Source organism: Lathyrus oleraceus, chromosome 5 (assembly GCF_024323335.1).
Source record: "Lathyrus oleraceus cultivar Zhongwan6 chromosome 5, CAAS_Psat_ZW6_1.0, whole genome shotgun sequence".
Taxonomy (NCBI): Eukaryota; Viridiplantae; Streptophyta; class Magnoliopsida; order Fabales; family Fabaceae; genus Lathyrus; species Lathyrus oleraceus.
Window position 1 is genome coordinate 527,949,833 of NC_066583.1, and position 72,089 is coordinate 528,021,921.

General features: G+C 33.7%; 4 protein-coding genes across 4 annotated transcripts; 1 reads left to right on the forward strand and 3 right to left on the reverse strand.

Moving 5' to 3' along the window:
* The first annotated feature begins 15,896 nt into the window (after positions 1–15,896).
* On the forward strand, positions 15,897–17,583 carry LOC127086089 (berberine bridge enzyme-like 22). Its single transcript, XM_051026778.1, has 2 exons — positions 15,897–16,389; positions 16,511–17,583. The coding sequence occupies exons 1-2, from the start codon at positions 15,897–15,899 to the stop codon at positions 17,581–17,583; spliced, it is 1,566 nt and encodes a 521-aa protein (XP_050882735.1).
* Positions 17,573–21,327, reverse strand: LOC127086090 (high mobility group B protein 10). Its single transcript, XM_051026779.1, has 6 exons — positions 20,994–21,327; positions 19,765–19,843; positions 19,132–19,291; positions 18,968–19,045; positions 17,979–18,134; positions 17,573–17,875 (listed from the first exon to the last, which is right to left on the reverse strand). Exons 1-6 carry the CDS (start codon positions 21,185–21,187, stop codon positions 17,847–17,849), a joined length of 696 nt encoding a protein of 231 aa, XP_050882736.1. The 5' UTR covers positions 21,188–21,327; the 3' UTR covers positions 17,573–17,846.
* Positions 21,328–58,146: 36,819 nt separating this feature from the next.
* LOC127086091 (photosystem I reaction center subunit V, chloroplastic) lies at positions 58,147–58,904 on the reverse strand. The gene has a single exon (XM_051026780.1). The coding sequence runs from the start codon at positions 58,768–58,770 to the stop codon at positions 58,291–58,293; it is 480 nt and encodes a 159-aa protein (XP_050882737.1). The 5' UTR covers positions 58,771–58,904; the 3' UTR covers positions 58,147–58,290.
* Positions 58,905–59,517: 613 nt separating this feature from the next.
* LOC127086092 (uncharacterized WD repeat-containing protein C2A9.03) lies at positions 59,518–65,834 on the reverse strand. Its single transcript, XM_051026781.1, has 10 exons — positions 65,670–65,834; positions 64,443–64,608; positions 64,077–64,244; positions 62,791–62,877; positions 62,066–62,200; positions 61,779–61,889; positions 61,017–61,108; positions 60,824–60,929; positions 60,383–60,469; positions 59,518–60,266 (listed from the first exon to the last, which is right to left on the reverse strand). The coding sequence occupies exons 2-10, from the start codon at positions 64,587–64,589 to the stop codon at positions 59,853–59,855; spliced, it is 1,347 nt and encodes a 448-aa protein (XP_050882738.1). The 5' UTR covers positions 64,590–64,608; positions 65,670–65,834; the 3' UTR covers positions 59,518–59,852.
* Positions 65,835–72,089: the final 6,255 nt, after the last annotated feature.

The following is a 72,089-nucleotide window of genomic DNA, read 5'->3' on the forward strand; positions in this document are numbered from 1 at the left end:
AAGCAAACACCAACAATTCCTAATCGTTCTCCCTCAAGGACATCTCAACTTGACCGGTAGGAAGGAATCTTGAATACACATCCACTTCGATTTCGAAAAAACCACACAGCTTCAATATCACATGAACTTTTGCAATCAACAACTTACTAAACCAACTCTTCATGCTTGCACTAAAGCAGAGAAACATAAGTTTCTCCTCCACTTGTTTCAATCATGCTTCTACTAAAAAGCAGTAAAGGAAACAAGCAAGTACTGACAATGTTTCACACATATGTCGCATACTAGGAAACAAACAATGTTACAAAAAGCTAACCAGATGGACCAACTTGCTTTGATACCACTATGTAACACCCTAAAACCCCAAATTTAAATTTTAAGGAAAACTTCACACGTAGGATGTTACTTCACCAAACACTCATACATAAACATACAACTTTAATAATTCATAGCAGAGATTAATAGAAAACATAATGTAGTTTCAATTAAAACATCATTGAAAAACTCCATGAGTATGAGTTACAACTCAATACATCAAAACATAAGTGTCTCGTTCCCCAATGTTACAGAACCGGAGCATTATTCAAACTAAAATAAAAACAGTAAATTCTAAGAGGGCATCAAAGTCATCCCACGGTTATCACAAGCTACCACTCCTGCCAATTACCTGTACAAATATTGCACATAACCATCCAACAGATAAGGAAGTGGCGAGAATACGCTTATAAATAATAATGGGGAAATTTAGCAGTAGGATGATAATATGAACATGTCATTAATGTTAAAACACAAACACAATTATAAATACAAGCATAGATAGCATTCTCAATATATGCAATGCTAGTATGCACCAACTCCTTCACGTAAATACATATGATATCAAATCTGTGGATATCAGAGGTATGTTACTGATTTTATTCCACTAGTCCCTGGTCCTTCCCACATAGACGAACGATCCCCACCAATGGATCTGAGACTCGCCCCTGGTCTTTTCCGCCAAGACCCATGATCCCCACCAATGGATTTGAGGTCACCAAAATGGACCGAAGTCCCACCTTAACTCTGAAATATATGAATACATGGTAATATGAATCACGAATATGCATTTCATAGACAAACATCATAATTCACCCAAATTATGTATAATAATACTCATAAACCCAAAATCATCTCAAAGGATATCATCAAAATATATTTCATTCACGAACCACAAATTATCCAATAAAAGCCACCCAAATTCAAATCACTTAAAATTTTGTTTATTAAACAATGTATTCATTTTCCTTACACCCCAAAATACTTAATTAATTATATTCCTAAAAGTGAGTTAAATATACTAATATTTTTATAATATTTTATAAAAGGTATATTTTATTATTTTATGGCTATTTTATCACAATTTCAATTTTAAAAAGTCAACTGGATGGTCTCTGAACTAAAAAATGGCAAAAGCGACAAAATTACGAAAATTCTCAAAACGTTATTATGTCATTTTATAACTCAATAATAACTCTAAAGTACTTAAAATGCTCTAAAGTATTCAAAGGGATTCTAAGAGTAACATTCACGGGTGATAACTTTACTGTAACTATAAGAGTTGTGGTTTAACTCAATAATAATAATATTGACTTTTAAAATAATTATTTTATCTTAATTTTTTTCAAAATAATTATTTTATCTTAATTTTTTTCAAAATAATTATTAACTCAATATTAATAATATAAATTCTTTTTAAAATAATTATTTTATCTTAATAATTATTAACTTGATATACTTATTAACTCAATATTAATAATAATTTTTAACTCAGTATTAATTTATTTAAATAATTATTATAAAAAAAGTTATTATAAAATAATTAATTATTATATATAAGAATTATTACCAAATAGTTATTATAAAATAATTATTATAATTATTAATAATAACATTTTCTATATTTTTTATAAAAAGTTACCATTTTCCTAATTTTTTCTTTTTATGGAAATGTAGCTTTTCTGACATTTTTAGGGAAAAAAAATACCTTTTATGACATTTATAAGAAAAATATAACTTTTACTATTCATTATCAACACCATAAAAATCACTAATTACAGGGTTTACGTCAAAAATTACATCAATACTAGTCAATCCAAGATCTTCATCTAAACATCCTTAATCGCAACGATAATACATGCATAATATCTATAACAATGACCAAAAGAGATTTTACCCAAATCCCGTTTGAACAAAAATACAACATCCATATATTATCTGGATCAACATGCGGTGGCCAAATAAGACATATCTCATTTGATCACAGGCAAATCATAATATTATCGACCAATATTCATCATCAATCAATATGCAAATTGCATCGATTTTAATATTTTTGAGATATTATCACAAAATATATGACCAAATGGTTTGGTGGAATCTCATTTGTTCTTAATATAAAATCATCGATCAATCAATATATACATAAAATCATCGATCAATCAGTATATTTAGAGAGATAAGATAATCAATACCAATTTTTCTATCTTTTCTTGTTACCCTAATTCTAACCTCACGTTAGAATATATAGTCTCACGGAAAAAATATATTTTTTCTGTTTATTATTAATAAAATAACCCCAATCAAATAATTATTCCAAAGAAAATAAATATTTTTGTCATTAATAATAAAATATCACAATTAAATAATTATTTAATTATAACATTTATTTATTTTATCAAAAAGAAAAGCAACACTTTTATTAATTAAACATTTTATTTTAAATAATTTTCTAATAAACATACTCATTATAATTATTTCTAACTTTTACGGTTGTCATTCGCTCAGCCCTCAAGTCTCAATTAACCTTTACACCCTCATTGTTACATATACCCTTAAGTAATAAGGTTAATATATTTTTATGGATAAAATATTATTACTATTATAATTATATAACTAATCCCAATAATTAAATTATTTCAATAAATCATATTTTATTGATTATTGTAATACTTTATTTTTTTAACTAAATAAATATTTCAATTAAAAAATATATTTTATTAAATAAAGATTTAACTCTCAGTATATGATTTATTTCTAAAACTCTAATTATTTCAATTATTACTAAATGATTAAAATTATTTAATATTTTATTATTTAATCAATTAATAATTCCATCACTTATTTATTTTATAAAGTTCTAATTCTGAATTATTTAATAATTTAAACTCTAAAATAACTATTTTATTTTTAATTCTCCTAATCCAATAATTCTCTCTAGATACTCAATTATCTAATTATTTCTATTAAATTTCTATTTTTCTTCACCACTCTAAAATACTCATATATTCTTATAATTTAATTAAATTATTGAAATATCCCTAAATCCCACAAAATCCCAACATAACTCAAATAGTCAAATAGTTCAAGTAGTACACATATAAACACTCAAATAATTAGATTAAAATTAATAATCTAAAAATCGGAGTGTTACAAATTTCATCTTTGATATCTTCGAGGGATGTGAAGTCGTTGAGCTTGAACGTGCGCTTGGGAGTTCCATTGAAGAAGGAGACATTTGCGACATACCAATCAATGTTTAGTGGCGATACTTGATACATTTTCAGTTTGTGTGAAATATAACACAAGACACCTTAATTTATAGAAGCCATAGATCAATATGAATCACTCAATGACTGACATGTTGATTCTGGAGATATATCTCTGGGACCACACCCTATTATCTTGTTTCAGAGATGCATCTTCGGAACTTCTCCTAAACTAGTTTCGAGACAGAACGTATAACATAACCTGTTTTTTCATTTACAAAAAAAAAACAAATATTGTTATGGAGGAAGATAAAAAATGCATTAAGACAAAATATGATAAGATGATGAATATATAACACTTCATTTATATTGAGACACAGTTACATACACTTGCTTGTCCGATAAAATAAGAAATTAAAATGAATTGAAACATATGTCGTCGGCTAAATCTATTGGTGGTACCCCATTGGACTTTTGTGCATTTGATTCTCTTTCAATGTTTCTCAATTTCTAGAACTCTTACATCCTTTTTATAAAATGATCCAGCCTTTTGTTGTTGAAGGAGCCGTCCACTCCGATGATGTAAGTGGTATAGGTCATTCGGTTTCAAGTAAACTTGAACAAAATGACTTGATTTTGAAAGTCATCCAATACACATAATACGACCATTTGGATTTTGAGGTGGGGCAGTGCATAGTGGGAAAAAGCTTTTCGAAAAATCGTATCGTGTCAAATCAATAGACACTCTATCATACGCACATGAAAGAGACCGTGTAGTAGGATTGTCATTCTATGTAGGCTTAATTTTCTTTGGAGAACCTTTATTTTTACCGGTTGAGAGGGCGGTTTCATGTCGGTGGTTTCCGGATACGCAATCTTCGTCAATTTTTCTTTGATGGAGTTTCATGTTGTCATCGGCTTTCGAAAACCTCTCTTGTATCACTTCCCATTTAATTAAAATAGAGATATTTGATTTACCCTCATCCATGACACCATTAGAAGAAGGAAATACCTTTGCAACCAAATTCATCAATGCGGTATCGAGGTCGATAACAATCGCTTTATGCATCTCACCTTGATCCTTCAACAACATCCGACACACCTCTAACGCTCAAGTAGAATTGTCCTCTTTTTCACACTCAAGAAATGAAAACCCAATAGAATATGTCTTCTCAGTTGAGGTAACACCAACCATCTCCAATAATGGATGTCTATACTTATTGGTCTTGTAGGTTGAATCAAGTATGAGCACCATAGGAAATATGTCGAACAACTTAATGGAATCAGGATGAGTCCAAAATATATCTCTAATAGTAACTTCATCCTCGCATGTTCGATACCTAGACACGTAACTATTATCATGCAATGGTTTCAAGAGTTGTTGCATCTCATTTCTATCCCCCATAAGCGCCTTGTTAGTCAGGTACCAAATATTATACACTTGCTTGATATTTGATATATTTTTTTGTCGTTTTCGTTTCAAGGTTGCAAATAATTTTTTTGGGTTGGACCAGATTCAAGGTCATGTCAGCAACATATTCCTTCTCTGCTGGCATGAGCCGACACACACTAGGATGGCCGACTAATTTTTTGCACAAATCATGGTTATACAAACCATATATCACATTAAATCTCTGGTTTTTATTTTCCAACATCATGCACCTTGAACGGACACTCGCATATTATAGAACCAATGTCGTCTCTTTTAAAATTTTGGAGAAGAGTTCCATATTTCCCGCTTCTTTCCCATGTCATTGTCACAAAAGCACATCTTCTATCTGAACCATTATCAGACCTTCCGATAGAGGCCTCCATATGAATCCATTAAAGCATTTGATCACGAGATTCAAACTTCGCTTGTTTTTTAAATTGGTTGCCAACATCTAGCGCCTTCACGACAACACCTTGGACATCCTAAGAAACAACTTGTTTTGAGAAAACATTGGGGTGCACCATATCTAATGAAAACAATTACAACATAACAACATATAAGCGCTACTGCATAAGACTGAACTGGAAATTAAACACATGCATCTCTGGACAAGTTCATACTCGTTCCGAAGATACATTTCTGCACACGACGCTCTTTTTTTCAGAAAAAAAGAATGATTAATGTAACCAATGCAGAGGGAAATGAAGGATCTTTACCTTGAGTTCTATACTCTTTTGTTCTCTATGATGTGATGAACCAAAACAATGGAGATTTGGAGTGAAAAATGGATTGAGAATAAAGGGTTTTTTAGTAAAGGGTTTGGTTGAAAACCAACTATGGCAACAATGGTTGTGTGATCATGCAGTTTCTTCTTTTGTATCAAATAGTTCCGAAGATGCATCTCCTAAAATATCTAACATGCAAAAGTGATAGAAAATTTCAAAATCCCGTCCATAATTTCGGAGATACATCTCAGAAGTTTCTACTGAACTGGTAAATACATAAGGTATTTCTGAAAATGTTTTGGAGATGCATCTCTGGAATAAAAATAACTCAACTTGTAGGGCGCTTCTCAGAATGGCCTTTGTTGAGTATGTAAGAGATGCATCCAAAGATGCATCTCCGGAAACAGGGGGAATTTTTGGAAATTTGCATAGTGCAGTAGAAACATATAGGGTGCGCTAAAAAGCTCTCTTTTAGAAACCCTCGCAACAATCAGAATTTGCAATTCCTATATTACAAAACCCCTTATTTTTCTCTCGAAGCAACTTCACAAATATTTGGAATTATATTAGATATAAAAATTTCTATCTAGCAATGATTAAGTGTTTTCGACATCTTTTTTCACCAAGGCTTGGTCTTTCTAGACTATTTTTGGTGTTGTTCGAGTGTTGTTGGCGTTCTTCTTCACCAAACTCGATTTTTCTCAATCAACATTGTGTATATTTATGTGTTGTTATAAAATTGATTATCGGTTAAATCTGCCAAGCTATAATCGTGAAAAAATCACTCTCCTTATAGTATTTCAAGCACTCTCAACTTGTCTTAGAGTTTCTATACATGAATACTCAAGATAATTAAGCCTATACTCGAGTTTGCACAAGACTGATGAAAACTCGAATGTAGTGAAGATGAAATCCAGGATTTTGTGTGAAGAAGATAGGTTTTTCTAATGTGTTTTTGTGAATCCGGAATGCTCAATTTATAGGCCAAACTGGTGTTGTTTCATAAGCTTGCGACCCTTGATGAAACACACACTTTCAGCAACAGTATTGCTAAATGTTGCATTGTTTCATCTACAATAACACTTTTCAAATGTTGCATTGTTTCGCCTATAGCATCACATTTACCAAATATTATATTGTTTCGCCTAGCAACAGGCAGTGGTGGATCCTCTTGTGGATAAGTTTTTTTGTTTGAAAAGTGGCTACTTTGTTTTTTTTTTCTGAAAAATTGATTATTTTAAAATATTTTTTAGAAAAACATAGTTATTTTAAATAAAAAAAGGTTAGAATTTGTCATCTTTTGAAATTTTATTTACATACTATAAACTTCCTAGTGCATAATGAAAATGATTACATACCAACTATGTTTCATTGATATATAATTATCACAATAATATTTAAGTTTTATTGCATGCATGATTTATTCACATGACTCTATTTTTAGTTTTTATGATTAAAAAACAACTTATCATATAATTAACTTTACTATTCTTCAATTTGCATATAAATGCGTGTATCAAAATATTACATGTGCATCCGCACATATATCTTACTAATATTTTGATAAAATATTGATCATAAATTACAAAAAAAAATATATAGCATAATTATAGAAATTATTAATTAAGAAGGAATTATTTTCATTAACTAAGAGAGAAAAGAGAAACACTTATTAATCAAGGAGTAAGAGCCAAGCCTCCTCTTTACAAAACACAACATCAGTTGAGTCAGTAGATAATATTCATTGTTCTACGTATGTTGCGATGTGCTTTATCCAAGACCGTCGAGTGTCATTGTTTATTACCATCATTGCAGATTTTGGAATTTCTATTTTGGGGATTCTCAGAGTTTCTTGAATGAAGGAATGATTTACCCCATACGATCTAGGGCTAGTCAACTTAGATAAAAACGCATGCTCAAACGTTCTTCTCTCTTGGGACGTGCGATAACTCTAGTATTCTAAATTTGTCCAACTTCTCTCTTACTAAGAAAACATAATATTGCAGTAGTACATCTTTAATTTTTGTTTCTCCTTTAATTCGTGAGGCTAAGAGTTATGAGTGTGTCATTAGTTTTATGCTTTCTGCCCCCACCTCGACGACCAATGTAAACCCAACAATTATTCCTCCATACTCGACTTGATTGTTGGTAGTAGGAAATTAGAAATGTAGAGATACCTTGAAGGTTAGTACGACTTCGTTCTCCAAGGTATCTCTAAATACTAACCAGGTGTATGTCAACTATTGGACAACCCATCTGTAAATATTAACCAGAAATGTGTTGGCTCTGGTGCACCTGAGGTCATTTATGTTATTGAAATCGGCAAATAATTGTACCTCTAGAGATTTCCTGGCTTCATCGGAAACATTAAACTTAGACATATTGAGAGACCATTTTTTAGTCTCCCGGCTAGATTTGGCTAGTGGAGAAATTGCTTTAACGCCAACTTAGTCCTGAAGACTATGGCTTGTGCTAAGAAATAGTACCGTAGCTTTCTATATTCCATTACTAAAGACACCATCGTCTTTTGTATCTTTTGATAGCACATCTCTAGTTCTAGGGACGAAGCAATTTGTCTCAAAGAGTGGGCTCATGCCCCACCATAATTACCACAATTTTAGTAATAATATATTTATATTAAATGTGATAAAAATTAGGAAGAAGTTTATCTAATAAGCCCCCACTTAATTAATAAATATTGAATAATTTAATTTCTCACACATATCATCCCATTAAATGTAATCACTGGGTACACTATTTTTTATAAATGATTAGTTTCATATATTAAATAAAATAAATGGATTGAATAAAAAAAATTGACTCTTCATTTCTTTTTTCTATTGATTTTTTTTTACTCTTTCCAAGCACAAACAAATCACTATTGTGTTCCTCTTTCTTTCCGTGCAAAGTGCTTCTACGTTATTAGTTTCTTCTGCATTGTTAATCATTTTAAAAAATAAATTATTTAATTTTAATCTTTATGATTTTATAATTTATTTCTATTATTGTAATAAGAGTGGAAATATATTATTACTTTTTTATTATTATAATTATTTAGTTTTTTTTAAAATAATTATATATATATATATATATATATATATATATATATATATATATATATATATATATATATATATATATATATATATATATATAGACCCCACTACTCAAAATTTCTGGCTCCATCCCTACTGATATGGATTTTGAGATGAAAAGAATCGGGCTTTGTTGAACGTCTAGCTCTCTTATAGAGACATCACTAAATGCCTCCTCAAATTTAGCCAAATAAAGGTATAGAGGTTCTCCCATCGTTGGTCGAGATAACACGAGTGGAGTAGACAAGGCATCTTCAAGGACATGAATGCTTGTTAACACTTAAGTGTTCATTTGAAGAGTGATTATTTCTTCAACAACTTATAAAAATGGAGGGTGTGTTGTACTAACTTCGAAATGAATATATTCAAAGTCGTCAATATTTCGTTCAACTTCGTGAATTCCTTCTTTGTTGTAGATGCCTCCATGAGAATGTTAGTCTCACACTTGTTTGGATTTTCTTATATTCCTCTTTTCGTCAGATAAAAACCCAGAAACTTGCCGACTCTCACCGAATATGTGCACTTTTCTAGATAGAGCCTCATATTATACTGTCATACTCTTCGAAAAACCCAGAAGAGGTGTTGGTCGTGTAACCCTTCTTTGTTGGACTGGACAATCATGTGATCCTTATACACCTCCAATATTTTGCCTATTTCTTCCTTGAAAACCTTATTCATTATCCTTTGATATGTTGCTCATGCATTTTCAAACCAAAGAAAATTATGTTGTACTAGTACTTAGCTTGCTTAGTAATGAAAGCGGTCTTTCCTCTGTCTAGATCGTACATTGGTATCTTATTGTATCTAGTGTATGCATCCATATTTATACTTGCAACCCGATATGAGTCCTTAGGACATGCTTTGTTCAGACCTATATAATCAACACACATTCTTCATTTTCCTAAGGCTTTCTTGACCAACACTACATTAGATAGCCCCTTAGTGTATTTCACTTTAGACATAAAATTAGCATTCAATAGACATTGGTCTGTCTTCGTTGTTGTCTCTTCCTTCTCAAGAGACTGTCGCCTTCTCCTTTGTGACACGTATCTGGCATCGGGATCAACATTCAGCTAGTGAAATGCCACCCTAGGATCTATTCTCGACATCTCGTAGGGAGAGAGCGAAGAGATTGATGTTGGCTCTCAAACATTTTACTAATCCTGAATTTACTTCATAATGTAGGTCAACTCCTATCCTTAATGACCTCATCAGGTTATCGTCTAATTGGATGGTCTCGAAGTCTTTGTCCATAACCAGTCTTAGGACCTTCCCTTTGATCCGGGCTAAGAGTCTTATCTCATCTCCCAGCAGGGTTTCTTCTTTTTGAGAGTTGAGGTCAACTATATCTGTTGCTCTACTAGCTTCATAAACTATTCCTTCAGGGGCTATGATATTTGTTAAGGGATTCTTCTGTATCACTTCTTATATCTAACGAGCTCCACGAAGGGTGGCTTTGATTACAATAGATCGACCATAATTATTGTGGTACTTTAACTTCAGATATATGGGGAAGCCACATCCTCTAGGGCCGAAATTGTGAGTTTGTTGATTGGAAATCATATATTTTTCTTCTTAAATTGATATTTATATACGGGGTGAAATTGAGCCTTTCCTATAATAGACATGAGGCCGACCTATAACCTTGTAGTTCATTGTAGTTTTTAACATGATTTATTGGTGTCTTAGATTCGTATCTTCACAAAACCTATTTTGCCAACATCATTTCAATTTTTTTTTTAATTTTAATTGAATTAAAAGATTTGAGGTTTACATGTTTTTATAATTATTGGTTGAATAGTCATTGAGTTATTGAATTATTGATTTGAATAATTGTCACACATGAACTTGCATTCGGTAGAGAGAATGTGATTCCATGAGAGAAATAAATTATTGATAAAAAAAGTTAAAATTCATTGTGAGAGACTTAAAGACTTAATTGAATCCTCATGTTACACGTCACTTTTAAAAGAGATGTTTTAGATTCATTAGTTTAAACATTTATTATTAACGATTTAAATATAAAAAAATATATAATTTTTAAAATATATATATAATTCAAACACAAATTAAAAAAATAAATCAAAACAATTAAATTTATGTGATAGAAGTCGAATCCACACCCAACAAACAATTATCTACCTGTTACAGAATAGATGTGTATCAAGTCTTATCTAATAAAATCAAACAATATTATTCTATGTTTTTGCACTAAGAAAGTGCTACACAAAGAATCGTTAATATGATACTACTATAAATTAAGTATTTATTATTTAACTATTTATCTTTAAAAAAATATTAATTGTTAATGATGTTCAATTAAAGGAATAGCACTAGTCACTAAAGATTACATAAATAAATAAGAGGAAGAAAACTACAAGGATAACTAATCCTCTATTTTAATGCTTTAGTTTTCTCCATATTTTATCATGATATATTACCTTAGTCTTCAAATTCAAAATCCCTTTATATAAACTACTTTAATTAAAAAATTAGATGTAATTGATAATTTTGTTAACAATGGATATGTTTTTACAAATTTTATCTTTAAAAATAATAATTTGTATTTCAGGTTTTAAATACAACAAGAATAGAGCTTTTATATATATATATATATATATATATATATATATATATATATATATATATATATATATATATATATATATATATATATATATATATATATATTTTATATATATATATATATATATATATATATATATATATATATATATATATATATATATATATATATATATATATATATATACTTATTAAAAAAAATATCCTTTTAAAGAATGTTTAACACTAAATATTCTAAAATTCTGGTGATAAATATAAACATTTGAAACCTAGTTTCAATAAAACATAGGTGTAAATAATTAAATTTAACATCTATTTTCAGTCAAAAATGTATAAAGAATTAAAACTTGACATCATTTTTTTTTGCATAGAATAAAATCAAGTGTTAAATAAAAAAAAGTGTTGAATTCTTATTTTGTATTAATAAAGTATAATAATAGTAATAAAGAATCAAAGTAAATGAGATAAAATAAAATACTTGTATAAAATTATTGCAAAGTAGTGTTAATAAAAGAAACTTAACACAGTTAGTTAAATGTGAAAAAATATTTATATATCACCAATCACATATACATTTTATACTAATATAAAATATATAAATGGTTTTTACATAATCTCATAGTTAATACATGTGAATATATTTTATGTGAGTAAACAGAAATAATAATAAAAAATACATATAGTTTGCATAGAATTCGAGCTCATAATGAATTTGTTATTTTGATGTAGTTATATCATATAATTTTTATGAGTTCATATTAAGAGATATATTTGATTATTTTAGATTTTTTTTTTAAAATAATCATGTTCTAAAAAATAAATCTAAAATAATTATATTTTTAGATTAAATATTCAAGTAACCATATTTTAAATAAAAAAAATTCATCCACGTGAGAAGACGCCACAGGTAGTGGCGCATCCAGTGAAATTAAGGCTCAATAGGATATGGCGCATGCATTCATGTTGTTTAGTTCAATTTTAAACAACATGCATGCGTTATACCCTAAGCTTCTTCAATAGTAGTCACTTTCATATCAAACCTCTCAGACAATGATTTGAGAATCTTTTTGGCGAGCTTTCCTTCAGACATCTTTTCACCCAAGAAAAAAGAGGTGTTAGCAATATCATGCAACCTTATGTGGTACTTAATCATAGATTCATCTTCATGCATCCTCAGATTCTCAAACTTTGTTGTTAGGAGCTACAACCTTGACATACGAACTTTGGATATGCGTTCATGTATAGTCTTGAGAATCTGTCATGCTTATTTAGCCTATGAACATATGTTGATCAACCTGAATATATTCTTGTCCACACCATTGAAAATAGCCTTCAAGGCCTTAGAGTTACCAATGGCTTCATCATCTTTAACATTAGTCCAATTAGCATGTGGTTTTAGGCTTAGTTATGTTATCTTCAAAAGTAACAACTGGGTGTATCTAACCTCTTATCACAACTTTCCATGTTTTGTTTTTCAAGGATTTGAGAAAAGCAACCATCATAGCCTTGCAATAATCATAATTTGTGTCATCCAAAATAGGTGGTTTGTTGACTGATTCTCCATCCTTGATGTTGTCCATTTGAGAAAAATGTATCTTCCCTGGAGCTCACCTAACAGGCTAGGGTGTCTGCTCTGATGCCAATTTAAATTATATTCTTCAGGGGATAGATGTTGAACGCGATGTCCTAGACAACTGATTCGACAAGAGAAATCATAATCACCACAATTAACACAGTTTTAACTTGTACAAGATGATGGAGCAGAAAAATAATAAATTGGTAACCCAGTTCGATGCACATGCACATACGTATGTAGGATTGACTTCCAATCCAAGAAAGGAAATTCATTATTAGTAGCTTAGTACATTTAGTCTTACAAGCAACAACAAATCCTATGTTGTTCAACGCCTTTTCCTAACACTACCGAATGACTCTCTATTTAGGACTTCTCCTAAATATGATACACACTCTCACTTTCTTTTCTCTTAAACACTAACCCGCTAGTGTTTCTATCAATGAACCCTGGTGGTCAACTTCAATCAACAAGATGAATGATGTTGAATTATACAACTCAACTAGACACACCTACAACTATGCTAAGTTACATAAACATAGTGTGGTGTACATAAAACAACAAGGACTTTTCCTAAACATAGAACTCTAAGTTCTTTAATGGTAATTATGGGTGTTCGTGGTGCGGTCTGGACAGTTTTAATGCTAAAAGTCATCTGAATCGTAAGAGAAAAAATTGTGCGGTTCAGTTTGGTTCGGTTCGCTTTTAGAACCAAATCAAACCAAACCAATCCGGTTTAAGTTGGTTCAGTTTTTTACAAGATTTTTATTGATCCATACATTCACCTATACATAATAAAATAACTTTGTATTTAGTCATTCATACATTACCAAATGACAATAAAACTCATCATACTTGGATAAAAACTTCTCATTCAATATACAAAAGTAAAATTAGACAAAAATGGAATAAAAATATAAAATAGTAGCATAAAACAATATCAAAAATATTATAATAAAATAAAAAAATAGAGAAGATGAGAGATTAGAGAAAATGAAAAAGAAAGAACATAAGAGATGCGAAATTATAGAAGATACGTGTGATAAAAACATAATTGGAAGAGAGAACATTAGCATAAAAATGAGAATAATAATAAAAAAAACATAAAAGAGAAGATATTAGAGTAAAAGAGGCTAGATGTACATGACAAAAAAGATGAGAAGAATCCGCGATACTAGTAGGAGAGATTTGAGAAGCTTGAAGCTAAAACCTTGTGTGTGAGTAAGAGAAAGTTGTTTGTAATCAAAAGGTTAAGGCATAATAGGTTTGAGTTTTGGGTTGGATATGAGATAAATGAAGTTTGAGTTGTAACTTAATGCGGGTTGGTTTGGTTTAGTTCGGTTTGCAAAATACAAACCGCAAATCAAACTAAACTATGCGGTTTTGATAAAAAAATGACTCAAACACAACCGAACCAAATGTAATTTTTTACGGTTTCTATTTGGTTTGGTTTGCGACTTTCTATTAGGTTGGTTCGATTTTGAATACCCCTAATATGAATGCTTCTTTCTTCTTCCTTTGGTTTGAACTCTTTATATAGCATAATAACTCTGAGCTTTTCTCCTTGGATATTATATATGATTTCGTCCAGAAATAATGCACAATCAGTTGGATATGATTTGTTCCATAAATTCAAATCCAAATCTTCATTTAAATCTAAATTAATCTTCGACTAGCTGTCAAACAAATCACTTAATCATATTGTTAAACTAATAGCAATAAAATCGGATCCAATCTTTAACCAGAAAGTCTTCAAAACTCAACAACATCAACTTGTTGCGCAAGGCCCAGATGTTGAACCCACATGCTTCGACATTACATCCGACATGTGTCCCTTCTGCACATCCATACAACTTAAGCATTCTAGATAATCTTAAACACTTAGAACACATCTCTGTGTTTTTGTTTTACAAAATACAATCAATCCAAAGGGTCAAACTAAAAGCAACGAACAATCATTTACCTTTTCTTAATCATATACTCCATATTTCATTTATGGACAATGATTTACCTTTTCTTAATCACATACTTCATATTTCATTTAATCAATTAACATTTATTTTTATATTTATATTTTATAATTATTATTAAATATGATGAAATTATGTATACTAAACAATAATATTGAATGAAAATATTTTAATATAAAATTTAAATATTTTATATTATAATAATAATAATATTTTAAAATATATTGAGTAAACATTGTTTGAATAATCTTACCTCTAGTATTATTTTAAACCAAATAATAATATGAAAGACCATAACAAATTATAAAAATAAAAGGCTTAGATTTGCTAGGGATGCCAAAGCATGGAATATGCCAATGACAAAAAACTTCTTTTTTTCCTCTTTGCTTTGGAAATATCACCGCCACATCTTTTTTAATTTTTGTGTTGTTATGGAAACTAGGAAAATAGTTTAATAGCATTTTTCATAAATCTACTCTAATACTACCTCCGTTTTTTATTATATGTCGCTTTGGAAAAATATTTTGTACCACAATATAAGTCGTTTTATAATACCAATGAATCATTAATGTTATTTTTCCTATTATACCCTTAAATATTTATTATTCCCTCTCCTTTCAATTATGTTAATTTGTCTTTCCAATACCATTAATGAAGGATAATTTTGTAAAATCCTTCATAATTTATCTTTTTCATACCATAATTATTACATTTCTTAATACGTGTGAAAAGTCAAAAACGACTTATAATAAAAAACGGAGGGAGTATTATTTTTTTCACTATTACTATTATTAAAAATTGGAGAAATTCAAACCATTTAAAGTGATCATTTTAAAAAACCTTTGCTTATGTTACATTAATTGCAGTTTTTCGTAAATATAAAAGAGTCAAACTTTTTAATTAAAATTTGCATTTATTTTTAGTCAAGTAAAAAAATATATATATAAGAGATTAAAGAGAGTAAGAAACATAACTCAAATCACTTCAAATAGAGATGAATAATCTTAGTCTCTTTCTGATTCTATCTCTTTCTATCTCTTTTGCAGCTTCTTCTACTTTACTTGACAAGAGTTTCATGCATTGCATGTTAACCAAAGTTCATAACTCCATTGAAAAAACAGTGTTTATCAACTCATCTTCTTTATTGTATCCAAAAGTATTGGAATCATTGGAACAAAATCCAAGATGGTTGAGTTCATCAAACAAGCCTCTTCTCATTGTAACACCTTCTCATGAATCAGAAATTCAACAAGCTATTCTATGTAGTAAAGAGATTGGTTTACAAGTTAGAGTCATAAGTGGTGGCCATGATTATGAAGGGTTGTCTTATATTTGTAAGACACCCTTTGTCCTAATCGATCTCGTCAACATCCGCTCGATCGATATTGATATCGCTGATGAATCGGCTTGGATTCAGGCAGGTGCAACGTTAGGTGAACTTTACTATAAAATCTCCAAAACAAGTCGAGTTCATGGATTCCCCGCAGGTAACTAACTAACCTGTTTATCTGCTAGCATAAACACTCGTAAACGTTGGAACAAGCACGTTGTAAGTTATGCATAAACCCTGATATGATAAGCGCTTAATTAAGTTGTTTTTCTGATCAGGGACGTGTCCGAGCGTTGGAATAGGCGGACACATAAGTGGAGGAGGGTTTGGTACTTTGTCTAGGAAACATGGTCTAGCAGCAGATCATGTTATTGATGCTAACCTAATAGATGTAAATGGAAAAACTCATGATAGAAAATCAATGGGAGAAGAAGTTTTTTGGGCTATAAGAGGAGGTAGTGCTACTAGTTTTGGAATCATTCTTGCATGGAAGATAAAGTTAGTTAAAGTTCCATCCATTGTTACAGCATTCACCATTGAAATAACATCAGAACAAGAAGCAACCAAACTCATTCATAGATGGCAATACATAGAACACAAACTTCATCAAGATCTTTTCATAAGAGTACTTGCTCAAAACAATGGTCCAAATCCAAAAAGAATTAAAGCAATTTTCAACTCTCTATTCCTTGGAGGAAAAGAAAAGTTAATCACTATAATGAACTCGAGTTTCCCTGAGTTAGGATTACGGTTAAAAGACTGCATCGAAATGAGTTGGATTCAATCAACTTTGTATATCGCAGGATACAAAAACTCGGATCCCTTAGAATTTTTGTTGAACAGAACTACGAATTACAAAAGCTCGTTCAAAGCAAAATCTGATTATGTAAAAAAGCCTATACCAGAAACAGGTTTCGCAGGTATTTGGCGAATGCTTCGAAAAGAAGACTCATTCGCATTACTGATAATGGAACCTTATGGCGGAAAAATGAATGAAATATCAGAATCTGAAATCCCTTTTCCACACAGAAAAGGAAACTTGTACAATATACAATATATGGTTAAGTGGGATAAGAATGGAATTGAAGAATCCAAAAGACATATAAAGTGGATGAGAAAGCTTTATAGATATATGAGTCCTTATGTTTCAAAGTCTCCAAGAACTGCTTATTTCAACTATAAGGATCTTGATTTAGGTAGCAACAAAAATCGAAACACGAGCTACTCGGAAGCAAGTGTTTGGGGGATTAAGTACTTCAAAGGAAACTTTAGAAGGTTGGCAGAAATTAAGACGAAATTCGATCCACAGAACTTTTTCAGGAATGAGCAGAGTATTCCACTTATAAAATAAGCACTTTTTTTAGGAATATAGCTTATCATTTATGAAAAAACTACAACAAATTGAACACCTACAAGATGTTTAACAGAATCATTCACCATAATTTACACTAGAATTGTCTAAAAGCTACCTTTCTAATCAATCAGTTTTCTCATGAGGAAATTCTCTTCATAATGTTAAAGTAAAAACAACTATAACAAGAATAAAATAAAAGAACAAAAATCTGAGATGAACCGCTGAATTTGTACATCACCATTTCAATCCTGTATCTTTCTTCATCTCTCAACCCTTTCTCCTGATAAACCTGCATTTAAAAACGAAATTGTAACTACTCCTATTCGATTTAGACCGAGATGGATCACTTAATAACAATCTTGATTTCTTTCGATTCTTTGAAATAGGCGTACCTTTAGCATATGAACTCTGAGATACATTACTTGAAACATGATACAGGACACCTTTCAGCTGTTGAGAACCTAGGTCCACCGTAACTATATATCCACCGTCAAATTTCTCGTCGATTGTCCCATGCAATGAAGTACCAATTGTCTGTGCTGGACTAACTGCGTATAAGAAAGAAAATAAGCCAATTCAAACAAACCTTAGAATATCTGGGTTATAGTCTTATTGTCGGTAAGTGTAGAGCAACAACAAAGAAAAGAGCAACAACAAAGAAAAGAGCAAGAAACGAAACATAAACTAGAGGAAGAACACAAAAATACGAAAGATGAGTGAACGCAAGGGAGATATGCAAAGACGCAAGAGAAAAGAGAACGCGGGCACGTCGTCGCATAGCAAGGAAGAGACGGGGCGAGATAGTTCTTCATCTCTTTGGTGGAGATTTGTTTCGTTGTTTATCTTTGTGAGTGACTTTTAAAATGAGAATGAAGAGACGAGTGTTTTAGGGTTTCTTTTTCAGTCTTCCATTGAGGCCTAGTCTGTTTTGGGCTTTTTTTTCAAAAATTTCATTGAACTCATCAAAGACAGGCGATTCATCAGCTCGTCTTGGCCTCTTAGACCCGTAAAGACGTTTAACTCTACGAGTACAATCGCATGTTTGACAACCAAGGCTTGTACAGTTAGTACTAGCATGTGACATAATATTTAATGAGCCTTGTCAATTATGAACCACTAACGCATACATGATACAGATACTGACACGTTGACAATGGTAATAACTTGAGAAAATTATATAATTGAAAGTAATCACATGTGTTGATGTCCAACACCGACATTGTGTCAATCTCGGAAGGAGAAGCAAACGATACCCTTACCATTGCTATCATCGTAAGAAGCTAGAGGCATTGCTTTAAGTAAAAGAAACATAGATACATCATACAGATGAATGTTTGAAGCATTGAAGAATTAATCAGATCTAAATGATTTATTGACTTACCCTGACGAGGTGAATCATTAATAGCAGCACCCTCCTTGTTGATTGAGGAGCTATTGGCAAGGTTCCCACTCAGAGCACCTGGATATATGAAATTATTGATCGGTAAAACGAATATTTCAAAACAACACAATTAGAGGAGGGAGGAAAGCAGTCTCATTACTTACTAGGTGGTGAAGGAGGGGCTTGCTTCCCTAAATAATACGCTTGCTCAAAGTGATAAAGCAATGATAGATAGTACCTGCGCACCATGAATGATGCGCTTGTTATGGTATCGCGGAAGTTGAAGGTCATAATTACTTCCTTCCATTTACGATCTACAATTACCTACATAAATGTAAGAAAAACCAGTTGTGGAAAGTTATGGTTTGTTCAAACTCTCCTATGGAACAAAGCTATAACGCCACTATTACTAAAGCCATTATGCGACAGCGTTTTGTACTAAATAGTGTATCGTAAAACAATAAATATTTGTTCAAATTCCGGTACGCTATAGCTGCTATTTGACTCAAACTGAAAAAAAAAACTTGAGGAGTCATTGGAGAAAGGTTGTGACCAATCTAATAAATATTTCCAAGATAACTGAGCTGCATCATAGATGAATTTCAAACTCAAAATCTGGTTAGTCAAAATCAAATCTGCTGAAAGCACATAAATCCTTTATCTTTGTTCCTAACTCAATTCAATTGGAATCATAGCATGAAAAAGTGAGGGGAAAAAGGAAACATGTATATATGTTTCGTGACACAAGGAAAAATACTGGTTTTTATCAATTAGTTGAGAAATTATACAATGCATACCTTTTCCACACCACCGCGAGATGTTACTTCAATAAAAAGGTGATGAAGATCTAGTGGTTTCCCTCCTATAGTAGGAATCCTACACAAACAAAAAAGAAAAACATGGTTATAAGAATCGTACATCCAGACTAATCGAATCTTGATTCAAAACAAAACTGAACCCAATGGATATGAATTGCTCTCTGTATCTTCTTTGGAAATGATTCTTTATTCATTAAGATGAGTCCCGATTCACTGCAATGAATTCCAATCAGTGCTGTCGATGGTGGATGGCAGTCCATGGTGGAGAGCCAAAATTCCACCATACCAGCCGCTTTGCAGCGCCATTATAGCTGATTACGGGAGAAAAACCCACAATATCAGCCGATACTTTCCATTGCGGCGAGCCCAAAAACAGCCATGTATATCCGCCATAGCGACCATGGCGCCACTATTTGATAACACCGATCCCGATGAATCACAAAGCAACCTAAGCTTTAAGTAGCCAATCACTTTTCTTGCCATATGATTTTATCACCTAAAAATCTTGAATTTTATCGACCTATACCTATTTTGTTTTTAAAATTATTATATTTTATCGATCATGCATATAGCGTCTATATACGACTTGATTCACAATCCGAAAAATAGGTTTCCGACTCATAGTCGGAATCTCGATTTGTTAAAAATGGGAAAAAGTAATGACAATTTTAGTTCTATTGTCAATTTGTCGATCATGTATATTGCGTTCATAGAGTTGATTCACAAACCGAAAAAATAGGTTCCCGATTCACGATCGGAATCTCGATTTGTTAAAAATGGGAAAAAGTAATGACAATTTTAGTTCTATTGTCAACTTATCGATCATGTATATTGCGTTCATAGAGTTGATTCACAATCCGAAAAATAAGTTTCCGATTCACGGAATCTCGATTTGTTAAAAATGGGAAAAAGTAATGACAATTTTAGTTCTATTCTCAATTTACCCAATCAACAACACTTCATACTACTACACCAGACCTAATATACACCATAAGCTAAATTAAATTAAACTAATATTAAAAAATCAAACTTAAAATACTATATTGCACTATCCAATATTCCAATATTAATACAATTTTTAAATTTCACCATCACCATTATCAAATTCTCACGAGCAGCAACTAAAAGCAGAAAAAGCACAAAAATTGACCTAACCCATACAAAAAAAACAGCAAAAAACGGAAATTGAAAGAGAGAAAGATACTAACTTTAATTTGGTACCAAATGAATCATGAAAAGATTGAAGCTTTTCCTTGAAGAGATTAGCGTCACGAACAAGGTCTGAGTAGAGAGCAGTTGGGGGAGGATAAGGGTTTGTGTTTAGGGTTTTGGGTTCAGTCTTACACTGAATTTGAATTTGATTTTGATTTTGATTTTGATTTTGATTTGGAATACTTGTCATTTTTAATACCTAAATCAAATTCTCAACTCAAATCAAAATCACAATATCAACAAATACTCTTTTCGAATTTCATAGATATGTGATCTGTTAGAAATATTTTGAAAAATATTATGTTTTTTTGAAGGTTTTTTTTCTTCATATATTAAGAAAATGTCATAGCTTTAGAAAATATTTATTACTTCAAGATTTTTCTACTTAAATATTTGTTTTTTTTATAATTGTAAATGTGTTTAATGTTTAAAAAATAATTCAATATGAAATATATTTAGAAGAATATTTAAAAATTTATGATATTATAGGACCATTTCGTAAAATTGTGCAAAAATATAAGGTGAAGTCGTCAACACAGAGAGATGTTCGATAGAAACAATTGAGGAAATCAATGGTGCTATTTGGATTTTTTTTTCAAGAATAAATTCACTGAATCCGATGAGAATATACCTACTCTCAAAGGTAGTTTTTTCAAAACTCTCTCAAGCTCAAGTTTTATATTTGGAGGCAACTTTTTTAGAAAAGAAAATCAATGAGGCTGTTTGTAGTTGTGATGGATCCAAGAGTCCGGACCCATATACAACTTTGTATTCATAAAGAATTGTTGGAATTTTCTGAAGAAGAAGATTATGAATTTTGTGAAGGATTTTCATGTCAAGGTGTTTCTTCTGAAGGTTGTCACTTCATCTTTTCTGACTCTTATTCTTAAGATAGCACGGTCCTTCAAACTTGAAGATTTCAGGTCAATTTGTCTAGTGGGAAGCTTATATAACATCATTACAAAGTTGTTAGCAGCTAGACTGCAAAATATTTTAGGAGGATTAATTTCTCATTGTCAATCGGCGTTTGTTTCGGGTAGATAATTATTGGGTGGGGTTTTGATTGTCAATGAGATAGTGGATTTAGCTACTAGAGATAAGAATGAGTGTGTTATGTTCAAAGTAGATTTCGAAAAAGCTTACGATTGTGTCAACTTGAACTTTCTGCGCTTTATGTTGTTAAAAATGGGGTTTGGGAATACTTGGATGAGGTGGATTGAAGCGTGTATTTTTAAGAGTCATATGTCGATTTTGGTTAACGGAAGCCCCACTAAGGATTTTGAGGTGGGTAGAGGATTAAGGCAGAGAGATCCTTTATCTCCATTTGTGTTTATGTTAGTTGCTAAAGGGTTGTCGGGTTTGATCAACAAGGCCATAGAAAGGGGCAATTTGCGGACGATACTCTTATCATAAGAGGAGGAGGATGGAAGAACTTATGAAGTATTAAAGTTGTACTTATGGGCTTTGATCTTGTATCAGGTATGAGTGTTAACTTCCATAAGAATGGGCTAATTGGCATCAATGTGAGTAAATATTTTCTTGTTGTTGCATCAAATTTTCTATCTTGTACGATTGGGGATTCTAGTTTTATTTTCTTAGGTATACCTATTAGTTTCAACCCTATAAGGATCAAAACTTTGGATCCTATTATTGATAAATTTAATTCTAAGTTGGCTTTATGGAGAGGGAGGTTTCTATCCTTTGCAGGTAGAATTACTCTTATCAACTCTATTCTCAACAGTCTGCCCATCTTCCTTTTGTCGTTTTATAAAACTTCGGTGAAAGTTTGGAGAGACATTGATGAAATCGGGCAGCATTTTCTTTGGGCCGACTTGTGTATGAAGTCTAAGATTCATTGGGTAAAATGGGATAACGTTTGCAAAACTAAGGAGATGTGTCGTCTTGGAATTAAGAGCATAGAAGATTTTAATTTGGCTCTGCTCACTAAATAGAAGTGGAAAATTTTAGATGAAGAGCAAGCTTTATGGAATAGGGTTCTAAAAGATAGATATGGAGGAATTGAGCATCTCATTCTTATGAAGCAGAGCATCATTTCTAAAAGAGCTTCATCTAATTGGTGGAAGGACCTGATCAACATTGGAGGTTTAACAACTAACATTGATTTTTATTGTGCATGTTCAATCAAGTATAAATTTGGAGAGGGAACCTTGATACCTTTTTGGTCTGCAAACTGGTGTGGAGGTTCCCCTCTTGTAAGTTCTTTCCATGATCAGTTTGTCATCAGTAATTGCAAAGAAGATTATGTGGTTAACATGGGTGGATGGCATAACGACGTTTGGAGTTGGGGGTGATTTTGGAATTCTTGTTCTGATGCAGAATTTTGTTAGTGACAGAATCGTTGAATTGAAGAAATTGTTGGCTGGTTTTTCTCCTGTAGCGGGTGAAAAGGATGTCGTAAAGTGGTGTGACGGTGAGGATGTTATGTACACTACAAGATATGGTTATCATCGCCTAAGGGGATGCAAAACTCAGGAAAGTTATAGTCACCCTTTTAGTTTTATGTGGAGTATTCAAGTTCCGACGAAGATTAAAGTGTTTGGTTGGAGGTTACTTTTAAACAGATATGCAACGAAAGATCAACTGAAGAAAAGAGGTGTGTGTCACTCTATGAATGAAGGAATTTTTGTCTTCTGTTCACAATCTGAAGAAGATTTAATTCATGTTTTCTTTGACTATCCGGTTTCATCGACAATATGGGATACAATGGGAGCTTGGTCTGGTTGTTGTGTATCGTTCGCTGGCAACTCTTGGAAGCATCTGTTAGCTTGGTGTGGTCCGTTTAACAGCTAAACTAAGTGTCACAGAGCGGGTATTACTTGGATATCGGTTGTCTAGTGTTTGTGGAAGGTTAAGAATGATATTGTCTTCAACGATGGTACTTTTAATTTGAAAGATGTTATTTGGAATATCAAATTTTTAGCTTGGAAAGGGTCTTGCATAGGAGAAATTTCTTATTCCAACATTAAGTTCCATGAATTTAGCTTTGTCCCTTTTGTTGTTTAGGTTTGTTAATGTTGGTTGGGAATCTCTGTTGGAATATTTTGTAATTTAAATATTATTTAAGCATTATATTCCAATAATTATTATGCGGATATATATATTTTAATTATATTTGCTATTTATCAAATTAAGAGCCTTAATTGATTAAGTGGTCAAATAAATTTTAAAGGCTATTTATATCTCTATTTAGTAATTAACTAATTAATTGGATATGTGCTCAAATATGAGTGGATGTCAGGATGACCCATTTCGAAATAATGGAAACCCTAATTGACCATCACTTTATATATAGGCTATGGTCCTCAATATACCGTACACAAATAATTTATCTATTCTCCCCATCTGAAAAGTATTCAAGGCCTTTGGAGTACCAACTGAGGAAGAAACATACAAACCACATGTGTCCGTTGTTTGTCTTCTAACTTTCAGGATTACCGCCAACGAAAAACTTTCTCAATAGATCTAGGTATTCCTGCAATTTTTTCTCTCATATACTAACAAGTCATAGATCATGTAATTATATACATATTCGTATTATCTATTTTATTCCGCATTAAAATATATGACATAATATGTAGAACATGTATATGTGATTAATTGTTATTGATTTAATTCCAACAATCTTTTCTTTTGTTTGTTTGTTTGTAATGGGTGTGAGTATCCCTTGTACTCATTATTAATGAAACTTTCTTTAAGAAAAAAAAGGTGGATGGCAGGTATAATTGAAAGTGCATGCATAAAACTTTTTAAGTCTACTACATCTTTGGCTAAAAAAAAGTGAGGGTGGTGGGACAAGCCACAAAAACTATATTTTTTAAGTCTAAAACGAGTATGACAATGACTTTGACACTTTTTGTCACCCTTAATAACTACATTAATTTTAGTATTTTTATGTTTTTTATACAGAATTAGAGGGAGTATAATATTATTAAATTACTTATACATCCCAACAAAGGGTTACATTTGCTTGTTTTACACCAAGTAAAAAAAGTATAAATAAATCAATCAAAATTATATCAGAGTTCCTTTAAGTTATTTTTGTATAACATATTGGTTCTTTAAGTTTTTTTTTGTAATAATTTGGTCCTTTAGGTTGATTTCTACATCATTTTCCTCATATTTTGAACATTTAGAAATTGGTGACAGTTGTATTTCTGATTATGTTTCATCATTTTCATACAACTCAAAATAATTGCATGCACAATTAGTATTTTCACTATGTTAAAAAATGATAACAATGCACATGTTTAATAACTTAAAGAATCAAGTTATTAAAAAAACTTAAAAGACCAATCTATTACATAAAAGTAACTTAAAGGACCTCTAATGTAATTTTGTCTATTATATATAAATATCTTTGTAATTTTATTAAATTATCATTTTTAAGCATGGATTATTTATAATTGTCATGTATAAGATAAAATATAATAATTTAGAAAGAATGTATAGAGTATTTTATAATCAAAAGAGTTTTGTATTAGTTTTGTTTTTAAAAGCTAATATTTTATTAAGGACTTTGATATAGAGAATATAGAAGAGTATGAAAGGGTATAAAATACCTGAGAGATCAAGATTTTTTCTTTTTTCAGTTTTCAATCATTTAGCGGGTGGTTTTAAACTCCTGCAAAATTTCAGTTTTTATTTTTCTATTTTTTGTTTTCAACACTAAAATTCTTTTTAACACTAAAATTTTGTGGGGGTTTAAAACGTCTGCTAAATGATTGAAAAACGAAAATATCATAATAATAAACATTGAAATTTTGCCGGGGAAACCCTCGCTAAATGGTTGAAAAAGAAAAAAAAGGTGAAAAGCTTGCTCTCATAGATTAAGGTCTCTCACTGTATCCTGAGTCATAAAATAAATGGACCGAGAGAAATGTGATTTACATATAAGAAATTAAATTAAAATCTTTTACTAAAATTTATCTTAGAAAAATGTTTTATGTGAGGATTATTCATTCCTCTATCTTATGTAAGCCATACTTGAGTTTAACCACCACTATGTTAAAACATAAGAAAACTTTTGAGTTTGGACTTAATCTCCCACCACACTGGAACTTTAATGATAAAATTTTGCTGCCGAAAAACTTTGTGTTGTGCTTAAATCATAAAAATCAAAGAACGCGTCAACCAAATGGAATGGAAGGGTATCACAAAATCTTTCTAAAAAATAAGAAGACTACAAAGTGATAGCGTCGGCTGCTATGGGTGATGGTGATAGGTCTCTCACATGAGAGACCAAACTTTTTCCCTTTTTTTCGTTTTCAACCATTTAGAGGGGGGTTTTAAACCCCCTGCAAGTTTTCAGCATTCTTTAAAGATTCCTTTTTTTTCAACCATTTAACGAGGGTTATTTTGTGGGGGTTTAAAACTCCTGCTAAATGGTTGAAAAACAGGAAGAAGAAAAAGCATGAAATTATGTTCTCTCATGTGAGAGACATATCAAGGCCGCACATAATAGTCAACACCAAAAGTGATGAGTGTGTGAGATTAGATTCTTAGATAACATCATCTTTCTAATCAACGAAGAACATTACTCGACACACTTCAAAGAAATAGAGCACTGGAAGAATACATGTTCAGAATTTTCCTCTACCCCACGATCAAGTAAGCAAGGAGATGCATGTTGGGTAATAATACCACGATAAATAAGACTAACCTTTGTTGGAAGTCAGTTTTAGATGTGTCACCCAGTGAATGATGAAATCCTTAGAGGAATCAATTTATTTAAAATTAAATCTTAAAGAGGTAATAAGTCCACAATCACATCTAAAATAAGAAAATGACAAGTGGCATGGAGGAAATGATAATCTTATGTTTTAAACTCAAACTCCATGTATTTGTTATGTTTTCCCATAAAAAGTTATTAGCCAACAAGGAACAAGAATCTATAACTAACTACTTCTACCACGTGAAGAAGCATCTTATTAATTGTTATTCATCTTCATTTGCACCCTACTTTGATTATTACATACTTCCAATAATCTTTCACACCCAGGCCTTTTACTGCCAATAAAAATCAAAAAGGTGATACTAGATCACCTTACCTTAAACATATCTTTAAAAAAACATCATTTGTTTCCTATTAACCAAGATTGACGTTGAATTCGGTCTCAAACACTTCATTTGTGATTAAAATTTATCTTTTGTATCATCGATTCCAGGTACACCCATTCCACTTCTTTTTATCTTTTGTATGATTCAAATATGTTTCTCATCTATTATTGTTGAGATTTATACATTAAATTTATTTGTTGCGTGTTTCTTAAAGTTTTATTTGTGGTTCTTTTATGCTATAGTGAAGCATGAGTGACACTTTATTTGTCGAGTTATATTGAATTATCTTATTAAATGTCGAGTCGAGGAAATAAGGTGTTACATAGTTGGTATCAGAGTCTAATCGGTCTATTCGGCCAGGTTTTGTGACGTTATTTGTTACCTTGTATCTGATGAGTGTATGAACATTGTCGATACAATGTTTCTTCTAATGGTCGTTTACTGTTGTGCATAGAAATGTCTGGAAGAAATTATCGTGCAATAGTTAATGCTTTTGAGGATATGGCTTATGTGATGGGTCAAGTGAATCAGGCGCTACAGAATCAAAATGTGATGGCAGACGAGTTCAGAGGGCTGGGAAAGTTCTAGAGGAACAATTCGCCAACTTTTAAGGAGAGGTACGATCCAGAAGGTGCCCAGGTTTGATTGCAAGATATTGAGAAAATATTCAGGGTGATGGCTTGTTCAAATGCGTAAAAGGTCTTATTTGGTACTCATATGCTGGCTGAGGAAGCATAATATTGGTGGGACAATGCTAGTCAGAGGCTTGAAGTTACAGGTACTAAGATCACTTTGGAGAATTTTAAGACTGAGTTCCTTGAGAAGTATTTTCCTATTGATGTTCGTAGTAAGAAAGAGATTGAGCTCCTTGGTCTGAAATAAGGAAACATGATTGTTGTTGACTATGCTACAAAGTTTAAGGAGTTGTCTAGGTTCTGTCGCATTACAATGAGGTAGGAGCTGAGGGTTCAAAGTGTATCAAGTTTTAGAGTGACTTGAGTCCTGAGATTAAGCAATTCATCAGGTACTAGGAGATCCTCATATTTTTGTGCTGGTTAAAAAGTATAGGATATACGATGAAGATAGTCGTGTTAGACCTGCTCATTATAAGAGTGTTAGTAAGAAGAATAGTGGAATTCAAAACTGTGGAAAACCTTATAGGGCTTCAGCTGATAAAGGGAAGTGGAAGAATTCAGGTTGGAAAGGTACATGTGGAGGAGGAAGTTTTGTTCCTCTAAAATGTTTCAAGTGTGAGAAAACAGGTCATCATGCAGTTGAGTGCATAGGTGTAGACACAATATGTTTCAAGTGCAACAAGCCAAAACATCGTGCTGCTGAATACAAGAGTGGGGTTGTGACTTATTTCAACTATGGTGAACCGGGTCACATTAGTAACCAATTCCCAAAGCCAAGGAAAGATTAGCCTGGAGGGAAAGTTTTTGCTTCGAGTGGAATGGAGACTATTAAATCTGATAACTTGATTAAAGGTACGTAATCCATTCGTATATATCTCTTGATTGTGCTAAGAACTTGAATCTAGAAATATCTTATTTGGTTGGGAGTATGGTCGTTGATACCCCAACTAATGGTTCGGTGACTACTTAGTTGATTTCTTGAAATTGTTAATTTATGCTAATTACTTTGGTATTGACTTAGTTTTCTTATCATTAAGTCAACTTGGAATTACCCTGGGAATGAACTAGTTGGAGTTCAACCACGTTCATATCAACTATTTTGACAAGTCTGTGATGTTTCCAGAGTTTGAAGAAGGTGGAGACATGATGTTTATGTATGCTAAGCAAGTGGATGAGTCCTTGAAGGATGACGCTCTAGTGTTTATGATGTTCACTTCGTTGAAAGTGCAAAGTAAAGTGATTGGTGATCTACCGGTGGTGTGTGATTTTCCATAAGTGTTCCTAGATGATACTAATGATTTGCCACCAGAACGCGAGGTTGAGTTTGCGGTATACTTAATACCTGGTAATAGTCTTGTGTTGATGGCCCTTATATAATGTTTGTGTCAGAGATGAATGACCTGAAGAAATAGTTAGGGGATCTGCTTGAAAAGAAGTTTGTCTGGCCTAGTGTTTCTTCGTGGGGAGCACCAATGTTGTTAGTCAAGAAGAAAGATGGTAGCACGAGTTTGTGTGTTGGATATCAATAATTGAATATGGTTACTATAAATAACAAGCATCCTCTTCCTAAAATTGATGACCTTATGGATCAGTTGTTAGGTGCTTGTGTTTTAAGCAAGATCGATTTGCGATCAGGTTATCATCAGATTCGTGTGAGTCCGAAAGATATTGCAAATACCGCGTTTAGAACTCAATATGGTCACTATGAGTATTCATTGATTCCGTTCGGTGTGTCTAGTACATCGTAAGTATTTATGGAGTATATGAATAGGATCTTCCATCCTTACTTAGACCAGTTTGTGATTGTGTTCATCAATAACATTTTGGTGTATTTTGAGACAGATGAAGAGCATGCATAACATATGAGAATGATCAGGTTATGGCTTGTGCTTTGAGACAACTGAAGGTTTATGAGAGGGATTATCCTATCCATAATTTAGAGTTGGCAGTTGTGGTGTTTGTGCTTAAAGTTTGGAGACATTTTCTATTTGGTTATAGATTTGAAGTGTTCAACGATCATAAGAGTTTGAAGTATTTATTCGATCAAAAGGAAATGAATATGAGGCAGAGGAGATGACTTGAATTTCTGAAGGATTATGGTTTTGGTTTGAGTTGCCATCCTGGTAAAGCTAATGTTGTAGCAGATGCTTTGAGTATGAAATATTTGCATATGTCGGCATTGATGGTTCAAGAATTGGATTTGATTGAATAGTTTCGAGATCTTTGTTTGGTGTGCGAGATGACTCATAACAATGTGAAGTTGGGTATGATGAAGCTGACTAGTGGAATTCCTGAAGAGATATGAGAAGGCCAGAAAGTCGACTTGGGATTGATTGACTGGTTTGTCTTGATCAATCAAGGTAAATAGGTAGACTTCAGAATTGATGAGAACGAGGTTATGAGGTCCGCAATAGAGTTTGTGTGCCAGATATGCCAGAGCTTAAGAAGAGTGTTCTTGAGGAAGGTCATAGAATTTGTTTGAGTATTCATCCTGGTGCTACTAAGATGTACCAAGATATTAAGAAGATGTTTTGGTGGCCAAGTATGAAAAAGGATGTTGATGAGTTTGTTTATTCTTGTTTGACTTGTCAGAAGTCGAAGATTGGGCATCATAAGCCGTCAGGTTTGATGCAACCGCTGAGTATTCCTGAGTGGAAGAGGGATAACATTTCTATGGTTTTTGTGACAAGTTTGCCAAAGACTTCTAAAGGAAGTGATACAATTTTGGTTTTGGTGGATAGGCTGACTAAATTGACTCATTTCATTTCGATTAAGATCAGTTAATCGTTGCAGAAGTTAGCTGAAGTGTATATCGAGAGGACTTTTAGTTTGCATGGTATTCCTTCGAGTATTGTTTTAGATAGAGATATGAGGTTCACTTCGAGGTTTCGTGAGAGTTTGCAGGAAGCCTTGGGAACCAGGCTGCAATTGAGTCATGCTTATCATATGTAGATGGACGGTCATACATAGAGGATCATCTAATCTTTGGAGGATTTGCTGAGAGTTTGCATGTTAGAGAAATGAGGTAATTGGGATACTTACTTGTCGTTGATCGAGTTTACCTACAACAATAGTTTTTATTTGAGTATTAGAATGGAATCGTTTGAGGCTTTGTATGGAAGGAGGTGTATGACACCTTTGTGTTAGTATGAGTCTGGAGAAAGTATTGTGCTTAGGCCAGAAATCGTTCAGCAGGCGACTAAGAAGATCAAGATGATTCAAGAGAAGATGAAAGCTTTACATAGTAGACAAAAGAGTTATCATGATAAGAGGATGACACGCTTGAATTCCTAGAGGGAGATGATATGTTCTAGAGAGTCACTCTGGTGATTGGTGTTGGTTGAGCTATGAAGTCTCGAAAGCTCACGCTGTATTTTATTGGAACTTACTAGACTTTGAAGAGAGTATGAGATGTGGCCTACAGAGTTGTGTTACCACCATCTCTTTCAAATATTCATAAGGTCTTTCACATATCTCAACTAAGGAAATACATTCCTGATTCGTCTCATGTAATCCAATTGGATGATGTGCAAGTTAGGGAGAACTTGACTATTGAGGCATCAACCTGGCGGATTGAGGATCGAGAAGTTAAAAACTTGAGAGTAAAGAGATTGTTTGGGGTAGACCTGCTTGAGGGAGTGTAACATGGAAGATGGAGAGTCGGATGAGAGAGTCTTATTCAGAGTTGTTTCTTTCAGGTAATTTTCGAGTGCGAAAATATTGTAAGTGGGGAGAGTTGTAACACCCTATTTTTTTTGTATTAATTAATTATGTTATTTTGATTAAATTTGTGATGTGTTGGTGAATCACTTGATTGTATGTGTTTGGGGGTAGATGATCTAAGACGAGAGAACACACCCTTTAGATATAAAATGATATTTTTATTTAATTTTAATTAATTTAATTATTTAATTTGAGAAAATAGAGTGTGGTATAGAAATTAGAATTTTAGTAAAGTTTTGGGGCATGGGAGTAATTGGCGAGAGATGGGAGTATCAGGAGTAATATTGGAAACAAATAATTAGGTTTTATTTGTTTTATTTAAATCGAGAAAGTGAGAGGAAAATAGATTTTGGGAATCAGTACGTGGAATTTTGGAAAGGGTTATACCAAGGGTTTGGAAGATAGAAAACTACAGGGAGACACCATAGCCAAAATCTTAAGAGATTCTACAATTCTAAGGTAAGGGGGAGAACCATTCATGTGTAGGTATTTAGGCATAGAGGCTAGAGAGGGTTGCTTACCCTCCTCCTTTGAGGTTTTTCCTTTTCACCATTGTTGAATGGTTTGGAGCTTGAGATGAGTTTTTATAAAAATATTCCATGATTTATGTGTTTGTGTTAATTTTGTATTATGAGTTGCATGCCAAATTCGTGTAAAATAATTTGATCAATTCTGAAATTTGTTATTCTTATTGGTTGTGTTGAAAGTGTTGAAGATGATGATGAGTTTTAATCAAATCGATGTAATATGTTTAATTTGTGTCTATTTGAGTGTTTTTAATAATATACTAACATGTATGATTGAATTTCGTGTGTTTGGGATCGATTGTGGTCAAAATTAGAGCTTTGATAGGGCTCCAATGGTGAAAATCACGCACTTTGACGTTGTTATTTCTTGGCTCTCACGCTCAACGTGGTCGAGTCCCTGCTTAGCGAAATTTCATTCAGCACAATGAGGTAACACTCAGCGAGATGCCTATTTTCGTTTTTTAATTTTTCTGCGAATCACGCTTAGCAAGCAAAAGTTGTGATCAACGAAACTGGCAGTGCATAACAGCGTTGTTTTCAAGTAATTTTGTGACAATGTGATGTTTTGATGATTAATTGATATTGTCACATACCGTTTGAGATTATTTGATTTTGTTTGATGTGAATCAATGCATTTTATTGAATTGATAATTATTATACATGAAATGGTTGAGTTTGTGTTGAGTTGTCAATTGATTGATAATGAGCATTGTTGAGTTTCATTGTGAGTGGCCATAAAAGAGTAACAATTGAGATGTGGTGAGTCTGATTCAGAGAGGGGATTGTGACAAATATTGATAAAGTTGAGTTGTGAGTCCGGTTTAGAGAGGGGACGGTGACGAACATTAATAGAGTTAGGTTGCATTACATGCATTCATGAGTTGTTGAGTTGTCCGGTTCATATAGGGGACCTTGGGGAGGCCCGGTTCAAAGAGGGGGCCGCAGCGGAATAAAAATCAGTAATAACCCTCTGATCATCCAAAAACTTGGTACCACATGTAGACATAGTTGAGGAGTCAAACATTGCATACAATTTGCACTAAGTATGAGTTAATTGTTTATATGAGTTTATGTGGGTGAGTAATTAAATTATATGAGTTGATTGGGTTGTTTTGTATGAGTTTATCCTATCAATGTTGTTTTGGTAGATGATATGAGTTGTGAGACTGATAACATGTTGTGTATTTATCCTTGTTGTTTATGCACACTATCTATACATGAATGTCTTCTCATTCCTTTTTGTTTGTTGTTGCGTTTGTACTCCTCTGGGGTACAAACGATCTGGTACAAGAGTAGATGTTTGATGCTAGAGGATGGTGTTGTGCCTCTTTAGCTATTTATCGTTCGGGTTTTAGTGGAGTCACTCTTACATGTAACACTAGGGAAGAGGTTGTTCTATGTTTTCTTTTGTTGCATGTCTTATTTTTTTTAGGATTGTTGAACCACTTTCTCACCTATTGTTGTTGAGAATTATACGTTAAATTTATTGATTTTCTATAACTTCTTTTTGAAAGTTTTATTTGTGGTTCTTTATTCTATGGTGAAGCATGAGTGACACTCTATTTTTTGAGTTATATTGAATTATTTTATTAAATATCGACTCGGAGAAATATGATGTTACACTCGATGCATGGAATGAGCCCAGGAATGATAATTCGCTCCATTGAATTTGAACAAAACGCTAATCAATGATGGTCATTCACTTAGATGAACGGAGAAGGGACTAAAACGATCTAGTTGAGGTTCAATAACATTTTGATTGCGAGGAGAAACCATGAATTGCAGAAACTATACACTCTCAGATCGAGAGATTCATGATACCATATTGAAAGATTGAAAATCCATGGAGTTTAAAACTTGAAAGAGAGAGAAAAAGAAGAAGATGCAATCTATATATTGTTCAACTTAATTAGCACAATGTGGTTACAATGTTTATATATTCAGCATGAGACTACACTTATGGCTATCATGTGCATGCTATCTTATTTCCATCGCATACATCATGCGATCTTCATCTCCTATGCTTTGGTGAGAGTTAGATCATCTTGCATATTGTCATTTAACATTGTCTCATATTATAAAACAATGTAAATATTAATTAATTATCTTTTCAGCTTATAAAATAATAAAATTTAACACTAAATTAACTGAATTTAGTTTCACTATAAAAATACAAAAATAGATTGATAAAACATTGTACGGTTCCAAATAAGAATGTGCAATAAAAAGTTAATTATTAAATCTGCATGAAAACATTTAAAAATAATCCAAAATTAAAATTGAAGGTGGATTGGATTCTCTTTTAAATATATAGATGAATATTTAAAAGTGAAAAAAATATCTATTAATTCTTGTGTAAAATAAATGGAAATCATATCTATTATTCAAATAAAAAGTTATAATATTATCTAAATCTAAATGATGTAAAATAATTTATTTGATCTACAAGAAAATACATACAAATAGTTCAAAATTTAAATATTACTAGAAGTAATTCATATTTATTAGCTGTACTATTTTCTTAGCCCCTAAGTTTGTTAGAGGGTATTTTAGTATTTTATCATATTCTAGTAACCCTAGTTTTAGCTTATAAATAGGGTGACAATCATTGTAACTTTTATCATGTTTTGTAGCCGTCATTCTCTTAATAGAATATTCTCGTTCATCATTTATTCTACCTTTGCACCAACAATTGGTATCTAGAGCTCCGGTTCAGATTCATTGGGAAACACGGGAAACACGAGTGAACGTGAGGTCTTGTGTGTTTGATTTTGATTCTTAGATTCGTGTTGAATCTTGAACAAAATCTGATCAGAATTTTAATTCTGTGGGTTGGGAAACACTGTGTGAGAAATCTGAGTGTACTGTGCAAGGTAGAAAGATGAACGGAAACGGCAACATGAACACCAAACTTCCAGTATTTGACGGTAAAAACTGGAATCGTTGTATGATCCAAATGCGTGTATTGTTCGGTGCTCAAGATGTTCTAGATCTTGTCACTGATGGTTATGTTCCGGTAGCAGCAGATGCGACGGATGAACAGAAAAACGCGCAGAAGGAAGTAAGGAAGAAGGATCAGAAAGCATTGTTCTTCATTCATCAATGTGTTGATGTAAATGTGTTTGAGAAGATTGCAGATTCAACGACAGCAAAGGCTGCGTGGGACACACTGGTTAGATGTTATGGTGGTGACGCATCAGTGAAGAAGGTGAAGCTTCAGTCCTTGAGAAAGCAATATGAGAATCTCAACATGAAGAATAATGAGAAAGTTTCTGAATACATCTCCAGAGTGATTCTGATCACTAATGAGATGAAAGCGTGTGGAGAAACTCTTTCTGAAGAAACAATCATGGAGAAGGTATTGAGATCTCTTACCTCTCAATTTGATTACATTGTGGTAGCAATAGAACATTCCAAAGATCTGAGCACCATGAGAATTGAAGAGCTGCAGAGCAGTCTAGAAGCGCAAGAGTTGCGTTTGACTGAGAGAACTTCTGAAAGGGAAGTAGAGCAGCAGGCTCTGAAAGCAACTTCTGATAGGAGGTATCAGAAGCAGTCAGAAGCCAGGAGAAGATCTGATGGTGGTCAGAAGTCAGAAAGCTCAACCTCTGATAGACAAAAGAATGCTCAGAAGGGAAAAGAGAAGTATAACAAGAAGAAGATCCAATGTTACTGTTGTAAGAAGTTTGGTCACTTTGCTAGAGACTGTTGGTCAAACAAGGAGAGAAAATCAGAAGAAGCAAATATAGCCAGAAGTTCTGATGACGAATCTGTGCTATTGATGGCCTCTGAATCTGATGATATGGATCTGATAGACTGGTGGTATATGGACACTGGCTGTTCAAATCATCTTACTGGAAACAAGAAATGGCTGGTTGACTTTGACTCTAAAAAGAGGACAAAGATCAGATGTGCTGATGACAAATATCTTAATGCAGAAGGTATGGGAAATGTCAGAGTGATTCTGAACAATGGGAAAACAGCATTGATTCAGAACGTGTGGTATGTACCTGGCATCAGAAGCAATCTGATGAGTGTGGGACAATTAATTGAGAAAGGTTTTTCAGTTACCATGAAGGACAATCTTCTGAAGCTGTATGACTGCAATCAGAAGTTGATTATGGAGTCAGAACAGGGAAGGAATAGAACATTCAAGGTGAATATCAGAACTGCAGACTCAGAATGTCTTAGTGCAACAAGTGCTGAGAAGGAGAGTGAGTTGTGGCACAGAAGATTTGGTCATTTGAATTTCAGAAGCTTAAAACATCTGAATTCAAAGAAGTTGGTACATGGAATTCCTGCAATTAAGAAGCCTGAAAAGTCATGCAAAGTTTGCATGGAAGGAAAACAACCACGATTGCCATTTGCGTCAGAAACTGCTCCAAGAGCAAAACATGCCTTGGGAGTTGTACATTCTGATGTGTGTGGTCCATTTCCAGTAGCATCGATTGGAGGAAATAAATACTTTGTGTTATTTGTTGATGAATTCACAAGAATGACATGGGTATCCCTTATTAAGTTTAAACACGAGGTGTTTGATGAATTCAAGAAATTCAGAATGAAGGCTGAGAATCAGAGTGGTCAGAAGTTGAAGATTCTTAGAACTGACGGTGGAGGTGAGTATAACTCCAAAGAGTTCCAGAAGTTCTGTGAGGAGAATGGAATTGAGCATGAGGTTACTGCTCCTTATACCCCTCAACACAATGGTCTTGCTGAAAGAAGAAACCGCACTTTGCTTGATATGGTGAGAAGCATGCTAAAGGAGAAGAAGTTTTCTCAGAAGCTCTGGGGAGAAGCTGTTGCCACTGCAACGTATGTACTCAACCGATGTCCTACGAAGAAGTTGAAGGAAATAGTTCCAATACAGAAGTGGACTGGAGATAAGCAAAGTGTTAGTCATCTGAAGGTGTTTGGTTCTGTTTGCTATAAACATGTTCCAGAAGCCAGAAGACAGAAGCTGGATGATAGAAGCAAAGTGATGATTCTGATAGGGTACCACAGTACAGGTGCATACAAGCTCTATTGTCCAGAAACCAACAAAATTGAATTCAGCAGAGATGTGATTGTGAAGGAATCATAATTTTGGAATTGGGATAAGTCTCAATCTGATTCTGATGTTAGAACTTCTGAAGAAAAGTCAGAGTTAAGAATTTCTGAAGTTGGAGTAAACTCTGACGTTGATTCTGATTCTGATAGTGATTCTGACTCTGGAGAAGACTCAGAAGATGAAGGTGACTCTGATGACCCAGACTCTGATGGTAATCCAGATTTTGGTGGCAATTCAGACTCTGGAAATATGCCAGCCCCTGAAGATGGTCAAAGCTCTGGAGGAAGTCAACCATCTGAAGCTAGAAACTCTGAAGCTCAAGACTCTGAACAAGTTCAGAGACCACAAAGAATCAGAAACATCCCCAGAAGATATGCAGAATTCGACATGTTGCAAGACACTGAAGTAGACTCTGAAGGAGAAGTTATTCAGTGTGCCATGTTAGTAGACTCTGAACCCATAAGTACAGAAGAGGCTCTTAAGCAGAAGCTCTGGCTGAAGGCCATGAAAGAAGAACTTGATGTTATAGAGAGAAACAAGACTTGGAAGCTGACAGAACTTCCAAAAGACAAGAAAGTCATCAGCGTCAGATGGGTTTTCAAGCAGAAGTTAAAGCAAGATGGTTCAATTGGCAAACATAAAGCAAGGTTGGTAGCCAGAGGATTTCTACAGAAACCTGTGCTGGATTACTCTGAAGTGTTTGCACCTGTAGCAAGACATGAAACAATCAGAATGGTGATTGCAATAGCTGCTAACAGGAATTGGCCTCTGATGCATTTAGATGTAAAATCTGCATTTCTGAGTGGTCCATTAGAAGAAGAAGTTTATGTGTCACAACCTCCTGGATTTGTGAAAAAGAATCAGGAAGGGATGGTGTACAGATTATACAAAGCTCTATATGGATTGAAACAAGCGCCCAGAGCTTGAAATCAGAAGATTGATTCATTTTTCAAGAAGCAAGGCTTTCAGAAATGTGAGATGGAGTACGGTGTCTCTGGTATGTTTATATGTTGATGATATACTGCTGACTGGAAGTTCTGAACAGGAGATAGTCAAGTTCAAGAAAGTTCTGATGAATGAATTCGAAATGACTGATCTAGGCAAACTGACATACTTTCTAGGGATGGAGTTCAGATACTCTGAGAAAGGTATTATTTTGCATCAGCTCAAGTATGAATTAGAACTTCTGAAGAGATTTGATCTGACAAATTGTAAGATTGCTGTCACACCTTCTGATACAAATCAGAAACTGGATTCTGACTCTGATGGAAAGGATGTGGACGCTACAACCTTCAAACAGTTGGTTGGTTCTCTGAGGTATTTGTGCAATACCAGACCTGATATTTGCTATTCAGTTGGGATGGTTAGTAGGTTCATGAGTAAACCTAAGTGGTCCCACTATCAAGCTGCTGTCAGGATTCTGAGGTATATCAAGGGAACTCTGGAGTATGGAGTATTATTTCCTTCTGGAAGAAAGGATGAGTCAGAACTTCTGAGTTATTCAGATTCTGATTGGTGTGGAGACAGAGTTGACAGAAGAAGTACGTCTGGGTACTTATTCAAATTTCTGGGAGGTCCCATTTTTGGTGTTCCAAGAAGCAACCTGTTGTGGCGTTGTCTGTAACACCCTTCTACCCAAACGACATATTTAAATAGATTATCAGAGTACAACATGTAGAAGAGTTTACATTTCTTAATAACATAACACTTATCACATCACATTATAAAACATACTATTCATTTTATTAAGATTTCGCAGCGGACAACAGCACAGATATTATCGTTCATCTTAGTCATCATAAACAACTTAAATAGTAATCAATTATCTATCGAATCCCATAACCCCGGTGTCACATGACCAGAGCATTTGACTCGACTCTGTAGAATAACTCTACACTTATTCTTCAAACCTCAACAATAGCTACTCCTCTTTATCTGCACATTGCTCATCATAGATGAACATAAACACATGCAGAAGGGGTGAGAATTACATTATTAAATAATAATATAAAGACAGAAATATAAACATAAATATATTTCACATATGCCAACACAGCTCATCATAATCATCATAATCAACATATTCATGAACATCAACAAAACAACATATCAAATGCAATGCACACACCCATGCATGACTCAACACGACTCGGTATACCCATTTTGTGACCAACACAGGATCACCACTCCCAGATTCATCACCATAGAATCCGAGTTCCCCGCAAGGAACTAAGCCTCTCAACAAGCCCGGAGTCAACAACATCATTGGAACTCAGTCCGTTCATCACTAGGCATCGGCCTTTCATGAATGCATGCACATCAAACATGCATCATAATCAACATAGCAACAACAGCATCATATAGTCATGTCATCATCATCATTAATACATTTTTATCACAGGAGCATATCACATCATGCCACATAATCAAACACAGTATTAGCACACCCTACTAATATCTATACTACTCAAAACAACGGGAATCGATCCCTCGTATGTCATGCATCAGCTAAGTCACCTTGCTCAGCCGAAACAACTAACAACTGCACAACAACAGCCCAGGAAAACCACAAGTCTGCCCATACGCGTATGGCCTATACCCATACGCGTATTGCCCAAATCCATACGCGTAATGCCCATCTCATACGCGTATGTTACGCGTATCACATACCCATACGCGTACCAACAGAGACCAATTTCACGTTCAAAACCTCATCTCTTCCACTCATACGCGTATGACATACCCCATACGCGTACCACATCCAGGGATACGCGTATCACACGCGTATGGCGCGTACCAGCGCCAAAACTCCCTTTCCTAAGCCCTCCCATACGCGTATTGCCTAGTGCCATACGCGTATGACCAGAATCCAGTTTTCCAGATCTGCTATGGGTTTTCTCTGCTACGAACCTGTCCAATTCAACCGTTCACAGTCCCAATTTCACACAAAATCACTCATATCACCTAACACGAATCATACCCTATTTTATCTCACAATTTCTAACACTATTGCATCTAATTCCTACGAATTTCCTTCGGTTAAAATCCCAATTTCGTTCATACAATATTCCATCATTTTCAGCATATTATTGTTTAATAAGGTTCAGACCCCTTACCTCTTTGGATTGAAGGAAGCTCTGAGCAATCTTTGGCCTTTTCCTCTTCCTTCTCTTTCTCTTCAGCGATTCTCCCTTTTCTGACTCTGAGGCAAAATACGTGAAAATGAAAACCTTCAGTTATCTCCTTTGGCCTCTTTTACCCAATTCCACTTTTACCCTTCCACTCTTCATATTCCAATTATATTATTTATTTAATTATTATTAAAATAAATAATATCTATAATAATAATAATAATAATCCAATAATTCAACTTTATTTAATTAAATTAATAAAATACTATTAACTCAATTAAATAATTCTCTTATTTTAATCGGGGTGTTACAACTCTCCCCCACTTTAGAAGTTTTCGTCCTCGAAAACATACCTCAAGCAAATAGAGCCGGATACGACTCCTTCATCTGATCTTCACGCTCCCAAGTCAAGCTCTCACCAGCTGGACCTCCCCAAACAACTCGCACTAGAGCAATCTTCTTACCTCTCAGGGTCTTCTCTTCTCGGTCATCTATCCGAATTGGCAACACCTCAACGGTCAAATTATCCCTCACCTGGATATCATCCAACTGAACAACATGCGAAGGATCCGCAATATACTTTCTTAACTGAGATACATGAAACACATCATGCAGATTAGAAAGCGACGGCGGTAAGGCTATCCGATACGCCACTTCCCCAACCCTCTTCAAAATCTGATACGGACCCACAAACCTCGGAGTAAGCTTCTTAGACTTTAAAGCTCTACCCACACCTGTCGTCGGAGTAACTCTCAAGAACACATGATCTCCCTCTTGGAACTCAAGTGCTTTTCTCCTCTTGTCATGATAACTCTTCTGACGACTCTGAGAAATCTTCATTTTCTCCTGAATCATCTTAACCCTTTCAGTCGTCTGCTGTACAATCTCAGGTCCGAGTACAACACTCTCACCTGATTCATACCAACACAATGGAGTTCTACACCTCCTACCATACAATGCTTCATATGGAGCCATACCGATACCAGCATGAAAACTATTATTATAAGTAAACTCCACCAACGGCAAATAACTATCCCAAGAGCCACTCTGCTCCAACACACAAGCTCTCAACAAATCCTCCAAGGATTGGATAGTTCTTTCAGTCTGACCATCAGTCTGAGGATGATAAGCTGAACTCAACCTCAACTTAGTCCCCAACGCTTTCTGCAAACTTTCCCAAAATCTAGAAGTAAATCTGGGATCTCTATCAGACACAATACTGGATGGAATACCATGCAGCCTCACTATCTCCTCAATATACAACTCTGCCAACTTCTCTAAAGAGTGATTAATCTTCATCGGCAAGAAATGCGCCGACTTAGTCAATCGATCCACAATCACCCAAATAGAATCATTATCTTTCACCGTCCTCGGCAATCCCGTCACAAAATCCATGGAAATGCTATCCCACTTCCATTCAGGAATCTTCAAAGGTTGCATCATACCTGCCGGTTTCTGATGTTCGATCTTTGACTTCTGACAGGTCAAACAGGCATACACAAACTTAGCAACATCTCTTTTCATACCAGCCCACCAAAACAACTTCTTCAAATCTTGATACATTTTAGTTGCACCTGGATGGATACTCAATCCACTCCTATGGCCCTCTTCAAGAATACTCTTTTTCAATTCAGACACCTCAGGAACACAAACTCTACCTTTAAATCGCAGGATGCCATTCTCATCAATCTCAAAATTACCACCATTACCCTGGTTAACCATAGTAATATGATCAACTAGAGCGACATCAACTTGCTGACCATTCCGAATATCTTCCAGAATTCCACTAGTCAACTTCAGCATACCCAACTTTACACTATCAGCGGAAACTTCACAACCCAAACTCATATCACGGAACTGTTCAATTAACTCAAGTTCCCGAACCATCATCATAGACATATGTAGAGACTTTCTACTCAGTGCATCTGCAACTACATTAGCCTTACCGGGATGATAACTCAATTCAAAGTCAAAATCCTTCAGTAATTCTAACCACCTTCTCTGCCTCATATTTAACTCTTTCTGATCAAACAGATACTTCAGACTCTTGTGATCACTGAACACTTCGAATCTGGAACCATACAGATAATGCCTCCACATTTTCAGCACAAATACAACAGCTGCAAGTTCTAGATCATGCGTAGGATAATTCCTCTCATGAACCCTCAACTGTCTAGAAGCATAAGCTACAACTTTACCATTCTGCATCAAAACACCACCAAGACCCATCAAAGAAGCATCACAATAAACAACGAAGGACTCACCAGGATTAGGCAAGATCAACACTGGAGCACTGGTCAACCGCTTCTTCAACTCAACAAAACTCGCTTCACAAGCTGCATCCCACACATACACTTGACCCTTCTTAGTCAACTGCGTCAACGGCAATGCCAACTTAGAGAAGCCCTCAATAAATCTGCGATAATAACCAGCCAACCCCAGAAAACTGCGTATCTCAGTAGCAGACTTCGGAGTCTCCCACTGTAATACGGCATCAACTTTAGCAGGATCAACGGAAATTCCACCACTCGAAATCACATGGCCAAGGAAACTCACTTCCTTCAACCAGAACTCACATTTAGATAACTTTGCATATAACTTCTTTTCTCTTAACACCTGCAAGACAAGTCTCAGATGTCCTGCATGCTCTTCTTCAGTCTTAGAATATATCAATATATCATCTATGAACACCACAACAAAAGTATCAAGGTACGGATGAAATATGCGATTCATATATTCCATAAACACACCTGGAGCATTAGATACACCGAACGGCATCACAGTGTATTCATAATGACCATACCTCGTACGGAAAGCAGTCTTCGCAATATCATCTGACTTCACTCTGATCTGATGATAACCCGACCGCAAATCAATCTTACTGAAAACATGAGCTCCAACCAACTGGTCCATCAAATCATCAATCCTCGGCAATGGATACCGATTCTTGATAGTCACCTTATTCAACTGCCGATAATCGACACACAACCTCATCGTACCTTCTTTCTTCTTCACTAACAATATTGGTGCACCCCAAGGAGACACACTCGGACGCACGAACTTCTTCTCAAGCAATTCCTCAAGTTGCTTCTTCAATTCAACTAATTCAGTTGCCGACATTCTATATGGAGACATCGACACCGGACTAGTACCTGGTACTAAGTCAATGGTAAATTCGACTTCACGTTCTGGAGGTAAATCACTTACATCCTCCGGAAACACATCCTGAAATTCACAGACAACAGGCAAATCTACACTCACCACTTTCTTATCCGCTTGCAGAGACGCAAATAAAGCGAATATCTGAGCTTCATCTTTCACCAAATCCCCTATCTGCCTAGCAGATAGAAATCTTGCCTCATCATTCTCACCAACTTCAGAAAACCGCACCGTCTTCCTATAGCAGTCGATGAACACGCCATAGAATCCTAGCCAATTCATTCCCAGGATAATATCAATTTGGTGCAAGGGTAAGCACACCAAATCCACCACGAACTCTCTCTCAAAGATCGTCAATTGACAATCTCGACAGACAACAGAAGTCTTCACAGAACCATTAGCAGGAGTATCTATCACCATACTTCCGCCTAGGGACGACATACTCACACCAATCCTGGTCGCACACTCATACGAAATGAACGAATGAGTAGCACCAGTGTCAACAATAGCAAGCAATTCAACATTATTAATCAAGCAAGTACCTTTAATCAGATTATCTTCTTTAGGAGCTTCAGCCCCACTCAGAGCAAACACCCTACCAGTAGTATGAGCTGCAGTAGCCGCCTTCTTCGGTTTCGAGCACTGCGAACTGATATGGCCTTTCTCGCCACAATTAAAACAAGTCGGACCAGCATCCTTACATTCAGTAACTCTATGACCAGCCTGACCGCATCGGAAACATCTCAGCATCTTCTTGGTACAGCTATCAGCACGGTGGCCTGGCTCGCCACACTTGAAACATTTACCAGTTATGGAAGATCCTCCCCCACTTGGCTTCTTCTCATCTACCACCTTCTGCTTACCTTTACCATTCGGAGATGCATAAGGACTGCCACGATCCCTATTCTTCTTCTCACTAAGACTCTTGTAATGAGCAGTCCTAGCCTTGCTATCTTCATCAAATATCCTGCACTTATTAACCAGTGTAGGAAACCTGCGAATCTCCTGATAACCAATGCCTTGTTTGATCTCGGGACGCAACCCGTTCTCGAACTTGACACACTTGGATTCCTCAGCATCAGCACCATTATAATGAGGACAATACTGCACCAGCTCCTCAAACTTCGAGGCGTAATCAGCAACAGACATGTTACCCTGCTTCAGTTCTAGAAATTCCATCTCCTTCTTACATCGCACATCAGCAGGAAAATACTTTTCCAGAAAGACCGTCTTGAACCTTTCCCAAGTCATCTCAGCACCTGGTGTTTCAATTCTCTGGCGAGTGTTATCCCACCAGTGTTCAGCCTCTTCAGATAACATGTGCGTACCAAACTGCACCTTCTGTGCTTCAGTACACGTCATCACCCGGAAAATCTTCTCAATTTCCCTCAGCCAATTCTGAGCGCCATCTGGATCATAGCGCCCTTTGAATGTAGGAGGGTTATTCTTCAGAAACCTTCCCAAATTCTTAAACTCGTCGACCGGCGGATTCTGCTGCGCCTGCATAGCCTGCGCTATAGCAGCCAGAGCCTCAGCAATCGCAAGGTCATTTTCTCCAGCCATACTCTCTGCACAACACAACCACAGCCGTTAAGCATCGACAGTGTCATCTACACTAATCGACCAACAGGGAAAACATCACATTATGACTCGACTGGACTAACAATGCTCTGATACCACTAATGTAACACCCTTCTACCCAAACGACATATTTAAATAGATTATCAGAGTACAACATGTAGAAGAGTTTACATTTCTTAATAACATAACACTTATCACATCACATTATAAAACATACTATTCATTTTATTAAGATTTCGCAGCGGACAACAGCACAGATATTATCGTTCATCTTAGTCATCATAAACAACTTAAATAGTAATCAATTATCTATCGAATCCCATAACCCCGGTGTCACATGACCAGAGCATTTGACTCGACTCTGTAGAATAACTCTACACTTATTCTTCAAACCTCAACAATAGCTACTCCTCTTTATCTGCACATTGCTCATCATAGATGAACATAAACACATGCAGAAGGGGTGAGAATTACATTATTAAATAATAATATAAAGACAGAAATATAAACATAAATATATTTCACATATGCCAACACAGCTCATCATAATCATCATAATCAACATATTCATGAACATCAACAAAACAACATATCAAATGCAATGCACACACCCATGCATGACTCAACACGACTCGGTATACCCATTTTGTGACCAACACAGGATCACCACTCCCAGATTCATCACCATAGAATCCGAGTTCCCCGCAAGGAACTAAGCCTCTCAACAAGCCCGGAGTCAACAACATCATTGGAACTCAGTCCGTTCATCACTAGGCATCGGCCTTTCATGAATGCATGCACATCAAACATGCATCATAATCAACATAGCAACAACAGCATCATATAGTCATGTCATCATCATCATTAATACATTTTTATCACAGGAGCATATCACATCATGCCACATAATCAAACACAGTATTAGCACACCCTACTAATATCTATACTACTCAAAACAACGGGAATCGATCCCTCGTATGTCATGCATCAGCTAAGTCACCTTGCTCAGCCGAAACAACTAACAACTGCACAACAACAGCCCAGGAAAACCACAAGTCTGCCCATACGCGTATGGCCTATACCCATACGCGTATTGCCCAAATCCATACGCGTAATGCCCATCTCATACGCGTATGTTACGCGTATCACATACCCATACGCGTACCAACAGAGACCAATTTCACGTTCAAAACCTCATCTCTTCCACTCATACGCGTATGACATACCCCATACGCGTACCACATCCAGGGATACGCGTATCACACGCGTATGGCGCGTACCAGCGCCAAAACTCCCTTTCCTAAGCCCTCCCATACGCGTATTGCCTAGTGCCATACGCGTATGACCAGAATCCAGTTTTCCAGATCTGCTATGGGTTTTCTCTGCTACGAACCTGTCCAATTCAACCGTTCACAGTCCCAATTTCACACAAAATCACTCATATCACCTAACACGAATCATACCCTATTTTATCTCACAATTTCTAACACTATTGCATCTAATTCCTACGAATTTCCTTCGGTTAAAATCCCAATTTCGTTCATACAATATTCCATCATTTTCAGCATATTATTGTTTAATAAGGTTCAGACCCCTTACCTCTTTGGATTGAAGGAAGCTCTGAGCAATCTTTGGCCTTTTCCTCTTCCTTCTCTTTCTCTTCAGCGATTCTCCCTTTTCTGACTCTGAGGCAAAATACGTGAAAATGAAAACCTTCAGTTATCTCCTTTGGCCTCTTTTACCCAATTCCACTTTTACCCTTCCACTCTTCATATTCCAATTATATTATTTATTTAATTATTATTAAAATAAATAATATCTATAATAATAATAATAATAATCCAATAATTCAACTTTATTTAATTAAATTAATAAAATACTATTAACTCAATTAAATAATTCTCTTATTTTAATCGGGGTGTTACATTGTCAACTTGTGAAGCTGAATACATTGCAGGTGTTGTTACTGCATGCCAAGCTGTGTGGATTCTGAATCTATTGCAGGATCTGAAGATTAAAGTAAACAAACCTTTGAAGCTGATGATTGACAACAAGTCTGCAATCAATCTTGCCAGAAACCCAGTGTTGCATGGGAGAAGCAAGCACATTGAGACCAAATATCATTTTCTGAGACATCAAGTTCAGAGGGGAGTGTTAGAAGTTGTACACTGCAGCACTCAGAAACAGTTGGCAGATGTTCTGACGAAAGCTATCAAGACTGATCAATTTCTCAGATTAAGGGATGGAATTGGTGTTACAAGTTTTGATGGAATATGAATTAAGGGATGGTATTAGAAGTAATTCATATTTATTAGTTGTACTATTTTCTTAGCCCCTAAGTTTGTTAGAGGGTATTTTAGTATTTTATCCTATTCTAGTAACCCTAGTTTTAGCTTACAAATAGGGTGACAATCATTGTAACTTTTATCATGTTTTGTAGCCGTCATTCTCTTAATAGAATATTTTCGTTCATTATTCATTCTACCTTTGCACCAACAAATATAAGGTAGGTTCTGTTTGAAATATAGATAAAATATTTTTTTTAAAATAAAATAAACGTGTCATAGCTACAATGAATTAAATCCACATCAAGAAAGGTGAAAACCAGCTTCTGTGTAAAATGAAATGAAAATCATACATATTATTCATATAAAAAGTTATAAGCCATGTAAAATGAAAATAAACTTTGTAAATTAAATTAAATAATAAATAAAATTATAAAGATAAATGGATAAATGTTATAAAACAAGAGTTAAAATATTTGTGAATTTATATATTAAAATAATTAGAAAATTACCCTTTAAGATTTGGTTAGAGGATGACCAAAAACTAAAATTCATACTTACACAAATAATAGTTTAGAAAAGTATTCAACTTTCATATATTTAATTAAGATTATCGTAGAAGTAGATAAAATTATGTTGATATTATTTATGTCACAAATTTTGAAAAACTTCTTTGTATATAATATTTGATGTCGAATTAGTACATTGACTATCTTTATCAGTTATCAAAAACTCAAATCCTTCTCTTGAAGCAACTCTTGAAATCGCTAACATATAATTGACCGTGTTAAAAAATCGACGAAGGAATATAAACTACAACATTCTTAAGTGATTGACCTAGACTCTTATTAATTGTCATTGCAAAAAAAAAAAAATACCAATAAAAATTGTTTTCGCAATTTTAGCATCGAATGGTGTCAAGAACAATCGTGGTATAAAGACATTGTGGTTTGGAAGACCAAACATATTAATTGTGTTCAAAAAAATTCTTATCACTTTATGAATTGGATGAATACGGACTATCATAACTCAAATATATTTTTCTTCGTCGAGAAATAAATCCAACACATAACCATTAATCATATCAATAATGAAATTTTTTGGAGCTAACACAACCCTAATTTGAAAGAGAAAAAAAAGATATTTCTAAAATAGAAAGATACGTGCTTTCAATTATTTCTGTAACATGTGCTATTTGTTGAAATATACAAATTATGTGAGATATCAAAGTCATTGAAACCTCTAACTTAACCATCACCAACTCCTCAAAATCACTCAAAAAACGACTACATCGCCTCATTATTTGAATTTGATTGACCATTTAGAAATTTCATATTCTTGATCAACCTAAAAACTTCACATGAATTTCATAAATATATGGAATTTTACCTAATTCCTTTTAGTATAACATGTAGAATTTGCTTAAAATCACAGTTGAAAACCACAATTTTACCATCAAAAGTGTTAAAATTAGTAACTTCAAAAATGTCTCTAAAAGTTCAATAACTTCAAATCAATGTTTGTGCATATGATTAGTTTTGCCTTTGCTATTAAATAAATTTGTTTGTGCATATCATTATATAATTGTGTTCTTACTTTATTACTAGTATATTTGAAAGTAATGATGAATACATATACCCCATATTTATCTAGTTGAAGTTTCGAATATATTGTATATCCCTTGATTCAGATGAAGCATCTCAAATTATGTAGACTATTTACTTATTATGTATCTAATTTTATTTAATGCTAAATCTATAATTAATGTTTCTATTATTTTTTTTATTTTGAAGAGGGTATCACAGAACTTCCTTCTCTTTTTACAAAGGATGATATAAGGAGACAAAGAAGGATTACAAAATAAACTTTTTTTAATGCTAAATTTTTGTCTAGAATTTATTTTGCAATGTTTACATGATTTCGTGCACAATTTAGGATAAATTTTATGATAAGATTTTTTTTAATTGCGAACTTATTGTATATCTCTTGATTCAGATGAAGTATAAATTATTTAATAGTCTCTTAATTTATTTCATATCTAATTTTATGTCATTTTAATGTTATAGTTAATGTTTGATGTTCTTTTCTACTAGTGTTTATGGATGTGTTGTATAATAGAACTTTAAATTGCACTAATATCTACAAAAACCACTCATCAATTAACGCACATTTTTTCATCAAGGTTTATTATAAATAATCAATGACACAATTTTCTATGGCATTAAGTGTGTCATCGATTATTTAATGTGGAATAGTATTTTATTGTCTTTTGGTTTTTCCATGTCTTATCTAAATTATTTTTTCTTATTTTATAAGGAAATCAATTATTGAGGTCTAAATTTCAATATAAATATATATTTACTACATTTGCACATGATTTTAACCTTGAGAATATATGGTGTGAATTCCAATAATTTTTGCATAATAAAAAAAATACAATTAATCAGATTCAATTTTGTAAAACTATTCATAATTTCTCTTTTTCATATTACAATTATTACATTTCTTAATACGTGTAAAAAATAAAAAAACGACTTATAATAAAAAGCTGAGCGAGTATTGACTAATCAATTTTGTAGGGTCTTCTTAATTTTCCACTTCATCTTCATTCAAATTCAAATGGTATGTTTCCAAGGTAGACTTTACAAGAGAATCAATTAATTAGTTTCAAATTTCAATATGAATACATCCTCTTATCATTATTATAAATAAAATTGACTTATTTGATACACTTGACGGTTAATGTATCTAGATCATATATGGACTAGATATATTAATTATCAAATGTATCCAAAAAAAATCAAATTTACTTATAATAGTAGTGACTCGATGGTGTATATCTTATCTAGAGATGCACACAATTTTGATCTCAAAAAATATGTGTTGTGTATTCCAATAGAGAAAATGGATGATGCACAGTGTAAATTTATTTTACACTGTCAACCAATGACGAACATTCCGCCAAGTCCGATTAAAAATTTTAAAATACCGGTATGACATGACGAAATGATATATTTTTATTAGATGATATTATAAAATTATTTTACACTGTCATTGTATCACCATTAAACTCAACGCATTCCAATAATGTCTACATACAATTTAACAAAAATATACAATTAATGAGTTTCAATTTTCAAAACTTCCGTAAAATGGAACTACATCATTGAAGTCGTAAAACAAATAGACACTTAAATGTATCACTATTATGAATTATAAAACTTGATGCATTAAGATATCAATTTTGTCATCTTTTTTATTTTATTTTCTTCTTCTAAGAGTATTTGTTAATAATTCAAATCCAAATCCAAATTTCCTGTTTCAGATTAGATTTTATAAAAAAACTTTATTATAAATTATAAAACTTGATGCATTATGAATGATAAAACTTAATGCATTGATATAATCGATTTTGTACTATTTTAAGTTATTCCATGTTTTAATCATTCAAATTCAAATAGTTTGTTTCTAATATAAACTTTATAAGGAAATAAATTATAGTTTGTTATAGATAGTGCAATCGCATCTCTAAAATCTCTTATATACAAAATTGATGTCATTGATTTTGCCACAACTCAACTACGTTTCGACTTTTTTCCTGTCTTGCCCTCTTCTTGAAATTTTTTACCCAATATGCCCCAATTTGAAAATAATTTCCCAGTCTACCCCCTTTTTTCTTGTGTACTCGTCACTTCAAATGACGAGGGGCTGAAGGCCCAATTTGCGTAGTAAGGCCTCGTCACTTCAAATGACGAGGGCATGAAGAAGGCTTTATTTTTTTTTTAATATTTTAAATATTTTATTAAATACTAGTAATACTTAATATAATTGATTTTTAATTATTAATTCTATATTTAATTAATATAATTGATTTAATTAAAAATAATAATAATTTTTTTATAAAAAAATATTTAAAATAAATTGTAAATAATTATAGTTTTTCATGATAATAAAAAAAATTGTAATATAATTATTTTTGAAATATTAATAATAAAAATGATTAATTTTTAGAATATTAATAATAGAAATAATTGGTTTTTTTAAGAATTACAATGGAAGAAATAGATTTTATTGATATAATGGAAGCAATACATTTTATTTATAGTGACCGCCTGTTCCACATCTTGTGCCAACTTTTTTGCGTTTTCCCTTGCCCAAGTCTTCTTGTCTTTGTCTTGTGGGAGACGGAGACTAGTCGGAAGACAATTCATCAAGGGCGTTTTTTTGTTGTTGATGTTGTTGACTTTGATGTTGTTGTGATGTGTTAGGAGGCATATCCATAACGTCGAGTTCTTGAACGCCAAAAGAAGGCATACTCATTAAATGGTCATCGGTGAGGTCAAAGTTGGTAGTGAATGTGTGGTTTGTGTGTAGGTTTCGGGTCGGGTGTGTTGGATAGGAGGATAATACACATCATCAGGGTTGTATGTGGGAGTGGGATGTGCATATGTGGTGTTAGAAGGTTGGGGTTGAGAATGAGGGTTTGAGTATTCAAAGTTGGGTTGAGGAATTGGAGTGTATTGTATGGGTGGGCGTAGGTTGGTTTGTTGTTGATATTGTTGGTTGTAGAAGTAGTTTGTTTGAGGGAATGGAGTTTGGGGATTATGGTGTTGGGTTGAGATGGAATAAATGGTGTGTTGTTGGGTGGTCTGGATGTGTTGGTATGTTTGTTGAGCTGAGGATGATGGTTGGTTATGTTGTTGTGGGGGTGATGTTGTGTGTTGGGTTGAAGAAGCTACACGTTGACGGGGATCATCCAAAAATTGTGTCGGAGCAACGTGCATAAAAGGAATTGATAAAAACCAATTCATGTATTCTCTACCCGGCTTAGACTCACCAATTACCGAGTTTCCTTGTAACACCAAATGCCTTCTTCTTTTCCATTCTTTCAGCTCTTCTTTATTTAAATTTTGTCAATGCGTGTCCCAAAGCTTGGACCATAGTCATGTTATGGTGTTCACTTAGACATCTTGGCGGAGACGGTATTTGTTGTTCAAATCCAAATTGGAGTCTGACTCGATCCGTCTGATGCATCTCAACGGTATAGAAACATATGATATATGTTGTTGCACTCCAGATTCGGCTGTCATTATAATCAGGCACTGGATATTGTATGTACGGCCTCCAAATAAACTGTTAAAAGAAATATAACTATTAGAATGTATAAAATAAATAAGTTTAATATTATAATTAATATTAGAATGTATACAATAAATTTAAATAAGTTTAATATTATAATTAATATTAGAATGTATAAAATAAATTTAAATAAGTTAAATATTATAATTAATCATTCTTACATCTTTTTCTTCCATGTGTTTTATTGCAACACGGTACCCTTGTACATGATGTCGAGGATTATTTCGATAATTCATACCTCGTTTGCACCATCTTGCATATTAAAAAAAATACGTTAAAGTGACATATAAATAATTTTGATAAATATAAGTTGCATTTAAATGAAAATCGTTACGTTAATGCATAAGGAAATGATGGAACCTCGTTACTAACCGGGGCTATCAAGGGTATGCGTGTGAATGCTCATACAGTTAGTAATACCACACATCCTCCTATGCTCTTTACTCCTCTATGGGCCGCCTTGCACATATGTCTATATAGTGTAGCCAAACAAGCAGAACCCCAACTGTATGAATTACATTTTTCAAGGTCTCCTACTAAAGGTAACCAAGAAGAATGCAACAAATTGTGACTCTTATCTGGCATTAAAAAAGTAGCAATTAAAAGTAAAATATAAATTTTTGCATGTAAAATATTTTTTGCCTCGGACGGGTTAGGGTTATTTTTGAGTTGCGTTAATACTGCTTCTAGCCAAACAATTTTGACAGAAGCCCCATTTTTATCCGAGGTGGTTGGTTCGATGCCCAAATTTTCCATGTAAACGACATTGGTTACGTTTGTTGGGCCATTGACAACTTTTCCATGGATTCGGAGACCGAATAACATACTCACATCCTCTAATGTGATGGTACATTCACCTGTTGGTAAATGAAATGTATGTGTCTCCGGTCTCCATCTCTCTAACAATGCCACAATGAGTTTAGAGTCTACTTTTAGACTTGTAATTTTTGCCACATTCGCAAAACCTGCTAGCTCCAAGTACGGTATTATAACCGCACTTGGTTGAATATATGTATGCGAATGAACCCGAAATTTTCCATCTTGCTGAAATTAAAATAAAAAACAGTAATGAATATTTGGTCTGATAAAGAACGGAAATGAAAAACGATAATAAAAAACGGTAAATTTGAATGAGACTTACGTATTCGGCAATGTTTGCCGCCGTCCCACGGTGTGATTCGCCCATCCATAAGAAAGACATCTTGAAAGGAAGTGTAGAAATTGAAGAGAGTAAATATTTGAAGAGGGTAAGAATGTGTGAAATAGAAATTGTAGGTAGATGATGAGTAAGAAGTGTAGAAGTATTGATTATTTATAGTCGTAAAATTATAATAAAAAAATTTGGTAAAAGTTTGAATAGTAGAGGATTAGACATTGCATTGCATGTCATGCATGCAAAAAAAAAGTGTAAGGATTCCCTGTAACATGAGATTCCCACGCTGAAGGGAAAACACAATGCCAAAAGCCTGCACTATGGCTCGTCACTTTGATGGACGATATGTACCTACTTCTTTGAGGCCTCGTCAAATGGAATGGCGAGGTGATGCGTCCTCTTTGTGGCCTCGTCCAATGAAGTGACGAGTTCTTTCTGTCTAGGGTTTCGTCTCGTCAATCCAAGTGACGAGCTATCACATGGCAATTTCCTCACGTGTTTCCCTCCTTCTCTCTCCTCTATTTAAGTTAAAATCAGCATGTGATTTGGATACATTATTATATTCACACCAAATCAAATTCATATTTCCTATAAATACTACTAACTTCCTCATTTATTCTCACCAAATCAAATCCACATTCATAACTTCCTCATTTACATTCACCAAATCAAATCCTCATTTATATTCATACCAAATCAAATCCTCATTTATATTCACACTAAATCAAATATTACACATCCATTGCTCAAAGAAATTTAATTGTTTCTATCCATTCTGAAGGGTCACTTTTCACAGATTCAAGTGAGGGATTCTCATTTTGCAATACGAATTTAACTATGTTCAAAATCCACATCAACTCCGACTTTCATCATTTAAAAGACCGTATTGAAACGAAGTTGCAACGTTATGTTGAAGACATCATTTATCGTCAACCATTATTTAATGGAGATGATAATACTGTCTTTCACATAATGACACCGATTAAGACCGACGAAGATGTCAGGTCGATGTTTCAATGTCATGTAACATTATCTCAATTACCCAGCATTGAGATATATGTTTGTCTAGTTGATAATCTTGAAGAACAACCGAGTGACAATGAAGATGTTGAGGAACAACCGTCTCACAACGAAAATCACGGTTATCCAACGCAATCTGTACAATCACACGACTATGGAATGAGTCAAGCCATTGACGAAGAGCCGACTCAAAATAATGAACCTTTCATACCAAATGAAGAGGTGGGCGAGAATAGTGAGGATGATCTTAAGGAGGTTCGATTTGAAGATTTATTCGGTGTTAGCGATGACGATGGCAATGAGGAAATATTCGACACACCGGCCGTTGCACTGAGAGCGCAACCAATTATTTGTACAACCCACCTGCGCACATGCAAAACATAAGTTTGGATGATGCCGAACCAATCTTCGTTTTCGGCAGTTTCATACCAACTCACAACTTTGACGAAATAGAGGAGGGCATAGAGTATGAAGATAAGGAAGAGTGTCTTCTGGCGTTGCAACAATGGCATATAAAACGTAGTCTAGATTTTTCTGTGGTTAAATCTGATAGTGTACGTTTTGTCATCAAATGTAGAAATTCAACATGCAATTTCAAATGCAGGGTCTCTTTGCGCAAGGGCAACTCAAGGTGGAGAGTTGGTAAGTCTAGTGGGCCTCATACGTGCACAACCACTTCCATGTCACAAGACCATACAAAACTCAGTTCAGAAATGATTAGCAAGAGCATAATGGAGCTTGTAAATCGGGACGTTTCTCTTAAGGTGAAGGTTATCATCGCTCATGTTGTTGAGAAATACCGGTATATCATATCATACAAAAAGGCATGGATTGCAAAGTGTAAGGCAATTGAGTCGCTGTATGGAAATTGGGAGACATCTTACAACGATCTTCCGCAGTGGATACTGGTAATGAAAACATATCTACCAGGTACCATTATAGAATTACAAACCCTACCTGTGATTTCAAATGATGGTTCATACTTGGGTGACCAAAGGATATTACATCGTCTGTTTTGGGCGTTTAGACCATGTATACGTGGCTTCGCGTATTGTAAACCAATTGTGCAGGTTGATGGAACTTGGTTGTATGGCAAGTACAGAGGGACTCTGCTGATGGCTGTGGTACAGGATGGGAACGGGAACATATTTCCGATGGCATTCGCATTGGTTGAAAGTGAGACAAAGGAAGCCTGAAATTTCTTTCTTAAGAATTTGAGAATGCATGTTACCCCCCAAGCAAATCTATGCCTAATATCAGACAGACATGAATCAATAAAGAGTGCATACAACAACCCGGAAAATGGATGGCAGTTTCCTCCTTCATCACACGTCTATTGCATTAGACATATCGCGCAAAACTTCATGCGGGAGATTAAAGACAAGGATCTGCGGAAAATAGTTGTTAACATGGGTTATGCGTTAACAGAGACAACGTTTAACTACTATCGGGGGGAAATCCGAAGAACAAACAACGACGCTTTATCATGGATAGACAACATCCCTCGCGAGAAGTGGGCAAGGGCATTTGACGGAGGGCAACGCTGGGGTCACATGACAACTACCTAGCAGAAGCAATGAACTCGGTGCTAAAAGAAACCCGGAACCTTCCAATCACTGCATTGGTCAAATCTACGTACTATCGTTTAGGATCACTATTTGGTAGAAGAGGCCATCAGTGGAAAAAATGTTAGCCTCTGGGCAGGTTTTCACTGATAACTGCAACAAAGGGATGGTTGAGGAAGTCATCAAAGCTAACACGCATAACGTCATGCAGTTCGACCGAGAGAGATTTTATTTCATGGTGCAAGAGAAGATTAATCATAACGACGGTCGACCAACCGGAACGTTCAGCGTTGATCTGAGGAAACAACACTGTGACTGTGGAAAATTTCAGGCATTTCACTTTGAAGGAAACAACATTGTGATCTGAGGAAACAACATTGTGATCTGAGGAAACAACACTGTTGATCTGAGGAAACAACACTGTGATCTGAGGAAACAACACTATGACTGTAGGAAATTTCAGGCATTCCATGAGGAGAATTGGCCGCAATATGAAGGATTTAGTCTTTGCCACGACGACTCCATGAGAAGGAGGAAGAAAGGGCGCCCAAACAGCACCAGGATTAGAACCGAGATGGACGACGTTGAGAAGGAAAAGAGAAGGTGTGGAATTTGCCGTGAAATAGGACACATGCGTAGGAAATGTCCTAATGTTGCAGGACCATCCCAACGACCTTCCAGATGATTATGTTGTTGTTTTAAATATTCGTTCAGATGATTATGTTTATTTATTTATTTATTTATTAACTACTATGCACGTAATATATATATAAACCATTGTGTATTTCTAATGTCTTTTGGGAACAAATATTTATGAAATACATTTGTTAATCAAAGGGTTATGGTTACAAAGTAAGACCACATTAACTAAACAACAACAACAACCAACACAACTGGTAATTAAAAAACTAATCAACAACAACAACCAACACAAGTGGACCTTCAACTCCTCTATTAACTTCACCACTATGTGCCGAAAACATACACTGGACATCTTCATCATTTTCTATACGATCCAGGTAATACATGTACGTACCATCGGGGCTTGCATCAGTCAACGTTATGTATGGACAACGATACTCTACTTTCCTCACCTTCATACGACGTCCACCCAATTGTCGGAAGCCAGTGTGGATGGCTGAAATCAGTGTTCTGAAATTCCATTGCGGATCAAGGCAAACACTCATTTTTTCACCATGTCCATAAAATACAAGACCACAAACAGACATGAACTAAAGAAAGGATTTGGTGATCTGAGTTACATTTCTACAAGTTCTGCTATTTATACAAAAATTAATAGTTGAATACTCGGCCAATCATTGGCCGAGACAGTACAAACACAAAAACTTTTTGGTGGGAAAGATATCATTCCCAAAAAATGATTGACACTTTGGAGGGAAACATATCAATTTTATTATTAATATATAAGACACAAATTATTTCTATTATTAATATTCTAAAAATTAATCATTTTTATTATTAATATTTCAAAAATAATTATATTACAATTTTTTTTTATCATGAAAAACTATAATTATTTACAATTTACTTTAAATATTTTTTATAAAAAAATTATTATTATTTTTAATTAAATTAATTATATTAATTAAATATAGAATTAATAATTAAAAATCAATTATATTAATTATTATTAGTATTTAATAAAGTATTTAAAATATTAAAAAAAAAAAAAACCTTCTTCATGTCCTCGTCCATTGAAGTGACGAGACCTTACTACGAAAATTAGGCCTTCAACCCCTCGTCATTTGAAGTGACAAGTACACAATAAAAAAGGAGGTAGATTGGGAAATTATTTTCAGATGGAGACATATTGAATAAAAAAATTCAAAAACGGGGTATATGCAGCAAAAACTCCTACGTTTCATATTAAATTTATTTACTTTTTGTAAACGTTGAAGCAACTTTTACACTTCAATGCCTTAGAGGTTTAATTTCAAAACCTTATTTACGAGCACCATAATTTACTAATTTCTTGGCATTTATATCAATATATATTTATATGCAAACAATACAAAATTAAATATAATTTTCAATATAGAAAAAAGGTTTCATAGTCCAGAGAAGCTTTTATCCAAATCAAAATGCTTTAATCCAAGGAACTTAACTTGTTGAATATCTCATACAAATAAACTATACATCATCATCATCATCATCATCATCTTAATAAACATAAAAGGGACAAGAAAAGACAAATTAAAACAACATAAACGAACAACATAGTAATCTTAATTAACCAAAGAAACTAGGATCATAACCATTGCTAGAAGTGGCCAAGATATAATAAGCAACAATATGACCTATAGAACCCCAAGCCAAAACATCAACAAGGTTAAACCCGACAGGATCATTTGACTTAAGCAAGCTAACATATTCCTTAGCACGTGAGTCACCAGCTTCAAAGTGTGTCACACCATTCTGTTCAGGTAAACCTTGTTTTGCAACATTCTCTCTTTGGAAGTTGAAGAACACAAACCTTCCTAAAAACAATGACAGACCAGTGCTTAAGCTTATCACAAGTGAAGGGTTGAGTTCAGCTTTGACAACAAGGGATGAGAATCTCTTTTTGTTCTGTGTCAGTTTTGTTGATCTTGTTAAGGGTTTGAAGCCTTGGAAACATAGGTTTGATGGTTTGAGGTTGTGTGTTTGGTGTTTTTGGAGTGTGGATGTTAGGGCGTTTGTTGAGATCATGGATGATGCTGATGCTGCCATTGTTTTTGGTTTGATGAGTGAATGGAATGGAATGGAATGGAAGAGAAGGTTGGTTATGGAATTATATGATATAGTATGAAAAGATGTGGTGGTAGAGAAAGATAAGGTGCTTTGTGATTGTGATTTTGGACCATGGACTAAAGATTTTAGCTAGTGACATGGCTTGGTTTTATTGGTTTGTTTTGGATTCTAGATTTCTTTTTTATTTTTCTTTGTGGTCTTTAATTGTTGATATCTACACAGAATGTCTTTTTGCAAAAATTTGTTTATATTATTTACAAGTAAAAATACTTGTGACTTAAACTAGGACTCACCCATAACTTCTTTTTATTTTTTTATTATTAAATATTAAATTGAGTATCTTAAAATTACAGCAACTTGAACTTAATTTGATTGTACATGGCTCACTAAATTTAAATTTGTTTTTAAGTTATGATAATTTTTAAAATTGAAATAAGTTTACATTTTTCTTTTTGATAGAAAATAAGTTTAATAAGCTTATAGTTGTTTATGGAAAAGTTAACCAGGGAAGTCCTAGTTTCTCAATACTATTCTTTTAGTATTTATATATTCCATCAAGTTTTGTAATACATCAACATGGACATAAAAACTTGACAAAGATAAACGAAATACAAAAGGCTAATGTAACATAAAATCTTCATACAACAAACTACTTAGTTTTCCTTTGAATGATGCATACTACCTATGCTCCACTCAAACACTAACTAGACAATCAATGGACAAATAGGACCAAGAAATATCAAGATATATATATATATATGTTATTGCCATAGTGAGTTTTTCCAAGACAGAAAACTACTGCATTACATAGTGATGATGATGATACTCAGCAAGATCTGTTTGCACCATCATCTTCTTCTAGCCTCCTACTACCTCACTTTCCACACACATACACCATTATAAACACAAACACGCCCTACTATAACTACAAATTTGAGGTAACTTGCAGGACACTCAATTTATACATTAACAACCTACCCCAAAAGGATACATAAAGCAAGCTGTTCGATCAAGTGCACTGTCTATTATGTTACTTTATCCCTCGTCTTGAATATATTCGACTAAATCATTAGGTCAGCGTATGAGTAATTATGACGTCGGCCATATTCAAGAAGGCTGCCATATGTACGATCCCAAACCCCGATGAAAAGGGATTCGGTGTCTGGACTGAAAGATATGCCGGATATCTCACCGAAGAAATCGATTTCCTGTTCTTTCTCATACCCACTTTTCACATCATATACATGGACAAAATCTGCAGGCTCGGCTATAGCCATATACTTGCCGTCAGAAGAATGTCGGATTGAACGGATAGCTCCGAGATTTCCCTTCAACACTGCCACTGACTTGGATAAGTTTCGCATGTCCCAAATCCTACAGGTTTTGTCCTGGTTTCCAGTAGCAAAGGTCACGCCATCAGGATTCCATGATGATGCAAATGAAAAATCTAAGTGCCCAGATAATGGAGCAATAGTCTGCAAAATAAGGAAATTCGGATTAGCAAGATTTGCAATCATGTACTAGTACTCTTTGGATGCAACTAATTGAAGAAGTCTTTGGTTGTTTGACCGAAACGGGCGTAGAGTACTACCTTTCCATTTTGAGAGTCCACCAACATGCTTTCAGGATTGTCTCCAACAATCAGAAGTAGCTTACCATCTGGACTGAGAGAAGTATGCTGCAGCATGGGAAAAAACGGACAAAGATGAGAACATAAATAGAAAGCAAAGGAATGTCACAAGAACAGAAAGATATCAACAATTCTAGCTAGTCGCTGAAGGCCCATATTGACACTCGAATTTGTTCATTATTTCTTCTAATTGTTGAACTTCGAGAATAAACTTTATAAGTCAAATTAGGGTGGGAAATCAATCGACTCATCCATAGAGCAAATGTGTCATAATGCAAAAATTGCTCATTAATGCAAAAAGAAATGGCAATAAAACTTCTGAAGAACAAAATTAAAGTATTCACTTATCATCTTAAGAGAGGTAGGAAACTAAAAGATTAGAACATAATCTAAGAGACTCACATTCACTGGCCAGGGAAAACGAAAATGCTTAGAGAGTTGAAACTTCTCCATATCAAAGTTTCTGATTCCACAATCATTATTTGATGCTGTGAAATGAACTGCCCCACTAAAAAGCAGGAACCAATGGTATTAAAACACAGGTACCTATAACCATTCTTAAAATAACAAAACAATTAGAAAGAAAACTAAATACCTAGGAGAAGCATAAATCTCAATGGCATTGGTGATAGCGTTATCATCATAAGTAGTCCTTGAGCAAAAGCTGACACCAGGTCGGTCTAGGTGCTGCATTTCAGTAACAAAGAAAGTGATGAAAGTATATCAGCTGATGGTTCTAATAACAAAAACAAATTCCGAGGGACACGTCTACAGCATCTGCAAATATAACTAAAAAACATGCAGAATCTAATAGCAATGCAAACCAAACTGAATGCATATGCAAATGCCCAATTAGGATTAACATGAATGAAAATGATAATTCAAGTATTCCTTGAAAAGAAATTTAAAAAAGGGCTGGAAAATGAAGGAGAGAGGAGTTGCAACACTCTAGTACTCCACCAATTATTAAAACAATGCTCATTAATTGTTCTTAGGTTCCACATGGTCTGTAAAATTTGAAAAACATTAAATTACTGAGATATTTAGGAAGCCACAAAATGAGAAAATTGGGCAGATCTTTCCAAAACAGTCTCTTTTACATAGACAAAAAATATATTTAAGTCTTTACAATGTTACCTAAAAAAGTTATTCATCACCACATATAAATCACATGTCTGCTTGTGCATGTTGCGTATGAACTTACGAAAGCAGTGCATTGCATTCTTTAAATTTTGTTTAAACGTTTCACGGAATGATCAGAATGTGGATGTCCAGGATTACAAATTATACTTACTGCTCTATTCGCAACAGATTTAAAAAAATCGTATTCCTCAATAACAAGCAAATTAACATTTACCTTGCAAATAAGTTCACCCTGAAATCCTCCAGCAACTAGAAGATTATCTTTTACTGCAAGTGTACTAACTTGAGTGTGTGTGAATCCTTCCAATAGACTTCCAGGATGTTTCTGACAAGGAAAAATGATAACATGGAAGATTACAAACATGATTGACAATTATTTTCTCAAAATTAATGCAATGAACAATCAGAAGTCAAACCATTCTTTAGACCTTGTGCTACATGACGGTGCAACATGGTTTAGAGGGCTATCCAATTAAAAACATTATTTAAAGGACTATTCACCTCTGATGGTGCAACATGTCCTGAAACATTGAGTACTTCAGACCTTGTGCAAGTCAAAGAAGACCAATGTGTTACTGAGAACTGAGACATAAGGTATACATCATGCTTTGATGTAGCCCAAACCAAATTCCTCAACTGCATAAGTATAAAAAAAAGGAGGGAATATCAGTCAAACCACATGAGATCACATCTCTTCGAAGCCTATTGCATCCAAGGTACTGCTCAAGCTTCGCATCCTATGAACAGACTACAAAATTTGACATAATATATAATAAATCACATGTTCCAGCTGTGAAAACCTCAGAGCTCTCTCTACCAAATTTAGTTGCTTACCACATACTGATTCAAACCAGCAACTGAGTATTTTAAACTGGCCACCAGATAAATATTGCAGGTATTGGATACCTGCATATTTTTAATTTTTTGAACCTATTCAATGATTATGAGCATTTTATCATGTGGCCGTTCGGTATAGAGTGATGTAGAGTCTCTTCCTTCTCCCTTTACTCTTGCTATCAATTTCAATACACGGTGCATTGAAGTACCAACACTTTTCAGACTTGACTTAAAGTTTGGACCATTGGTTTAATATATTTCATATTGTAATAAGCTGATCTAACTTTTAATTTATAAAAAACAGTTAAACAGAGCCATTGTGCAGTAAAATGTCCTAGAGCATCCTTAATCCATTATAAAAACCAGAGTAGATACAGGCTACAGCTTACCTGAAAATGAAGAATTGTTGATTTTACTGATCTTGAATTTCTCCTGAACTCATAAAATGAGTATCCTTTGTCTGTACTGTTACAATCCTGTTTGTAATAGACAATAATGAACAGGTAAGCATGGTGTTATTTATATCATAGTCGCCTGGTTCACAATTTTCTGCAGTACGTGTTACGGTTTTGGGTATGTGGTACACAACCCTCAAAGTATTAGGTACATGGTATACATAGTCAGTGCACTATTTCGGTTTGTAATATGTTTTAATATACTAATCGGTACACTGTGAATTAAAAATATCTAATTTAAAAACAACACGAAAAATGATAAAAACAAAAGAATCTCAAACTATCCATAAATACATTTTAATAGTAATGAAAAATTGATAGTTCGCATTTTCAAGAAAATGGAAGTTTTAGAAATATTTTTAGTTTACCATTTATGTAGATTACATCTTTTGTAATTCAAATTAAATTAATATCATTAAAATCGTCAAAAAACAATTTATATTGTTAAAAAACTGAGCACTAAGATGTTATATAGTTGTGTGATTTATAATATAATAGACCGGTAGCATTTTTTAGTATTAAAAAAAATGCAATTTCATTTTAGGAACTAATTCCCTATTGTCAAAATAATTATTTGAGTATCTATGATCTAAGCATCTATTATCAAGAAGAGTAATTAACATTTGTTTAAAAAATCAGATTCCAACAAAAGTCACCTTAAAAAGGATAGTCCAATAGTCACCAATAGAGGATATGCACCCAAGTATGTGGCTTGTCAAACATAGAGAGATAGGGCTATAGGAGTAGTCCCACATTAGGAGATAGCACTATAGTCCCACATCGGAAGCTTGGAAAACATAGAGGTAAACTAAATATAAACAGTGTATAGACCAACGCTCCAGTGTACAGCAAGGTGCGGCGCATGTGAAGGCCAGTGATATCTCCCTTTTTTAATGCGATGAGTATTTCCCATTGCCAGTGCAGTATTTAAACAACGGTTTCTTTAGCCGGTTTTTATTTTACTTAGTATTATAATGCTCAATTAAACCAGAGATGGTTTTGCCTCTCTGGTACACGGATTCCTGCAAATTTCTCATGAAATTGTGTGAACCAAATCGCAAAAAAGAAATACCGGGAACAGGTACTCGAGGACCAATCCGCAGTTCTGTGTACTGTGGTGAATTCTGTGACTATGGTTTATATTGGCCATAGTTATGGCCGGTGACATATATGAAGTTTTTTCTCTGAAATATCAAAGAGAAAATGCATCAAATTGTTACCTTCCCTGACCTTTCCCCTGATTGGGGGATATTTTCATAATTCTTGTATTGCTCAAGCCTCGTTTGCCGATACCTTTCTCTGGTGATGCTAAGGCTATCCCACGGAATCCCCTGGATGTCTTGTCCTCTTCTAGCTTGAGCAGCTGTAGTGTCTACCGCTTTACTACTCTGCCATCATAACAATAATGTTACTCGTAGAAAGATACAATAATTTACATTTGCTTGATGAATTATTTATTTAACTAGGAGAGTAAGTCGACGCCCCCATAAATGGAAAATGGGTTATTGTACAATAAAACAACATCGTGTACAATATATCCATAACAGTAAAAAATGTAAAAATTTAGGAAACGGCATATTACGAACCGAGTAATCATATTCATCAACGTCAGAGTCAACGTCACCTCCCTCTCTATTAATAGATTCACCATCTATATCGATATCCTCTTCTACATCATCCATTTCATATTCATCCGCAAAATATTCAGCATCACCTCCTTGGCGATGAGACATGTTTTTGACCAATTAGAACCTATCATATCAAGAGATGAAAAGAAATAGAAAATCAGAAGCATGTAATATTCCATTTTCTGCAACAACATTTGAGTCCAAAAGTTTAGTGTGTGTTTCTCTCATTAATCATACACATATACATATGCACATAGATACATAGTACACACACACTTTTTTCTATAAAGAATATTAGTAAGTTAGACCTGCAGGAGTATTTAACAAATATGGAAAAAGTGTTTCACTAACAACCTTAACAAGCCAATAATTTCCTGGATTTTAAGGTTTTAACCATCGAGGATATCTACGTTAAGCAATAATGAAAAAATAAGCAAGGTAAACATTATACAGTATCATAACAAGTAACAACCATGTTTTAGCAATTTCAAAACCATAAAAATAAAATCACGATTGGCGCATTAAGCACGTTAACTACTTAACTTTTGTTCCTATTATACAATATTAGGACCTATGAGGCATGGACACCGAAAACACAACACCGACACTAACACGTTGACACCGGTAATAATTTGAAAATACCAATAAGTTAAACGTAATTACAACCGTCACTATCGATTTCGGTCACGGTCACACATTTTTCAAAGGTGTCAATGCTTCAAATATTACAACCAACATGTTTCACAAACTGCAAAACCATGGTAAAATCATGATTAACATGTTAACTAATTAGTTTTTGTACCTATGAACCCTAAGAAAATAAGATACATATAGAATTTGAAAATAATTACTTAAAACAACCGATAAAATAGGGTTTCAACACAGCATATCCTCCAAAATAACACAAATGAAATCAATTGCATCTAAAAAAAATTATAAAAAATAAAAAAAAAACTATAAAAAAAAAACTAAACAATTTTATCAAATTCATCTGGAATTTCAATTCCATAACCTATATACAACCCAGAATTTAGGGTTCCAAGAGAATAACCTATGAAATTATAAAAATCACTAGCAGGATTTTTATTAACGATGATTTCTCAAATTCATGATAATTTATAGATCTGGATGAGAGAAAAACGAAAAGAAAGAAAAAGAGTAGAAATTTGTGAATATGATGCGAACCTTTCTTTGTCGGAAGGAGCTTCTTCGATCTAATAATTTCAGAAATGCTACAAATTAACTAATGAATTTATAAATATATCATGATTATTTCTCTTTTCAATTATTTTATTATTTTTTTAACGGTTTGTGAGTTGACAGAAAAATAACAAAAATGACAAATATCATCGTTTTTTATATGGGACGATATATTCATGAGAGTAATTACTATTTTCTGTCAGATATAAAGTTTTACTCTATCAATTCATCATCATCATTTTCCTTGTTTGTATTATTTTATAGATTTTTAAAATAAAAATCAAATTTATTTCAATATTCAACGTCTATTATTAACTGACGATGTAAAATCATTTTACACTGTCAGTGTATTTCAATTAAACTCTATATTCATTTGCTAAATTCAATAAATAGATTTTTTTTATATTCAGTCGATAAAATTTAATCACACGTATTTACATCAATTTTTGAATTTTTTTTAAAATAACTACTATTTTTAAATTAAACACTAAAACAATTACATTTTCAAATTATTTATCAAAATAACTATTTTTCAAAAAAAATAGTCAGGAGAAATGACAGATAGATTATTCTTATACACTAAGGCACCGATGATGATGGTGACAACATTGAAAACATATCACTTTAAGTGGCGCATGCATGCATCCATTAGGAGCATGTGTCATTGCATGTGGTTACTCCTTTATTTATTTTTTTATTTTTTGTAATTATAATTTAAAAAATTTGAAATAAAGAAGAAAATTAAAAATAATCCATGATATTACCTTATAAAATTCAAATACATAAAATGATTCGCCCGATTGAAACATCCTCGGGTTCCACATCCTGGTGCATTAGTCTGTCTTCGAGGTCTCTCACAATTTCTTTGAGGTGTTTAGGGTCTTTGAATGTTGGTTGAGGAAAAGGTGGTTGATGTGAGGGTCCTGGAGTATTTGACATATTTGTCATCATTTCTTCTCAATAGTTGAGGGTTACCGTCAACGGTACTGCCGTAATTTAGTTTGGTGGTTATGTTGTCGTAGTTGGGTCGTTGTGGTTGGGTTATGAGTGGACGATATGGTTGGTTGAATCAGGACATTAAATCGTTTTAGAAACGAAGCAATGATTCTTGTGGTGTAACAAAGTCATATTGTGGTTGGATGCTTTGGTGGTGGGATGTTTGGGTGTTCATTGGTGGGGGGCTATGGTGGGATAGTATGGAATCAAATGAATCATTGAGGCTATAGTAATATGTGGTGGGAGCATGTGGTTATTGGTGTCATGGGTCATACTCTTGGTATTTTGTTTGGGTGTGTGGCATCTATTGGTTGCAAAGTTGAGTGTTTGGAGGTTGGGTGTGTCGCATCTCAAAAAATATGATCCTTCGCGAAGTCACAGAAAAAATGATTCGAACAGAGTCACCACTGAACTTTATTTATTCTAATGAAGGAATAGGAAAATATTGATAAAACCTTTAAAAAAGGAAAATGACTGTCACAAACAAATTCGAATTCGGGAGTAGATTACACAAGGGGAAGGTATTAGCACCACTCACGTCTGTTGTACTCAACGTGAACCTTTTAGTTAAATTCGCGATTGAATGTTGGCTTATGTTAATTATTTTCTTCGAGTTATTGAAAGTGTAAAATAAAAGGGGTCGCAAAAATATTTTTATTATAATGTTTGACAAAATTGTGAGTCTTGCTCCTACGTATCCTCGAGTACAATGAGGAACTCAAAGCTTCGTAGTTCGGGGTAGCAAAAGAGTGTTGATAATTGATTGATTTTAGAGGACAAATATTTAGGTCGCATTGTAACAGTTTAAACATTAACTTGTTTGCTCACGGATGGGGGGACTTAGTGTTTGTTTCTTTTGCAGTAGAAGGGATCTCGTTTGGTCGCATTCTAGCAGTTTAAATATTTAATTGTATGCTCGCGCATGAGAGACTTAAGCGCTAGTTTGTGTACGCATTAGAAAGGACTAAACAATATCCATTTGTGAAAAGGATTTTTATCGGACGGGGGCGAGAAAAAGATAGGTTTGATTGTTTGAAGTTTGTTTTAATGAATAAGTTCTTAGATCGAATTCTAACGGTTAAACATGGGCTTGCATGCTCGTAGAGGGAGACTTAAGCGCTAGTTTGTATATGCATTAGAAATGATTTAACAATGTTCTTTTCAAAAAGAAGGTGTTGATCCCACAGAGGCGAGAAATTAAGTTAATGTGTTTGTATGTTTTTTAGGGGGATTGACGAAAGTTTGAGCAATATGGTGCGCGTCAATTATTCACTTATTCAAGGAATAGTGAGGGTGAGTGTCCCCGTTCTTTTTTTGTCCAATTTGGTATTTGAAAATTGTTTGTGGAAGTCGACTATTCGCGGTAGTGAGGCGAGCACCTCCCACTTGCTTATTCGAGGAATAATGAGGTGTATGTCACTTATTCCTTTATCCAAGTTTATTTAGAGTGTTTTAATCGAAAGACGAAAATTCGAGTAATATGACAAACGTCAATCGTTCAATCATTCGAGGGGTGGTGAGGCGAACGTCTCCCATTCCCTTTTTCATTCGAAGTTTAATTAAGAAAAGTATTTAATCGCTTAGAGTAAGCGGACATGCAACTTGATGTTGATTGCGTGTTTATCGCGTTAGTAAAAATGATTTGTGAAATGGTTTGAAATGATATGAGGCGCTTATTAAAGAAAAAGACTTAGTATGCTTTTGAAAAATGTACTTGATGTTGATCAAACACCTTTTATTTTAGTATTTTTGAAAGTTTAATTTTAATGATCATTTTGTCTTTTTGGATTAACAATTATGCATCAACTAAAAATACAATAAAATAAACTAAAAAATAAAGTAATAAAAAAAGTAAAAGAAATAATAAAAGGGAAATCATAATATCAATACAAAAGGTAAAAGAACTAAAAAAACTAAAGGAAATAAAAGAAAGAACAAAAATAAATAAATAAAACAATAATAAGAAAATAATAAATAAATAAAACACAAAAGACAAAAAGAGACTAAAAATTGAGGGTATAGTAAGAAAAATGCTCTAGGTTTAAAGGAGAAACCCCACATAAGTGTGTTGAATAAAGGGATGTGGAGAGGTTTTGTGTTCACCAATCCCACATTTGATTATTATTCTCATAACAACAAAAATAGAAAAAAAAAATGTTACAACCAAAACGTAAAAACATTATAACTTTCTTATATTTTCATGGATTTAAGCAAATAAATAATGTAAATTTAGCTACTCGATTTCACGAACACAATGGTGTATCAAAAATCAGCAAATAAACAACAAAAAATTCAAAAATTAACAAAAACCCAGCAGCATATATTTGCTTGATTTGACAATTTTATCCATCATCATGACAAACGAACTATGGATTCATGTTCGGGATGATGTTGAGAAGTTATTGGATATATTATTTATGTAAAACAAACATAAATTTGCATTTGATCATTTTTGTTCATGGATGTTCAAGAACACTTTAAACTCTTGATTTTGAATTAATGTAGTTTCCATACAAAATAGTAGGGATTAATGTACTAATTAAGTGCAACAGGAATAATAATGCAAAGAAAATTAAATAAACGAAAATTAAATCAAAGTTAATCACTTTTGTTTATGAAAATTCAAGAACACTTTAAACTCTTAATTTTGAATCAGTGGAGTTTCTATGCAAAATTGTGATGATTAAGGTACTAATTAAGTGAAGCAATAATAATAATACAAAGAAAATTAAATAAACAAAAATTAATTCACATTTAATCACTTTTGTCCATGGAGGTTCAAAAACATTTTAAACTCTTGATTTTAAATTAATGGAGTTTCCATGCAAAATGGTGATAATTAAGGTACTAAATAAATGAAGTAAGAATAAAAATGCAATGGAATTAAATAAATGTCAAGCATAAGAGCTTACCAAAAATAAAATTCAATAAAGAAAGAAAGAAATTACTTTAGAAAAATGAAGAGAGGTTTTGCTTAATTTGTGAATGAAATATGATTTATTTATAGGCTCTAGAAAGGACAATTTAGAAATTATGCAAAGAGTGTGAGTGCCTTGTACAAATTTATTTAATTAAATAGTGAATAATGATATAATATATGCATGGAATAATGATGTAATATATGCATGGAATAATGATGTAATAAATGAGAGATGATTTGGACCTTCTAGAAACATTGATTTTTGTTTTATGATGCATGAAAATGATTAATAAAATTCAAATAGATATTTTGATGGTAAATCAAATGATCATGAATTTATTTTTTAAAATGCATAATGGAAAAATGCAATTTTAGTCAATTTATTTAACTTGTAAAATATTGACTTTATGTTGACTTTTTTACTATAATGCATATATGCATGGTTATGATGACTTTATTTGATGATAAAAATGAATATGGCTAAAAATACAAAACTTGACAAATGGACATGTATCCGATGAATTTAAAATACCCTGACAAAATTGGGGTATGACAGAGTGTATATGGTATGGTGGCGCTGTGAGGTTGGTCGTTGGGTTTGGGTGAGTTGACATTGTTTTTGGATTTGATAATGGTGCGGGGTTAGTTGTTGGGCGAGGGTTTGTTATTGGGTGTACGACGATGAAGCTTGTTGGCGTGGATCAATGAAATACCTCGACTCGGGCACAAACAATGTCATTGTAACTGACCTAAACCAATCCATATGATGTTGAGTTAGTCTAGCACCTTATATGATCGGTTCATTTAAGTTGTATCGATGTCGATTCTTCCAATGACAACACATCTCTTTAACGAATTCTCTCCAATTGGAATAACCCTATTGGACATTGACTTTTTGTTGATGTCAATCTCCCAAACACGTTGGAGGATCTGGAATCTGTTGTTGCATTCCGAACTGCAGTTTCACATGGTCACTCTAGTGCATCTCCACAGTAGTGAACCTGATGATTAATGTTTTCGTTATCCAAACTGCAGCATCATCAGGGTTAACCTGATGGTTAAGACCCAGATACAGACTCCTTATAAACTGTATGAGAAAAATACATGATTAGAAGATTTGTAATTTGGTAATTTTTAAAATCAAATTTAGAGTTGTTTAGTTGTAATACATCGTCTGGTCCAAGGTGATCTAAAAGATTGTGATAGACTATTATAGCGTGTTTGGGACACCTATTGTAGTTCATCCCCAGAGCTAACCACCTAAAACGAAAAGATTGAAAATATATTAGTTATATTTAGTTGTAGTATAAAGCTTAACAAATTTGAAGATTTAAGATAAATTTACTTTGTTGCGAATGACTTCTCGTTAATCGGGGCAAGTGATGGAATTATTGACCAACCTCGTGCTTGTAGCAAAAAGACGCAAGAATAAAACGTATAAGTATTCTTTTTTGCATTTTTACACAATGAACTATATAGATGGGATAAAAAAACGGAACCCTAACTATATATTTCTACTTTATTTATGTTTCGTAACAACGACAAATACATAATATTTGCCGTATTATCAGTACTTCCAGGAAATAAAAAATTACCAAATAAAATCATAATATAACACCGAGCTTTAATTATCTTTTCATAATCAGTCGATTCTTCGTTTAATGTTATACTTGAATAATATTGTTTAAGATATTTTAAATTAATACATTGACCCCTAGGTTGACCCGAAATTTATCTTGTAGTTGTGTCTTCACACAAAGGGGCACCCAACAATTATTCGCATATAGAGTTATCTTGGTTAACTCTACCATTAACAATTTTACCATCGATATGTAGACCCAACAACATGTAGATGTCCTCTAGTGTGACGGTACGTTCACCGAATGAAAGGTGAAATGTGTGGGTCTCGAGTCTTCATCTTTCTACTAAAGCAAGAATAAATTTGTAATCAATAGAGTATGAGACTATATTAAGTACATTACCAAAACCGCTTACTCGTAAGTATGGTTCTATCAATGGATTGTATGGTAGATATTCATGTACATGGCATCGAAACTTCTTTGGTTCCTAACAAAAGATTATTAAGGAAATATGTAAGAAAAAGTAATAAACTATATTATTAAGAAAATTAAATAAGCTATAGTATTAAGAAATAGTAACTTACAAACTCTGTAATATTGTCGATAGTTCCTCGATGTTCATCACCCATGGTTAGTAGAGACATTTTTATTGAATGCTTTTGAGTATTTGTTGCTGACAAAGTGGGTATATTGAGTGTATGTTGCATACAAGGTAGATGGATTGAGTGTGTTTGATGGAAATGCTGAGAAACACATCAATATTTATAGATGTGAATGACACATTCACATGATTCTTTTTTGCATGTGATATCCAAAGTATTTGCCATTGGGTATGGTGCATATGTTGTACTTTTAAAGCATGTGCCATTATGTATGGCACAAGATGGCAACAACAACATTTTTACAATA

Excerpts from the sequence above, each read along its gene's own strand:
- LOC127086092 (XM_051026781.1), bottom strand. The coding sequence starts at position 64,589 with ATGTCTCATCGCCAAGGAGGTGATGCTGAATATTTTGCGGATGAATAT. Across the intron at positions 62,878-64,076 it reads CAGGGGAAAGGTCAGGGAAG|GATTGTAACAGTACAGACAA; the intron begins GTAACAATTTGA and ends TATTACAAACAG. Across the intron at positions 61,109-61,778 it reads AGGGTGAACTTATTTGCAAG|CACCTAGACCGACCTGGTGT; the intron begins GTAAATGTTAAT and ends ACTGAAATGCAG.
- LOC127086091 (XM_051026780.1), bottom strand. The coding sequence starts at position 58,770 with ATGGCAGCATCAGCATCATCCATGATCTCAACAAACGCCCTAACATCC.
- LOC127086090 (XM_051026779.1), bottom strand. The coding sequence starts at position 21,187 with ATGACAAGTATTCCAAATCAAAATCAAAATCAAAATCAAAATCAAATT. Across the intron at positions 19,844-20,993 it reads TCATTTGGTACCAAATTAAA|GATTCCTACTATAGGAGGGA; the intron begins GTTAGTATCTTT and ends TTGTTTGTGTAG. Across the intron at positions 17,876-17,978 it reads TCAGAGTTCATATGCTAAAG|GTTTATCAGGAGAAAGGGTT; the intron begins GTACGCCTATTT and ends TTTTAAATGCAG.
- LOC127086089 (XM_051026778.1), top strand. The coding sequence starts at position 15,897 with ATGAATAATCTTAGTCTCTTTCTGATTCTATCTCTTTCTATCTCTTTT. Across the intron at positions 16,390-16,510 it reads AGTTCATGGATTCCCCGCAG|GGACGTGTCCGAGCGTTGGA; the intron begins GTAACTAACTAA and ends TTTTCTGATCAG.